At 40.3% G+C, this 71,687-nt stretch overlaps 5 protein-coding genes across 9 annotated transcripts in view; 3 read left to right on the top strand and 2 right to left on the bottom strand.

Moving 5' to 3' along the window:
• The window catches only part of wnt9a (wingless-type MMTV integration site family, member 9A), an 18,979-nt gene extending 5,986 nt beyond the window's left edge, over positions 1–12,993 (bottom strand). Inside the window, exons 1-3 of the mRNA XM_034105273.1 lie at positions 12,857–12,993; positions 730–989; positions 269–531 (exon numbers count right to left, since the gene is read on the bottom strand). Coding sequence (XP_033961164.1) covers positions 269–531; positions 730–989; positions 12,857–12,948 — 615 coding nt within the window. The 5' untranslated portion in view covers positions 12,949–12,993. The remainder of the gene's footprint in view (positions 1–268; positions 532–729; positions 990–12,856) is intronic.
• Positions 12,994–24,294: 11,301 nt separating this feature from the next.
• On the top strand, positions 24,295–37,044 carry wnt3a (wingless-type MMTV integration site family, member 3A). Its single transcript, XM_034104819.2, has 4 exons — positions 24,295–24,365; positions 29,363–29,604; positions 35,165–35,430; positions 35,525–37,044. The coding sequence occupies exons 1-4, from the start codon at positions 24,295–24,297 to the stop codon at positions 36,002–36,004; spliced, it is 1,059 nt and encodes a 352-aa protein (XP_033960710.1). The 3' UTR covers positions 36,005–37,044.
• Positions 37,045–48,403: 11,359 nt separating this feature from the next.
• On the top strand, positions 48,404–69,257 carry guk1a (guanylate kinase 1a). Of its 5 annotated transcripts, none has more exons than XM_034105110.2 (7): positions 48,404–48,579; positions 64,556–64,669; positions 66,975–67,016; positions 67,132–67,367; positions 67,530–67,614; positions 67,700–67,785; positions 68,266–69,257. In XM_034105110.2, exons 1-7 carry the CDS (start codon positions 48,492–48,494, stop codon positions 68,302–68,304), a joined length of 690 nt encoding a protein of 229 aa, XP_033961001.1. In that variant the 5' UTR covers positions 48,404–48,491; the 3' UTR covers positions 68,305–69,257. The 5 variants fall into 5 exon arrangements, with proteins under 5 accessions (XP_033961001.1, XP_033961004.1, XP_033961003.1 ...); XM_034105113.2 differs by lacking the exon at positions 48,404–48,579 and adding an exon at positions 60,220–60,327; XM_034105112.2 differs by lacking the exon at positions 48,404–48,579 and adding an exon at positions 60,228–60,380.
• On the top strand, positions 52,059–55,669 carry arf1 (ADP-ribosylation factor 1). The gene is made up of 5 exons (XM_034105115.2): positions 52,059–52,173; positions 53,286–53,476; positions 53,580–53,690; positions 53,854–53,978; positions 54,103–55,669. Exons 2-5 carry the CDS (start codon positions 53,329–53,331, stop codon positions 54,259–54,261), a joined length of 543 nt encoding a protein of 180 aa, XP_033961006.1. The 5' UTR covers positions 52,059–52,173; positions 53,286–53,328; the 3' UTR covers positions 54,262–55,669.
• Positions 57,119–61,071, bottom strand: c17h1orf35 (chromosome 17 C1orf35 homolog). Its single transcript, XM_034105109.1, has 8 exons — positions 60,510–61,071; positions 59,629–59,779; positions 59,499–59,544; positions 59,314–59,396; positions 59,000–59,072; positions 58,768–58,847; positions 58,556–58,669; positions 57,119–57,880 (listed from the first exon to the last, which is right to left on the bottom strand). The coding sequence occupies exons 1-8, from the start codon at positions 60,604–60,606 to the stop codon at positions 57,625–57,627; spliced, it is 900 nt and encodes a 299-aa protein (XP_033961000.1). The 5' UTR covers positions 60,607–61,071; the 3' UTR covers positions 57,119–57,624.
• Positions 69,258–71,687: the final 2,430 nt, after the last annotated feature.

The raw sequence follows: 71,687 nt of genomic DNA, 5'->3' as shown, positions 1-71,687 counted from the left end.
ATTTTGTATCGTTTCCTTTGAATGTTAACTCCCTTAAACACAGTTTTGGGAAGATAGGAAGATAGGAAGATAGGAAGATAGGAAGAACAGTCAAAATCAATGAAGCAGAGGCTAAGATATTTCATGAGTTCAATGGGTGACCACTTTCAGATAACACCTAGACATTTTACTCATCGATGATACAAAAACTGTCTCTTAATTCTCTTTTTAAGTAAGCCTTCTTCAGAGCCACATAAGACAATATACCACTGCTAAATCACCAGCTTACCTTAATGCCCACATTTGTGTTGTGCATGTCCACACGTGCGCGCAGGTCCTTATTGGAGCGTTTGCCCAGGAAATCCCTAACAAACTTGTTTGCATATTTGATGTTGTCTCCGCAGCCTCCCCATTGCCACGCCTTGCGGTTCTCCAGGTCCGGGGCCTCGTCACACGTGCAGCGCTCCATGCGTCCTGCGCTGCAAGCTTTTGCCATCGCATGGGTTAGTCCGGCCGAGGAGATGGCGTACAAGAAGGCTGTCTCTTTAAATCCTGGAAAAGACACGTTGCACATTAACAAATGAGAGGCAGGACAAAAAAAAAAGATTCTAGTGCAACTTCCGTTTTTACATTTTAAGCACAGGAATGTAAAATACAAAGATACTTCAGTTGTTTTTCTAGTTGTGCAATATTTATGAGAGACAAAGTTTGTTTTACAAGTTCAAAAAGAGAAGGAAAGGGCATATATACCTCTCTTCAGTATGTTGGCTCGGTGGCGTCCCTCTAAGGGGCAGTTCCACCTCTCAAAGCGAAATTGGTAATGGCATTCTTGGGCGCTCATGGTGATGGCCTCTCTCAGGGTCTCTGCCACGCCCGGGTCTCGTCTGCACATCCTGCGCTGCTTCTTCTCCAGTTTGAGCCGGTCGCACAGCTTGTAGTGGGCCCTGCCCACGTTCTCCTCTGGTAGAGAGTTCAGTGGCAGGTTAGAAAACGGTTCATTACCTGTCAACCTGGAGGGAAAGATCACAGAGGCACTCAGTTAACACTCTGCACAGAGAGGGGGTGGATTCATCTTGATAAAAGGATGCTGACCTTCCTGGATAAACAATAAGAGTTGCAAAGATTTACTACATAAACAGCTGGGGCATATAATACTCAGAAGTTTGGTTAATGTTCAAATGATTTCCGCTGTTCAGTGGTTAATGTTCAGGGGAAATCAGCATTTGCTCGAGATTGAGATCAACCTCCAGCACAGGCGTGTCTGTGTATAGAGCAAATTCTCCAAAGAGGTGGATGAGTTCTTACTTTTCATAAGAGGTTCCTGACACCGTTTTGTCCCCGTTTTAGACCTCACACAGTAATGAAGTCAAAGACTAGCAGCTCGCTACCTAATGTGTTGAGAATTTAGGATTGAGATTATACATTTTATACGTAAGAAAGCATTCAGTTTGTGTGGGGACATGTTCTAAACAATGGCACGCGGCGAACGTGACAGTCATACCACAAGCATGTGAAACAGTAGCCAGCGACCAGCGAATACTTGGTTTAATATTTATATCGTGTCCTAAGGGGGGGGATGTCACTCACAGCAGTGTTGTATCGATTTAAACATGATCACACAGCAGGATTTACACTCATTATAGAAGCCCCATAACAAAAGTGCAGTATTCAGGACCTTAAAGCTGCGACCCATTTGAAATATAACAAGCAGGAGATTCAGTTCTAAACACGGTATGGAGAACATGTGGTAGACTTGCTAGACTCCTTTCGTCAGTTTATTTAAGGGAAGCGTATATAAAACACACAAAGCGAGAACTGCCACATAGCTGGCAAAACCGACGACCAACGTTCTGAGGTTGTGATGGGGAGAGCAGAGCATTACTTTCATAAACACACACAGGGGACATGACTGTCAGCCTGTGACCATTTTGGTCACACCATCTGACAGGATTGGCAACGTAGTTGTTCATTATGTGGAATTTCTGGCCTCCTTAACACCCGTAAAGTGAAACTGAAGAATAAATGGATTTACAGAACTCACAAAAGCACACGACATCTAGCCAACGTGCCTTTGCAGACAGACACTAAAAGAACACTTTTGTGTATGGATGGACACATTATCTAATGCTGAACTAATAAAAAATTATGGACTTCTACTTTTTCCTTTTTTATAATAAAGTGTTCAATTTTTATCTTTTTAAAAAGAAAAATAATAATCGAAGCACAACATTTTACTAGTGTATCTACAGATACATTTCATAGATAAAAGAAGTGATAAAGCCAACGAAATACGTTGTTGAAATCCTTTTGTGAATGTAAAAAGATTGAAACAACAATAAACAGGACATCTGCCTCATGGTTGGATTGAGCAACCACTGTGAAAGAAAATGTGTTTGTGCAGAGCACCTGCTGGATGTCCACACCAGTTTAGTTAATGCAGCAGAACTGTTGATAAGTGATCTACATTACTTACATTTTTGACTTCATTATTGTTTTTCTGAGAGGATTCTGACACCACTCATATTCACTTCAGCCTCTAGCAGAAGGTCACAGGAGATCTTCAACATGAGCATGTTTTAATAAGTCCAACAACTGACTGAAATGTTTCCCCTCGAGACAATGGACATAATAGTTCACATATGGTATGTGATATTGTCTTTAAGATACACTCACGGCCTGGTTAAAAATCCAAGCAGTCAAATCAAGAAGGATCAGGATTTGCTTTCACATTGGGTCAAATGGTTTCCTTTTTACAAAGTGTGTTTGCCTTTCCTTTACTTGTCTGACAGCTATGCATTTTCAAATGGAAACCTGGCAAGCTGCGTCTTGACAGAGATTGCTCTCCCAACAAAAAAATGTATGCTTTGAGGCGTACAGTACAGCGCGTAGCGTACCCAATGCACGAAATTGTCTCGCTGTGAATATCATGTTCCTCTTACGTGTCTGATGCTTTGTTAAAATCCACGTTGCCAAAAATGCCAAGAAAACATATTCAAAGGGCCAAAAGAAACAGTTCCAGCTGACCCGGTATGTAACATATGACTGACAACCGTTCCACAACAAGCACGTTCTATGGCAAGCAAGCAGTCAGGGATTGAATGATGGCGCCACGTGGAGTACCTGCCCAAGTTAATTTGAAACACCAGTGGGAAATTAAAAACCATGTGAAATATTGTAAATTCAAACCAGGAGCCAGTGTGCTATTACACGTCTGCAACTTCAAAAAAACAATTGACACGTGTATTAAAGTTAGCAAATAGATCCAACCAACAAATGGTGTTCTTATTTACTCAATACCACCAGCATGATGTGCACATTCCTTGGTAAGGCATGCATAATAACTCATATCAGCGTCAGATCTTCCAAAAGCACAAACGCCTGCCAAAACAAGAGACCATTAGAGTGACAGGCCTTAACTCTCTGTGTGACGTCCGCCTGTTAAAGACAAGAAGATGGTCTGAGAGGAGCTGGAGGGAGGCCAAAGAGGACATGACACTGATCTCAGTGCTACCGTGTTTGCGGCTTGCATATTTCTAGTTGCAAAGACAGCTTGGAGGCAAAGCATGGAGGGAAGAGATTTGAGAGCGGAGAAACACTACATATGTTTCTCCAGAGAATAAACTACTGGCCATGACTCGCTTTTGTGCAATCAAATAGTATCACAGATGTACACTGATTTCATTGATTAAAAGCAGGGTTCACGTCAATCATTCCTCTTGAATTCAACATTATTGGAATGTAAAGATCATATTTTCCATGTCCCCTGCTGTCACACAAAAGGCCACACATTCCAATATGGTGATTAGCAGAAAAAAATGAAATATCTCTCTGCTGTTTGCTGAGAAATGAACTCATTCAACTCACTGAGAGGAAAAGACAGCACAGGGGCTGAATCTCAAATCATTACAAATCTGAACTTGAAATCTTCGGTCAAAAGGATATAATGTGTGTCATGAGAGACTTTAGAGATGTATTATTTCCGTACTCCACCAGACAAGCCTACATTTTCCTTGATTACGACATTAATTTGTGAGTTTTCCATCACGATGAGTACGTTTACGGGAAACGGGGAAAGACAAACGTCATTTTTAACAACTCTCTTTTAAATATAGGGTACCGCTTTCTAATTATGAATAATTTATTGTTACAAATGGCTATAATAAGGGTTAATCAATTATTTACTATAGCTTTCCATGAATTGACTCATTGTGGGTTATTAAATGTCAGAAAAACAGTAAAGGAGCTCCTGGCAACGTCTTAAATAAGGTGGTTCTGTCCAAACATTTGACCCATTTCAAAAGATGTATATAGGCACAATCAGAGCGTTATTGCTCAAAATATAAAAGGCCAAATAGAAAACGTAATGTATCCCGGCCTGGCAATGCTACATTTGTCTGATAATTAATATATAAAGAATTATCTACTACCAAGGTCTAAGGCAGGGATTGGTTGCATCTTATAAACCCTTTTAAAAAGCGTGCAATAATAGAAGCAACACAAACATAGCCAAAAGTGACTTGCATGCTATCACTGTCACACTGAATTAGAAAGTAAAATCATGTAACTCTGTGTTTTCACATCATGGACCATTTTCTGTAGGCGTTTTTCGTGTTGTTTACGGTGTTGGCACGGCAACACCAATCACACGTGGAATACAACACCAACATATAAAAGTCATTATTATCCTATGTGAGGTCGGATTCTTGCTGATGTTTGCTCAGCTTTGCCTTTTCCATTTACACACTTGCCTCTACACACTCCTCACAGACAACACTGACCCACTCTCACGCAGCGCCTCCTCCACTGTCTTTCACTTAGTAACACCGCCATTTGTTTAGTCCTTTCTCTCTCCCTTTCAGCACCTCCCATTGCCCATGACATTTACTTTATATACATTTTCCAATGCAGTGGGTTGAGGGAAAACGGCTCGTTTCACACCGTGGAGCCTCAGAGGAAATCATTGACTAGCGCTAAAGTTCGCCATCAGCACTACCTCTCCGGCTTTACATTACAGGCCTGCAGTGACCCCCAGCTGGTAAATCTGCTCGTCCTTCTCTGGTTTGGTATGTAAGTTATGTATGTATGGTAAGATGGTGTAATAGTACCTAGAACATAGTATCTCTTATGTTTGCTTGTTATGGCCTAAATGCTGGTCTGCTATGTGTACAGGGTACAAACACGCATGACTTTGTGCGCTGCTGTTATCCATTGACTCACACAAACATAAACAATGTAAAGGCAGCTCAGTCCATGTGGTATAGATTAATCTCAGGAGGATAAAGCCATCCACACAGCACTAACTTGTGTACGATCACTGACATACTGTGTCGAGCGAACATTTTGAAAATAGTACGCCAAGTTACCAAAGCAAACATTTTTCTGGCAGATTGCTATTTTTCAGATTTTGAAATAAGAAAACAGAAAAGAGTTGTTGGCGATTGTCAACCAGTGTCTGTTTATCATCTTCACTCTACAGTTGCTGGCTTCATTTGTGTATATAGTTACAAGATAGACATGTGTGTGCCTGTGTGCATGTGCACTTGCATATAGGCACTTACTACCTTAAGTCAACACCCACAGGAGTCAGTCGTGGCTGAACGCGCCCAGGCAGAAAAGCAAAAAAGCCACAGCTTCTCCATCAGCCTGAACTTGCAGGTTGTGTGGTCTGGTGTCTCCTAGATCACAACTTACCCCCCTCCTCCTTCTCCTTCTCCTTCTTTTTCCCTCGTCTCCAAACTTTCCCTTTTCCCACTGGTCAATTACTCTAAACGAATGCCAATCATTCTGTCCAGCTGTTGGCTCAAAACAAAGCCTCCTGTAGACAAAACCACAGCTGTCTGGGACGTAACCTGCGCAAGACAATGACAGACATGAACATGTGTCCTGGAACAGTTCAGCTGTCATGAAGACAAACTACCGTGCTCACCTGAGATTACTCTGTTCATATCTTTAAAAATCAAACATTTTGTTTTTGTAGGAGATTAAACCCGCCAGTGCAGATCTCCTTTTTTCTATTTTACAATTTACTCCTGCCTCAGTGTTTAAAATGCTCTTTTTTGGTAGAAAAAAGTGTCTGCTTTTCTCAGAAATGTTGGATGAACTTCAGACCACCCTGCCCAAGTCCCATCTGGTGTATCACAGCGCAGGCTATGCCAGAGGTTGTAGGAATGTGAGTGTGTGTGGTGTTTTCCCTCTGGCCCACTCTAACTATAGCTGACGATGTGCTCCACAGCTTAAACTTGAATAATTGAAGAAACCATGAATCAGTGTCAAATGACTCTCCGGTACATGGAGTTTCCAGGCTATTGTCCACCTCCAAGACGTTTACAAGAGACACAATCCTGCACAGGACTCATATCATTTCTCCCCAACAGCTGAAGTGACACCGTTAGTTGCCCAAGTCTTTAAAAACAGAAATAAGGGAAAGAGTAAATGGTTATGTATGAGACTAAGATAAGATGAGTCACTGGTTGAAAGCACTGGGTGTTGTGACTACTCCTAACAAGCTGTGACTGACACAGTACAGTAACATGACAAAAGGACTTTGAAAACAAAGTGGTACTGGCCTGGGACTTAGTAAGTCATTATTAGTTGAGTAATGAGCCTTTCTGCATAGTGGGGATGCTATGCAACGTCTAGAAGCACAGCTATTCACAGTGTGAGGGGGGGAAGTCCACTATCTTGAATGACTTCACAGGATATGACCAATGTTATATCATCTGCTGTCCCTTCTGGTCATTTACAACCCACATAAATTGTGTCAGAGTACTCCCACTAATTGACTGATTGGGTAGACTTCCTGCTCAACTCTCTTGATATTTTAAATGTGAATGACGATGCATCAGGCTTATTTGATTTTAAGTCAATGTATTCTCAGTTAGCTTTTCCTCTCAAAAAGTTGCACCACTCTAAAATATTTTTGTTTCAATTCATAAAAAAAAGGGGAAAAGTTACTGTTGAGCCTAATTTTTAATCCGCAGCTGTTAATGCGAGCGCTGGTAGCTAAGCAGTAGGACTACGGGACTTGGGTTTGGGAATGGGAGTGTGGGGCATGGTAAGAGGTTTAACTGCTATGTGAGAACTCAAGGCTTCTAAGGTCAGCAGCTCAGTTATAGTCACTGTGTGACTGGCACAGATTGGGCGTGCAGCAGTGTCCGCATGACTCCCCTGTTCTAGCCTACACCATGGCACAGAGCAGCCCTGTACCAGCGCACCGACGCACCAAACACGTTCAGGCACACATACTGTACTTAGCTCTCACCGGTTCGCACATGCAGACACAAGACCCAGACTATGGTAATTTGGCGAGAGACTGTTAGTTTGACTACGAACTGTTAAGCAGACAATTTCAAGTGTTCAATGGAAATATCAGGTTTGTTAATTCCTTATGCACTGCGCTAAAGGCACTCCTTGAATAAACCGAGCATGCAAAGTCAAACCACAAAATCCAAAACAAATACTTGGTGTTTTGAATCACTTATGCCTCAGTAAATACAGTGGCTGAGTTCATTAGCGGTTATTTACTCTTCTGAAAGATTAGTTGTTTCCTACAAGACCTACAGAACCCAAATGCAAAACAAAAGTGCAATATGTCATTGTTTTTAAATCTGAATTATTCAAGCTCAAACACTGACAGTCATTTGCAAGCCAAAGACGGAAATGTATGTTAATTTGACTCATCTTACAAATATTCCCCAGTAGCATGCGTTTCTGTGCATGTACACACAGCTCATTTATCGCCTGGAGTGAAAGAGTTTTAATCTTTACAACTGACTGATGAGTTAAGCTGCAGCAACCATTTCATGCAAATGGGGCCATTTTCACCGTGTAGAAAAAGTACTGCGCATTACAGTCAGTGTTCATCTGACTACGTCCATTCTCAAACTAGTTCTCAGGCTATATGAATAAATATGCCTTTTGGGACTAACCTTAGTCTATTCAATTACACCCATTTGGCAAACATTGAATGCCGTACCTGAGTATACTGTACGTCAGGTCAGGCTTCTATATCATTGTGTTTATGTAAGATGAACGTCCTGATAAAAGTGCAGTAACATTCTAAACATGCGGTTTTGAACAGGTATGGTCAACTTCCTTTCATCCTTTATGAAATTATGAATCATTGAAAACTGGAATGTGAGATTAAAAACAAAGATTAATGTTGGCTGTAGAAAGTTTGAAACTGTGAAAGTTGACATCGAAAAATGCACGGATATTTTATAAGGCTAAAGCCTTAAGTAAGGGTTGTCAATCTACTAATCTTGGCACATGTGAAGCGCCATGTCTCTCCTATCCCCACAAACCAACCAGAGAAAACGCCTGTGGTCAAGGATGGAAAACACAGGACATAGCGGTTACGCTAACTAGCATCATCTCATCAATGCCTGACCACTAAAAGTATCTTGAGTCTATATTAGTTTTCCTGTTTTGCAAATTGCCCATGTCTACAGCTCCATCTGTAAAAATCATCATGCGTTACCAACAACACTTCAACAGGAGTTTCCCTACCATATCTTCTGACTATCCACCAATGACGTGCACAGCTGCCTGGTGGGACAGCCCTTTAAAATCAAAAATATCTCGGCTGTGGTTTTCTCTGCATGCTGATGACACCAAAACTGTTGTTTTTAGGATGTGAGCAAGCCAAGCACAATTTAAAAGCCTTACCAAACCAAGAAATATTCAAAATATTCAGAAGAACCATGGTATTATACAATATGAGCCCCATAACAACCCACTACAGGCACCACTGAAACCTCCATAACAATATGTGTATCACTGCAATTTTTGGAATCAACAGTAGGCTGTGCATTAGTTAGGAGAAGAAGTAATATAGAGAGGGGAATTTCTGCTTTGCACATGTCATGCAGGTTGACCACATCTAAGCGTACATCAACTTTTTCTCTTCCTGAATTTTTTTTACACAGACTTGGCTGCCTTTACATTTGATGTTTTCTTATTTGATTTCCCACTCTCCTACTGTTACACAAAAAGGTTACAAAGTGCTGATTGAGGCCCATCCTGCACTCTCAGAAGGTGCTGCACCACCATGTGGCATCCACAGGAATAGCAGGCCTCTCAAGAGGGATGTTATAGAGCAGAACACTGAAAGCAAAGCATGGCTTAGCTCAAATCCAGATGTATCAAACAAAAATATAAAGAAAACAAAGCTCTCTCTTTTCAGAGGCCATGCGGTCTGTTATCTAAGCCTCCAGGTTTGCGTGATCTCACCACGCTACATGGTCACAGCGCGAGAGCTGAGAGAATCCTATCTTCTTGGCTCACAGTAAAGTGATACCCTTTGAGGTGTGGCTGTAGCCACAGGATATCCTATGAAGTTGGGAAACCCCTCTATCAACGGGGCTCCCCGCCCTTGCTGCACGTCAGGGCTAATCAGTCCTTAAGGCCTGGTAATGAGACGCCCGCCACCACTGTCTGCCAGGCATCGCCAGTCTGAGCCCACACTAACTCTGCTGCTCCTAATGAGTGGTAATCACCCAGCAGCTCCCCACAAACCACCGTAGTGATGCCGGCACGCACATGAGGCAGGCAACCAGAAGACAGGAGGGGAGAGAGAGGAGGGAACCGAATGAAATGTTTACATGGAGTCACTTAAAAAACAACTTCAAACAACTTGAAGAAATATGGCTCCTTTAAACTTTAAAACGCACTTCTGTTTGATACACATCAGGAATTAATTCAGCACTGTGATACAAAACCTTGTACAGCTGCAAACTGAAAAATCACTCCTCAGTAAATGTACACACATCCCATTTGTTACCATGTTGTTGTTGGCATACTGCCTGACTTAATGGAGCGCTGAAAACAATAAGACCATCTGAAAGAGCATCAGCTCTCCTTCAGGACAAACTGATGATAGGAGGGTTTAAGGATATTACAGTTATCAAACAGCAAGTAGGAGCAACACTATATTTGCTTCTTCCGGTGGTTGCGGTGCTTCTTATATTGGTAAATCAGAGAGGCAGTTGCATGACTGTGGGCAACCTTCCTGTATATGTCGCACATGAACTAAATAAAAACAAACTCTTGACTAAGTGTTAGGACTCGCATTCAGCACAGTTTACAAGACCACAGAATGACATGCCTTTACCAAAACTCAAATGTAAACCAACACAGTTGTCTCAGAGAGCCCTTTGAGCCCAGAAGGGTCAACTGAGAAAACAAATGACTTCCTTCTCTGACAGATTACACAATATCTCATCAAGGTGCTGTAACCTATTAAATCAGGTAACGAAAGTTAATCCAAGATCTCTGATTCAAACTCTAATGATAACGGATTTAGCAGAACCAGCACCTGCCACAACAGGCTGAGGGAAAGAAAATGAGTGCTCACATTCTTGTGGCAAAGGATGACAATTTAAGCGGGTGCTTGACTACGCCAGGAATCCCACCCCACCCTCGACTGCGCAGACTATGGGCAGGAGAGATTGTGTTTATGTTACACTTACGCTCCACCGCACTCTGGAAATTGGGTATGCAACATTGACCCTCTATTTTGAGTAAATCAGTACTCAAGAGGCCCTAGGATGCCTCACGCTCATGGAATATTTATTTGAACAGGTTTGTGTTTGTGTGTCCCAAAGTCGAGCAGGACTTTGCCGGAGTGTCACTGGTGTCGGGTTTCTGGGAAATTGGCCACTGGGCAGTCACATTATGTATCTGTGTCACCTGTGCAGGCTCTTTCAGTATGTTTCATGTTCCTCAGCTGCAGGGCTAAATCATTCACTGACACTCATTCATATTCCCTCCTCAGCGAGCCGTGGAATAATAAATCTGGAGTATCGTAATACCACATGTCTCGCTGCACTACACAGGCCACAGCAAGAGAACAGACTGACAGAGAGAATTGAAAACAAGTGCTAACTGAATAAGTAAATATGCATTACCATTAGGACCATTAAGGCGGATGTAAGTGCCAATTTGGCACGTCAACCTTAATACACACTGCCTGCCAAGGGTGACACTGCTACAGGGAGGGAGACAGAAACAGAGAGGAGGGTTTTATTTGTCCTTCTAATGCAACTTTGGAGCGGAAACCGAAGACAGAGACAGAGAAAGTACTTGGTATGTGCGTTAGCATTACAGATGATGACGTTTTACTGAGAAGGGCTGTGATATTTCCACCATACAAGCTATTACAGGTGCTGTACAGCATGTTTACATCACCCAGATATGTGCCAAGACCTCAGTGCAACACCCAAGAGAACAACATTTACTCAGACGCGCTACAAACTGTGTCACAACTACAACAATCTGGTTAATTCAGACAGGTATCTAGAAGAAAAAGCAAGAATTCCCAACATTGTTATTCTTTTATATTTTTTTAACTTTACAGAGTCTTACCCCAAATCAGGAAAGCCTATACAGCCCCTAGGAGTTAAGGTCAACAGGTCTAACACACAAGTCTAACGGGCCCTTAGGGGACACTTCCTGTGCTCTCTTGCAGATTCACAACATTTCCCAGATCAACTAACACTCCTGGATCCAGCACAACACCCATACCTATCATAAATTTGACTCTGCTGGAAAGGCTTCGATTGTCATCACTGCACAGTCACAGCAATTTGTCTCTGAGCACGTCTGCACTGTTTTCATCCAAGGGTAGCGGTAACAACACCCATCAACACGGATATTTGTAGATACTACGGAAAAGCACCAAGATCTTGCTTGGGCTTTTAGTTTGACCTGCCACCTTAATACATTTTGTTCTGTCAGTTTTTAAAGATGTGGTGTCTTTTGGGGGATTGTGGGATGAAGACAGGTGAAACATGGCTGCTCTCACACCTGACAACATCCTGACTTCATTTGAACTACCTTTGCTTCCCTGCAGGGTAATGGTCGTATTTAACTAAAACAGTAAAAAGAAAATTAAAAGTGCAAGTTCATGGGAGCAGGCAAACAGGAGTTCAGTGCATTAGTAGGCACTCTGAAGTGGAGGTCATAGTGGGCTACACCAAAAATTCAAGGCGTTTCCTGAGAATGACTTACTTTGAAATATACACCCCTGTGTTCTTCCTAAATTAAACATTATTGTGAATATGACATGATTTATGAAACCCTTAATTTGTTGGTTTCATTTCCTAACACGTGTTCCAAGTGTGTTTTAAAGCTGATGGAGGCAGCAGAAGAGAGAAAAAAGCCTGCCAGAATTGGGTGATGTTTATGCTGGATGGGGGAATTTTTCTGTGCAAGCTGAGCAGACGTTTCGGCCACCAGTTCAGTCAGATTGCTTTATTGTTACCAGCTGTGGAGTCTGAGGCATATACACTCACCTTTCACTCCGCGGTTGTTTTCAGAGTCGACTAAGGATATGATTTTACAAGTGTTTCAGCAAAAATAATCACTCGACCACTACCTGCCATTCAACGCGCCAGGGGTTACATTACACTGGGCGCTGGCTCAATTGTCACGGAGAGAATGGGGTGAGCTCTCCTCGGCCAACATTACGCCGAGGCTGCGCATAGCTACCTGTTATAGATGCTGTGTCAATGGACTTTCTAAGATACTCTCTGACCCTGCTTGTCACACAAAAATGTAATTGTCAGCAGCTCCAGTGAGGCCAAATCATGTGCTGACAACCTGCTGCAGCCACCAGCTGCGAGGCCGCTGAGGGCTGCGCAACCGCGGCCAAATGACACCTCGCTGACCCGCTGATATGAATGCAATCAAAACAACTTATAAAACAAATCAAAGTTGGTTAGGCATGTTTTTAGTTGCAGAATCTCTCAAGACACCTCAATGAACTGTTTCAGTGGGGTTTAAAGTTAAAGATATAAAGTTGTTACCTGCTTTTAGGAACCAATCAAATCAATGAAAGCAGCATCATGGACATACTATAGTGTCTGTTAGTCCTTACCCAAAATAAGCTGCGGTTGGTCCAGGCAAGTTGAGAAGATACACTATGACTGTGAACGATAACCATCCCAGGAGTAGGTGTCCATCCAGCATTTTGCTGCGGCTCCAGGGCAGATCATTTCGTTTCTCCTGAGTAGCTGTGTAAAATCCCTTCTTGAACGCTCAACACTTCTTATACAGAGAGGAGCTGCGCTGCGCTCCTCCCATCAGCAGAGGAAAGAGAGAGAGGGGAAGAGAGCGAGTAATATGGCAATACATACAGAGTTGAGCTGATTCACAATTCACTCTCAGGTTTCAGAGAGATAAATCTTCCCAGTTGCCTTAATTTATGATTGGCACTACAGTGGGCGTTTTAAACACCATATCGTCAGTGGTTGTGCAGACTGAGGTCAGTATGAGCTGGCCTGTATATAATCAAATACTTGTTTACCATCAGTCAGTGACAGTTTATTTCCAGTATAGTAAACCTTGAATTTGTATAATCCAGCAGATGCAGGATAACAGTTACTGGCCCCATATGGAAGTGTATAAAGTCCAACGCTAAATAAGATGTTGTCGGTGGACTTTTTTTAAATTATTTATTTTGTGCAGCGATGTAAAGTAACTAAGTATATTTACTCCATTATTGTACTCAAGCTACATATCAGACACTGGAACAAGTTTAACACATGTGGACCTTATTTCGAAATTGCTAACTGCTGTTCCCAAGGTCGAGAATGTTTCAAATGTGAGTTATGAGATATTTAGTAGTATACTGAGTGAGCTATTTCAACATTATACTTTATTCTTGAATTTACAAACTTCCCGAGACAAATATTGTACTTTTGGTTCCACTACATCTTTCTGAAAACTGGAGTTACTTTACAGATTTTCACATATGATTGTAAAATATGCCCTATAAATCATCATGCCTGTCTTGATTTTGTCTGTCAAAAAAGCATTGTATATTGCAGAAAAGGCTTCATGTTTAGTCGATTTTTGGTTAAAGATTGTCTGTTGAAGTTAAATATCAGTCTGGTCTTGCCTTTTGGAAGACACAGCGATCACTTCTCCTAAACCATGAGTTCATCTGCAGTTCACGGTGAAGAAAGCAAATGTATCCGCAACTATAACTGTAGGCCATTTCGCAACCGTTGAAGTAACCTTTAATCACTTTGAAAAATATCATATTGAGCACCATAAATCAATTAGCAAACAATCAATCACTCAGGCAAAGTAATCTGAACCCTTTGGCAGGTCTGCTCTTGAAAATAGTTACTCTTCCTACGCATTTGATTGCATAAGATTTGGAGATTACCAAAACATGAAGTTATTGTCAAAGAAAATATTCTCTAACAGGCAAACATTTTACTTACAAAAAAGTTGCATAGTTGTAAAATGCAGGGCCAGCCATAGACTTTTGGGGGCCCTAAGCGAGCTTTGGCTTGGGGGCCCCCCTCACTCTAGCGCGTTCTCACTACACACAACACGGAACCAAATGTTGTCTTATGATGTTAGCATAAGCACACATATTGTATAAATAACCATGTAAACACCGTGGACCTAACCTCCTCTAGGGGGGTCCGGGGGCATGCCCCCCCAGGAAGATTTTTTTTATATTTAAGTTAAAAGCATCAATCTGGTGCACTTTGAAAGCAACATTTAGAGATCTATGGATACATCTCTCAACACCCATATGAAACAGAACTGTAAACAGATTTTTCTTTATACAAATCACTCCCCTTTTAAACTGTATTCTTGTGTTGTCATATAGTATTTCATAACTGTTTTTAATGTATTCTTTCTGGCTGTCCATCTCATAATGTTCACATAGAAACTAGCTGTCAATAGGAATATCATTCAGAAGAATTATAATTTCATGCAAAAAGAGGTTGCACATTTAAATTCAGGTGTTGTTATGGCAACGTCAGTGGCCAAACAGCCACATTTACAGCTGCAAATACGTTCAAACATGCTGTCGTCACGTAAAGCAGTGGCAACTATGCCACCATTTCAGCTGACTTTTTCTCAGAAATACTGTCACATAACATCCATATATTTCAGTGCTAGGTTGATGCTTAGCTAAGCTAACTACGAAACACTTTAACTGAAGGACTCAGGATCAACTGTGTACTGTAAGGTAGCTTCTAGCTTCATGTCGAACAGTAAGTCAACATTTCCCAGAGTGCTTTCTTTGAAATCACCAGGTAATGCTAAAAAACATAACATTTAGATTGTATGACAAAGTGTTTATTTAATATATCTGGTTAGCTATAGCTACTTGCTAACGGTTTAGCTTACCCCCGCGATTCAAAGTAACGTCAACGTAGCTGTAATTTATGCTTTGCTTACATGTTCCCATAACTTGGAAGTTTACTGACATTTACATACCTTGTTTACCTGGCTCAAGTGGTGGCTCTGGGGTTGCTGTGTGAGCCACCACTTGAGAATTGTCGACTTTTTTAAAATTAATTAAATATACTTATCACGGCGACGGTGTACTGAGATAAAAAAAAAATTGTTTTTGTTTTTTGCTAGGGGGCCCTTAGTGGCTGCGGGACCCTAAGCGGCCGCTTATGACGCTTATTGGGTCGGGCCGGCTCTGGTAAAATGCAATTGAGTATGTTTGCAAAACATAGACATAGGTGGTTGAATGTCAGTTATTCACAGTAACATTTTACTTAAAGTGAAAGCCCTACAGGTTTATTCTCTTAAGCACGACAGCCATAATAAGTGAGGAGCGGTATTACAGATGTGTTGACTAAGTTGACCTCTTGATTTGTGAATAATATCTAGTGACTGTTTGCCAGCTGAGAATATCTTTAGTCAGGGACAACCACACTTAACTCCTGTATAAACACCTATCAGTGGCTCAGCTATCACCTGACATATTTTGTGTCCGCACACACCTTGATTTTTGGCACGTAAATAGAGAGAGAGGTATCTGAACTTGGGAGGGGTCCAGGTTTTCACATGCTACACCTGAGGAGCACTGCTGCCAGGATTCAGGATGAAGTCTATTCATTCCCAATCTCAAACAATATACTGCCCGTTTATCGCAAACACACAGCCACAGATGGGCCAAGTGGCTTCCCAGAGCCAAGTTTCTACTTACTGTGTGGGTAAACAAAATGGCACTTCAAAATAGAGATTAAAGTGAGCAAGCTTGATCATTTACAGTTGCGTCCTTCACATGATACTGGATCTCTTGTGATCGCTGAACTGTGAACAGATCACCAATTCTTCCGTTTTTGCGTGGTGTGTTATTATCTGAGTATGAGTTAACAGGAAATGCGGACTACCTGCAATGTTGATTTTAAAGCAAAAATGTTACATTATGCGAAATTCGCCATTGAGTATAAACCTTCAGACAGCAGCCACTTAGCTTAGCAAAGAGATTGGAACGTGTTGAAAACAACTAGCGCTGTCCGATTGTAACAAAATCCACCTACAAGCCCTAATGTTCATCACTTGACACATCATTTCTAATTGTTTTAATCCATACAAATCCAACATGTAAAATTCTAATTTAGGATTTAGTCTGGGGGTTGTGGGACTTTTTCATGGGCGGTGTGCACTGCCACTTTGAAGTCTTGAGTCACCGTTTTTTTGTAACTATAGTAAAGCAAATATTGCTGCCGTTGGACAGAGCCACGCTTAATGTTTCACCCTATTTCCAGTCTTTATGCTAAGCTACATGTAAGCTAACCCGCTGCTGATTTCTAAAGGTGCTGCTAGATACTACTTATATAACATGGTTAGGCTGTATAAGTCTTTGCTGTTTGGATGCATGATTTAACTTTAAACTCATGCTCAATATCATTCACACAATTCACACAGGTGAGCACATGAAAGTTCAGGAATGCACTTATTTTTACATTATAAGCTTGTCAGTCATTGCTAAAGGGCAGTAATTCAAAAGCCTATAGGCCCCCAGTAAGGACCATGCTTCTTAATAACACCTGGTTTTAAGGAGATCAGCGGGAGGGTTTGTCAGTACATGACAAGAATGGACACTAATCCTAAGCAATACCCACTGGTCCTGCATGTCTCTTGAGTGGGATAATTGATTCCCACACCCTTCTTAAAACACACTCACCCCCTCTTCTCAGACCAGGCAACCGAGAAAACAGAGCTTGTTTCATTCTGGTGTCGAGGGAACATGGCAATGAGGACAAAAGCGTGTGTTTTAAAAAAAAAACTAGGGCTCCTATGAGGGTTGAACTGAGGACTGTCATAAGTGTTGTAGGTGGTAGCATACATTTGTTTGGTAATGGACACTAATCTCTTTAGGCTGCCGGGATATTTTCCCTCCCTGCTGGTAGTCCGTTACCCTGCTCTACCATTTTTCCTGTCTCTCATAGTCTATCTCCAAGTTAACATGCATATATAAATGTGCAAAATGCATTTTTGATAATAGCCTATATTATGGATCCTTCTAAAAATAGTCGTATCAGATGTCCATGAGAAAGTCACCCTTAAGTAACGGTGTAGAAGAAGTCAACTTGGTTTCAGCTCTAAGTGTGACTAGAATACTCAGCTCAGATTTCAGTGTTAGCCTGCAGTGTTACATTTCTTTTGCAATTACAATGAGGTTCCTCCGGGAATTGAGGTTAGTTTCTGCATCGGCTATTCAAATGAGATGGAATGTGCTATGAGACGTTGATGGAGTTTGAGGTATTTCCTTTAAAATATCTCAGAAAAAAGAAAAACTCCTTAAATGTATTCAAAACATTTAAATGTATAGCCTACAGTAAATATGCTTATAAAACACAGCAGGGCATATGTTGCATGACCATATCAAAAGGATATAGAAAAATCCAGAAAGATGTATAGGTAAAGATTATAATGCAAGGCAGATGGTATTTTGTAGAAATAATTTGTATTAAAGTGCAAAGATTCCCCTCCCTCTTCTCAGAGTCTTATGTATTAGCCTTGGTCTGACCTTGTCTTGATATCACATCCCTGGAGAGGAATGTAAATCATATCCGTCCAATCCCAACCCAGTTACCACCAAACTCCTTGTTCTCACCACCCCTACTCCGCTGCAGGGCCACATGATCTTTTCCATGTACCAGACATAATTTGTGGCTTAGGTTTGGAGGCTGACGGTGCGTCTGCGCCACTCTGCTGTTTCAGGCGTCGGGCGCACCATGTGCAGCCGTTCTCAGGATTCAGGAAAAGTCCGTCCTCAGGGTCTGGAGAGGTTGCTGTTGTTTTTGAAAACTTGGTGAATGAGCTGTCATCCTCCTGTGTTGGTTTGATCGCATCCCTAAGAGAAAACAGATCAGATATTGCTAATGAACACATTTATTGAGAGTCAGGAGCAAATCACAATTCTCAACCAAAACATTAAATTAAATTACAAGAGAAAAAAACATTAAAAGGTGTCCTGAACGACTAGAAGATTACTGAATAACTAACTCTAGGATTCACCTTCTGTGCAGGTCCAAAACAGAAGCTGGATTTCGTAGAAGAAGCACCTTGCTATCAAAAAAACACCTAGTGAAACGTAAGCCTTTTGCTTCATTTGTGGCATGTAACCTATGGTCCATGCACATTTTCTAGTGACGTGTTATGACACACTTGAGCCAAATTGTATGTGAGCATGTAGCGGCTTGTCCATTCTTGAAAGTGTTTAAGTAGGCACATCTAAGCTGCTGCTGCTGTTGTGTTACCGTGGGAGGGACTATGAAATACCTTTAATACAAGGTGAAATGGTTGGTTGTATTAAAGATGATCTTCCAAAATCAATCACTTTAGTTTGGTGTGACATGCCATTAAAGAAAATGGTCTGTCCAAAAACATCTTTGGTTTATTTTATTACCATTTTCATCCTGTTGGCAGTTAAAGCTATGATCATTCAAGCATCACATTTCCTCCCTTGCAAACAATGAAATTAATATCTGCCTCTAATATCAAACCACAGTCTGCTGGGTTTTTATTGCCAAAGCCGCATGATAAAATCCACTCTTTGGTTTCCCAGCAACCTGTGAAACACTTTGCTTGAATGATGTTTACAGAATCGCAATTTTTCTATTTGCTCTTGAACAAGCAAGACCATTCATGCAGGTTTACCTCGACTCGCTGGAGAAAGCATCTACAATGACACAACGCAGTCTCAACAGTAAAAGTAGTGACATGTTAAGAGTTGGAGCCAGGAAAGTACAGGTGGCTGTGCGAAGACAGACGATATGGTAGACGTACAGTGAATGGGTCGTGCTCTTGACCAGCAGGTGGTGTTGATGGAACAGTATGATCTGCTTTATTTAGCATTAATGAAACAAGACAGAGTCCAGCAGAGCAGCTGCAGTCTGTACAGCCTCCCTCTCAGCTGATTGCGACCTCGGCTGACCCTGAGGAAAGTGTCATTGTGGAGAAAGAGCAGGGAAGAAGAGACTGAAAAAAGGTGGAGATTCAAGGCCATACACTCTCACTCTTTCTCTCTTTCAACAGTTGATATAAAACACTGCATCCCGATGTGACATACAGGGCTGTTCCTGTAATGAAAGCTGCGCTGTCTCTTTTGTTTTCTGGCCTATGAAAGCTTCATCCCTCTTGCTTGATTGATTTGTGACCCCAGCTCTAACACAACTATTCTAGTCCCCTCTGAGGAAAAACCTTTTGACCGAAGGCTCCCACAACAGTTGAAGACCTCAGTTACAGACAAAATGAGACTTAACAGGCTACATGTGTTGACATATTTTAGGCCTTTAGGTGCATCTATTTGCTTCTCTTGGCCTCAGCTATTGTTTGTGACTACTTTAAATTAAAGGATATAAACCAAACCTGACCTATAAGAACTTTAAATACTACACTCATGGAGTACCACAAGGATCAATGCTCGGACCTTTATCATTATCTTTCTACATAGTGTATCTGTATGTCAAATACATTAAAAGCATCAAATCTGTTTTTATGCATATATATTTCAATTCTTACTTTTTTTTTTTGGTTCTGTTTATTTCAATTAAATGCTGAAGAATCTGCAATTGGTATCGAAATTGAGCTAATTTTGATCATCATTCATCTTTTTTTTGCAAAGCACTTTGAACATTTGTTAAATCCAAACTATGTGAGTATAGCTCTCTATATCTATAAGCATGAATTTTCTGGTGTTTTTCTGATGGTGAAGAAGAGTGTTATCCAACACGTCCGTCTAAAATCTCAACTGGGATGAGATGTAGTGACTGTTAAAGAAACATATAGGGCAAAATTACGTATGTGTGCCCAAAAGCTACTAATCCGACCTCAGTGACAACAAAGACCGTTTACATTCAGATTTAGAAGTTGTGTCCCAGGATTTGTCTTATCAGAAACCTTTTTACACCCTGTATTACCAAGAGGTGCGAGCAAGGGAGAGGACGTCAACGCCTGTGGTAATGCCCATCCTGCAGATAAAGTCGAAGCAGAGGCAGACCCTTTGCTTTGTTCCCATGTCTGGAGACTAACAGAGGATTACGAGGGAAAGTGATAAGTTGTTTCCAGGTGTGAGCTCGTGGGGTGTGTCACAACTTATTGAGGCCCAGCTCTCCTCCCTTTTCCGTTGGAAGGGTTGTAACTCAAACAGAGACCTGGTAGTCTGCTTTTTGTCATATTTCTCTTCTGAACATCTCCGTTTTTTAAGATCTACAGAATTAAAACTGCATTAACCAAACAACAAAGTAGAATGGATTGGATAGTACATTCTGAGACATATTCACTCACCTGTTTTTTTCATCTTTGCTTTAACTACAAAGCATCAACAACTGTAAAACTGACTTTTCTGCAGGTCCCATATATTCGATGATACATAGATGATTGTGTTTGTATTTTTTTAATTCTATTATTATGTATTTAATTTGTATTGGTTTTTAACTTGACAGATACCATATAAATAGACTAAGATATAAGAGTTGTGAATATGTTTTTTTCCATTATAATGTTCAGATATATAATTCACAATAATAATTCCATTACAATGCTGACATCTAGTGGTGCCATCTCTTTTGTACACAACAAGGATCCTAAATTGTTATGTTCAGTATGTTGCATCCTATTACGACCCTTGAATGCACCAATGAGCATTAACAGCTTCATGGCATATTAAGGAACAATTCATGGAAAGCAAGTGAAGTAATGAAAATGTGATTAGATCAATATGTGTGTAATGCATGATGTTAGTGAAGCTGTGTTCTGTCAAAGAGAGGCAGCCTGACTGTGAAGCAGAGCAATGACAAGACTCACATGTCGGACATGAATCCTTGCTAACAGGCCTTTTGCTAGATTACATCATTTTTACAGTGAGGTAACCGTGCACACAGAGGTGCCATGATGTCCTCCTGTTTGCTCGGTGGGGAGAACTGAATGGATGGACTGCAGAGACAGCGTGGTGTGAAAAGTGTTGATGGAGATAAAACCAACATAAACCATTTTGGATAAACGTATTCACTTTGTCACCACTTTATATAAAAGAATGACTTGAATGATTTTTATGGTATTTAGAAGTTGAACATGCTTTACACACATGTTAGCACTTATTAAATCTCTTGTTGACCTTCATGATCTACAGTCAGTAGCCATAAGCTGAACAGGCATCACATTTTTCACTTGCATTTAACACCCTCGCTGCCTTGGCCTCTTTGCCAGTGCTGACAGCTACTGGGAGGGAGAAAATGGAAAAGTTCATAGCTGCTCTATAACTTCCAGATTTCTCCCAAACAGCTGCCCAAACCCTCGGGCTCCTCTGAACAGCTCCACAGTTATTAACTTTGCATAAGGAAGTTCAGCCATCTAATGACAAAATCTGAAAAAAACAACATTAAAGAAACAAATATTTAGTTGATGATGATAACGATTATTAGTAGGTAAAATAAAAAGAGATAAAACACAAGCATTTTCCGGTGTAGTAAAATTAGCAGTTGATGTAAGACTAATTAACTCACTGTTATTGCAATTAACTTTACTATAAAAAATAACTTAGTTGAAACTCATTTTAATCACTGGACAGTTGATTTCTTTCATGGTGAAAAATATCCTTACCAAAGTAATATTCATTAAAAGACATTCATGATCATATCGTAGTGGATGTAAGTTCTGGTGAGAGAAGTGTTATATTTTTGCAATCCTACAATATTAATATACATTGTAAGTAAAGTCTTGGATTTTAAATTGCACTTAAGTTAAAGTGGTATCAACTACTACTTAGCGTATAAAAAGCAAAACTACTATCCTTTAAGAGTTTTATAATTAATACTGCATATACCTTAAGCAGCCTTATGATATTGTGGCTGATCTGGGAAGCCTAATTTGTAGTAATTTAGATTATCTGCAACAATTCATCATATATTTTAAAGTCATCATCGGTTTTATATATGTAAAATATACAAAGTAACTTGTCACTTAAGGTATGCATTAAAGTAAAATGTGCTAATGATATTTACTGAAGTTTTAGCAACACATTGAAATACTCAACCAAAGAACAAATAACTCAAAGTAGCATCTAAGTACAAAACTTGAATACATGTTTTCAAGTGTTACTTTCTACCATTTGGCTGTGAAAGTCAGTCTGAAAGTATGTTGCCTTTGCCACTGTTGCAGTGCACAATAGTTGCCACCAGATGGCGCTAACATCTTTAGGGTTGCGTGTCACGTGTTGCCTCCTCCATGCGAGTCATCAAAGTTTAGCATGTGGACACTTTTAATATTAGAGAACAATTACAGGTTTGACTGAATACATGTTTTATTAACATCTATTTCCAGCTCGAACTGCTCAGGTAAACTCACAAGCCTACCCCAAAGTTGAATCCGAGCAAAATAAAGAAATATATTACATGCATTTCAAAATGTAATATGTATTTCGTTCCTGATTTAATATTCACAAGAGGAAATTGGCCTCATAAATTATACAAATACACAGTCCACCATGGGGCTGATTAAGAAAGCTGACTGTTATTACTAAACAAATCGATACAAATGGTTCTGCTGACTGTCTTCAATGGTAAGAATATAAAAAAGATTTAAAAAAAACACTGCATCTTAATTAGTAAACGCATTTAAATTAACTGCACCAATTAAATGCTTATGATGCTGTTGGTCAAATGCAACAAGTTGGGGTAAATAATATGTCCCTCCAAGCCAACAAAAGTCCTGCAAAGAAACGGATTTGCCACAACTTTACATAATTAAATCATCTCTAATAATATTGTTATTAATATTATGAGTATATAGTTAACTAAACAACAACAACAACACGTGTTAACTTAACACAAGTGAAATAACATTGAAGATGTTTCATGAAAGAGAAACAACTGATTTGTTCCCTCAACACAGCCCATTAGTCACTGATGTTGCTCAACTATAGGACAGCTTTTTTATCTCCAAGAAAGCATCAGTGCCTATAAATGGAGACACCTCCTATTAGATCAGCTATCAACTGCCACTTGACTTTGAGAATGGGAAACAGACAGTCTCCCTTTTGAAATCAGTGATGAGCTAATTTTATCAAATATGTCGTTGGAATAAACAGTCTGGCAGCTAATCGCACAGTTATCTTTAAACTTTTATATCTGATAACATCATTTATAACAGTGCAGGAAGTTTTACCAGGTGAGGAAAATTCGTTACATTCATGCTCAAAATATGCCACTTTAAGAACACTGTTTTACCATTTTACAGTCTACAGTTCTACAGTGTAATTTATAGATCTTACAATATAGTGGCAGAGAGCGAAATACTTTAGTTTTGATTTTTGACACAATAAATAAATGCAATAGATGGCAACACCATTAAGGATTTCTGGTGGGAAATCTATTTAGCACTGTAGTTTAGTTTTAGTGAATTCAGTGTGTATTCAGTCCTTAGGAAAAAATCCTCAACTTCTAATTTTACACTCATGGCAAGCAGGCACAAATAAAGGACTGCAGACCTTAATAATGGTCTCAAGCAATTCACACATATTTATTTCTGCATTTTAGAAGCTTCAAGCCAGGGAGTGAAATCCGGACAGGTTGTTATAGCTACGCAATCCACAGGGGTTCCGATGTCTATTTAAAACCCCTCAGACCCTCCCTCTCTCCTTTAAACAACATTATATATCACACACACACTGCATGCTAATGCGACCAATTCTCAATGAGCGCTAAAACACATCTTAAAATTAGCTCATTCTGTTGTCTGAGTTCAAACTGCCTGACAAGGCAACAGAGGGAACATATCATCAGAATTCCCCCTTTGGCAATACCTGCTGATTGGGTCCTAAAAACGCAAGCAGCTTTTAACTTTTAATATTTGGCTCCCGAGTTCTGCCACGAGTAGTCGCGAAAGATAGATTCTCCCTCACTGTTTTTTGGAGGAGAGAAATAAAAATCCACCGGTGCAGATTCGTTTTTCATTTTTGTCCAATCTTCAGTTAAAATCGCAGTGCGCGTAGGAGCGCGCATGTAGGCGTTCTGCTGGAGAAGTTTTAGAGAAACTTTAAGGATGATATACCTTGGATGTTTCCTGTTGCTCTGTGGGCTTACGCATGTCATGGCAAGTTATCCCATCTGGTGGTAAGTTGTGTATTCATTATATCCCTGAACGAACGAATGGTGACATGTTATTTTAAAATGTTGATAATCATTTGATGATCCGCTTTTGTGTCAGTGTGGTTATGGTTTTTATTTCGTTTCTGACAGCAGCGGAACATGTATGTGCACCAATAATAAAGTGTAGAGACGTTTAACACAGACGTTAAGGTGCTACAGATAAAAGGTGCAATAAAAGAGCGAAAAACGTGATTTTATTTTTAACACAATAGCAGAGAACAGACCTGTAGAAACCAAAACAACTTACGAAAGAACAAGTTTCTTCTTTAATTCAACGTTTACCTTGTAATGCTATGCACTACGACATTTTCAACATTAACGATGCAATTTGACTTAGATCAATTTAATTCATAGTGCAGCAGGTGCAAAGTTGTGTGTGTGTGTGTGTGTGTGTGTGTGTGTGTGTGTGTGTGTGTGTGTGTGTGTGTGTGTGTGTGTGTGTGTGTGTGTGTGTGTGCGCGTGCGTGCGTGTGCGTGTGTGTGTGTGTGTGTGTGTGTGTGTGTGTGTGTGTGTGTGTGTGTGTGTGTGTGTGTGTGTGTGTGTGTGTGTGTGTGTGTGTGTGCGCACGTGCGTTCACTCGTCTGTGTATGGGGTCGAAGTGGCACAACAAATATGAAATGTTATATGGTGTATTCTTTGAATGATTTATAATATTTAAAGTAATTTAATGAGGATAACCAGCATGGCATTTGAAATACAATACAGTATGTTTTCTTGTCAGACTTAGGACACCTTTTGCACTTTTAACTAAAGGCCAAAGAAACGAATTCAACCGTTTTAAGTGTGATTGCAGCTTTTGCTGTAATGGACATTGTGGGTATGGGCTATCACTCTATCACTAATTATTTTCCCATCAGTTTTCTTATGTTCCAAATGTCCTCGGAAATCAGCATCTGATGTCCTTTCATTTTATTTCAGTTTTTAACCACACAGAAGAACAGAGTTGCTGCAGAAAATGCACTGGAGCAATATAAATGTTGCAGCATCCTAATTCCTCATATAAGAAAAAAACTATACTATTTAGTTCAGTTGTCTTTTTTTGGTCTTACAAGATTCTTCAGCTTTTACACGTTAATAACAAATGTCTTACTAGAGCTATTTATTTTCTATCTTTAAATAGTCTGCTTTTCTGCGATGTTGGGTGTACCATATTATTTCCCTTAATGGGGCTCATGGTGGTAATACTGATGAGAAACTAATTACATGCACAGCTGGAAGGAAATCCTGATAAAACAGTGGGTGGAAAAAATCCAACCCAAACCAGTCCAAAGTCCTGCTTTTAAAAGTGAGTGCATCCAGTTACACTGTGTTCTCCTCCAGCTTGCTGTCTCCATTAGTTTTTGTGTTTTATCACCTGTTAAGCATCATTTGCAATTGTTTCTGTTGATGCCAGTGTGTGCGTTGCCATGTTTTAGGCCTGCTGATTGACACACTTGTGCACACTGCTTAACAGAGAAAAGAGGGGCTTTATATTTCATCTCCAAAGGAGCTTTTTTTTTTTTGTGGAGCCAGTTTTGAATGACACAATGGACGGCAGGTTTCCATTCTGTCATTGCAAAACTGCAGCAAGTCAAGAACTCACTTATATGTTGATGATTTGATATTGGAGGGTGGGCCAGGTCTTTTATCGAAGACTGTAACTACAGGAGCAAAAGAGCGGCAAATAAACCCAACAGGAATACGTTTGCTATATCACTCCTACCAGTACAAACAATCTTTGACAGCAGAAGTAGCACATTAAGTCACTTTGAGTTGAACATTCTTGACGTAATACTAAAGTTGTTGTTTTTTTCTTGTGTGGCTACTGATGTGGTTTTTGTTACATAGCAACTCATCCCAAGTCAAATAACGTGGTTCCCTTTGGATTGCGCTCAATACAGCTTCATTGTCTCTCCGTTTCCAAACGGCGTGTCAGCTACCTAAGAGCTTTCCCTTGTGTGGAAAGCAACCTGTGATGTTTTGCTGACAGACTATGCTAAACTTTGCTTCAAGTGGCCATCGGAGCTACATCACACTCAACCTCTGTGCCACACTATTCTCTGGAGATCTAGATTTGTACTAAGACAGGTTCATGTCTGTCTCTACTCGACCTGCCATGACATAGCCTGGCTGCACCCGCCACCCCGCCGCCCCCTTCCCTAGTCCACCCCACCTTAGAAGATAAATACCTGGAGGTGAAAGCTTGCCGCACATTCCTTTTCCCAAACATATTCTCTTGATGTCAAAGTCGGCTCCAAGGCCCCAGGGCCCACGAGTAAAGTGGTAATTCTAAGGTACCCTGCTTGGGCTTGCTGAAATATGCATTAAACCTGCGCTGGATACACTTAGATGAGAGGGGGAAAGCCATACTATAACACAAATTGAATATGATGTATGCTTTTCTTAAGTATTTTAAACAATTTTAACTAAATTGTTTATTTGATATCATAAACCTCTTTTTTGACCACTTATGCCAACAGTTTGATTCTTTCATTTCATTTCAAACCTTTATTTATACAGATGAATCCCATTGAGATAATTGGTCTCTTTTTCAAGGGAGACCTGCTGCTCTTTGGAGGGCAGCTGCTTTGAAGAATGATTTTCTCATGAATTAGAACAAAGTGTATCAAAGCACTCAATATATGCCAAAACCAACATTTAAGTGGAAATATTTGTCAGGGCTGGTATTCACCATTTTGCAACAGCTCCTTTGAAAAAAACATAAATCACCCCCGGTTGAACATGCCCTGCCTCCTCTCTTAGGCCATTTCCTAACACAGGAAGAGGTGGCATGGATTACTCAGCCCCGCTGAGACAGACATGCGTGAGTAGAGCAATCAAAGCCCATTGACTCATGAGGGTTGGTGTGACACAGGTAGATGACCTAGCAGAAATCATGTAAAAAGACCCTCACAGGTGTAGTCTTGATGAGTAATAAGGCTCATTACAGACTCTGGTCAAAAGGAAACTCCCACATGACCTTTCTTCTGCACTATGTTCTGCTGATGAGATGCATTTGGGGCTCATTCACTTGTGCAAAAGCCTTTGTTAATGATGGAGTTGATGGAAATGGCATCTAAACCTCAGGGGCGTCACATGTTTCCCCATAGAGGAAAAGGAAGCAGAGGAGGTTCAATACCAGACTGACAGTAGGAGTACTACTTGTAAAAAATGCTGGCCTGCAGCGCTTGTTTCACCTGCCTTGAGTCACAGTAAACATCTCCCAATGATGATCCTCTGATGAATTTGTGCATGTTAGACAAACCAAAGTCTGTACCAGTTTGGGATGTAGACTCAGGTTTCTGCTGGGAAATATGCGCTTCAGGGTGTATGGACTGAAGAGAGGGCCAAAGAGAGGCCAGTGCTTGTTTACTGATGTATGTTGCAGACAAACTGCAGACAAATGCGACTTCCTATGGACCCATTTCTCTTTGCTTGCTTACTAAACCGCTCTTTTATGATTAACTAGAGCGGTCTAGCCTGTAGAAATTAGACCAAATATTCTGTGAAATGCAGAGTGACAGGCAACTCTGATATTTGTCCGGGAGGAATAACTGGTTAACTCTCAGCAAATGGTTTACAAACACCTTAACCACAGAATGCATTAACGTGCTATATTGAAAATGAAATTCATTCAGCCTTTACATTTCCCTATATATTGGTCTTCAAGGTCATCCTGTTTTTCTGCAGTCCGAAGTGGTCAGCCAGGGGTCAGTTGGCTGAGGAGATCTTTTCTTGGGCTGCGAGCCTTTAAAGAAAGCAGCCTTAGGCCAGTGTCAGAAGTTTCAGTAATCTTGTTGTGATCAGCGATTAGTCCTTGAACAACAGTGAACGGGTCAACGGAGAGCTAACTGAGACTGCACACCTGCTCTGGCTCTGCCTTTGTGCAACAGCTACAGTAACTATTATCAAGCCCATATCACTCAGGGAGGATCAGCATACTGCTGCCAGTGTTCACTGTTTAATAGACAGTTGCGATGAAATGTAGACTTGTCTCGATTGCCAACAAGCTACTTTGTTGCTACCCTTGCCAAGGATAATAGGCACTCTGCTATTAAATAATCAAGTAGTCAGGATATTGATTTTACTGATGTTGTATTTAAAAAGAACCTCAAGCTCTCCGGTCAGCGGGTCATGCATTTAAAGAAAATGTGTTTGTTCGTCTTAATTACAATAATGTCTTGACATTTAAATGTTTCCTTTTGAAAAGGCTTTGCTTGCAAGTCAAACCAATTACTCACCTTTAATTTGAGCCAATAAAGCTTTATGTGATGTGGAAAAGCCAACAGATGGTCATGTTCAAGCACAGAACAGCAAAATGTTTTGTAAAATTCAGCTAAATTACATACTATTCAATGATACAATGGATATCCCATTTCTATGATTACTAGTCACTAAAAGTCCTAATTGAGAGGACACAGAAAATAAAGACAGAAAGACAGAGAGAAAGCACTAAAGGGAACGAGACGGAGAGATGTAATCAGTGAACCAAGTTTGCACTTGTTGTATCCCAGAATATCTTCCTCAAAGGAAGGGGGGGGTTGGGTTCTGTGTTACACTTAATACACTCTCTGAAGTTTCAATGTAGGGTTTGCACTCTTATTACCCTAAGCCGAAGGCCTGTTAAGTGTGCGGACAGTTAATAACAAGGTGTAGTTTCCCAAGTTGTCAGCTTAAGGTCTATGAAGACCTCTAGATGCATTGTGGACTTTCATCTTAGACAGAAACACTGCTTGCTTCTGTGGCAGCAGGGCTGCAATTTCAATTCACACAAAGGCCAGGTGTCTGCAGAGAGGGTAGTTGAAGGGATAAAGGATGGACGCCTAATGGTAGCATCTGATACAGCAAACAAACACAATCAAACTCAGACGCTCAATTACACTGCACCTGGAGAGGGAAATTAGTCTTCCTCTTGGGTCAATGGATAAAGATAGACAGAGACAATGCAATCATAACAAAGTGATTTCCCCTCTCATTGTAGGTCACTAGCAGTGGGCCACCAGTACTCTTCACTCGGCACTCAACCCATCCTCTGTGGCAGTATCCCGGGTCTGGTGCCCAAGCAGCTGCGCTTCTGCCGAAACTACGTGGAAATCATGCCCAGTGTGGCCGAGGGGGTGAAGATTGGAATCCAGGAGTGCCAGCACCAGTTCAGAGGCCGACGCTGGAACTGCACCACCGTCAATGACAATCTGGCCATTTTTGGGCCAGTTTTAGATAAAGGTAATGTAACACATCAAAGACATGTGCATTGCAGCTTGCTCTCTTTAACATTAGCATAAAATGCTGTTTTCTTTTGCATGCAAATAACCTGTCAGTGTGCATCATTCAGGCTGCCAATATACAGGTTTTAACTCCCCCAAAAGATTCCCTGGTACTTTAATTTGGAATGATCAACTGTGGTTTACTTGACTCATATCTCATATGACTAACAATCATTACATTCAGGTTTTCCGATACCAGGATTGAAAGATTAGACAAAATCAGTCTTCTGCAGAATTTGCAAAAGTGCCACTTGACGATACATAGTGTTTAATTGAGAAAGAAGAAAATATGAAAATACGAGAGCAACATATGTTAAATCATGTAAATACTTAAGTAATAGTGGAGAAGGGTAATGCTATTAGTTAAGGCATGTGTATACCTACCAAACCCCTTTAGTGAAGCTCTCTGACCCTACTGCCCCCAAATTATGTTTGTGGTACTTTCTTACAAGTTAGTTCTTCAAAGCTGCTGAAAAAAGAGTAGAACTGAAAAATAGAAAGCCACCTAATATATATCTATATATGTTGATTAACTTTTCCATTAACAAATCTATATGCTCTCCGTCTTGTATTTGCATTACAAAAGCTGCACTCCCTGTGTGCATCATTCATTATGCTCGTTCAAATCCTTGTTTAAATAGAGCTTGGACTGAACAAGCTCTGAGCAGCCTGTATGCCTGAAATAATGTACACAATTAGAAGAGTGAGTTCTGTCTTGTTAGAGTTGTCTTTAGGAGGGAATCCCCTGTGATTGTTCTGCTGCACAATCCTCTGAAGTGACTTACACAAGACTGTGTTCAAAATACATTTTTCCCATTAGATTCTGTGATTATGTATTAGGACTTTTAAGTGTATGTCAAGTCTGGTCTACTTATGGGCTCAGGCAGCAGAAATCCCCACTGTGCTGGGAGGCATATTATGTTACCTTTCGACAGAGCCTGCCTAGCGGTTTCCAGTCTTTGTGCTAAGCTAAATGTCTGCTGTCTTTAGCTTCGTATTTAACTGACACAAGTGAGTGTATCAATCTTGTCGTCAACTCTCTGTAAGAAAGTAAATGAGGGCATTTCCAAAAAGTATTAATTGAATTCCTCATGTGAGTGCAGCAGACACATTTGTTACTAAGGTTTTTGTCTTTCCTTTTTGTTTTTTGTCTCCTCTGCCTAAGTCTAAAAGGAGCTACAGGCTCCAACATTGAGAATGAGCGTCAAACATAAGGGTTGTGGGTCGAAGATCTTAACCTGTCACCTAGTTTACAGAAGATTGATGCAAACACAGGGGGTTGGAGGTTACTTAGGGCAATTGCTTTTAATAAACTCCTGAGCCAGTTGATAGAAGAGGCTTGAGCTCAAGTAGGTGGCTAACGATAGGGGTTCTCAATCCGAGCCCTATTGTGGTGCAAAATGCCACCACATCGCTCCCGTTGCCGCCCCTCCAAGGCCTAAATTGCAGGGGTACTGAGCGGAAAGAGGAGGCAGCTACTGGGCTTTAGTAAATCATTTTGATTGGATTAAGGTCACTGAGGCCCTTAATAATGTGAGAGGTCAAAGTGGCTGGATTAAGTGCCTTTGTCAAAGGCCAATGAGAGTGACTCAGGGGCTCACAGGCCTTTGATAGGGCATAGTAGGAGAGGGCTTCCATTTCATTGGATTTGATTGATGCTGGTGTTTGTCTGTGCAACAGGGCCATTGTCCTCACTGGTGTCTGTTTGTCTGCGATTCAGAGTCTGTTGTGTGTCGGTTTCCTCCTGCCTTTTTAGGGTCCAAAGCTGAAAGGAGGAGTAGGCGCCTTTATTGGCTTCAGGGGCTTAGTTCCTATCAGTTAGCCCATCACTGCCCATGCCCTCCTCATCTTCACAGAGGACATGAGAAGTTTGTTTTACAGAGGTGGATTAGGCAATGGATAAGTACTTAAAGAATAAAAACATGGACTATTACGGAAGGCCATTCTGTAAATTGAGTTGAGACTAGTTTACAATAATAGAATTGAAAAATATTTTCGTGTCTGCTTGGATCACTTACACAACCAAATGTAATCAGACATTGGCTTGAAAACACACAAACACACATCGATCTAAAAGCACACTGTCACGCACACTCTTACCAACATTCATGCATCAAAACATAAAAGAGTTTTTTCTGCCTTGAAAATGGACACATACTTCTCCTATGTGGATGTTCTCTCTCCCTTCCACATAGCCTGATCCTCTCTCTATGTTTCTCTCTCACTCCACACCCCGAATCACGAGCCCTAGCTCCTGGCTATGTCTGCGTCAGCACTCATTAATTTACATTAACTAAAGTGTCAAAACACGCACTGCTGGAATCTGCCTGTGATGAAAGGTAATAGAAAGCTGTGCAGGTGTTCTTAGTCCGTGGAGCCGATCCCAGAGCTGTTTCTGCATTCTTTACAGAACACCTACCTACGATATGGGTATAATCATGCTCCAGTTTATGAGTCATAGAATTAGTGAAGGCAACTTTTCTACAAAAAGTGGACAGCCACTATTTTACAGGTGTTACCACCCACACAGGGTCACTAGAAGACATGCAGCATCACTATTCTACTTGAAACCATTAAATGTAAATGAGGTTTACAGGAAGCTCCTATTACATAATATGCAAAGCATGTGGAATGGATTGCTAGGTTTCATACTTTTGTAGCTCTGACTGAACCTAATTATTTAGTTACCTCTGCCTTGTCTGCAGTCACCAGGAAATTCACCTGATAAATTACCCTAAATTATTAAGTCCCCACTAAACTAACTAGGAAAAGGTCAGGGGATGTGGGTTATGACCTATGACCTGAGGATGAGAAAGTGTAACTATTTAGGATGAGCTAAGAGGTCTATGCTTATCATGAGACGTATGTCTCTCCATTCTGGGGGAGGGAAACTAGCACACCAGTATATCATTAACTCTGGGCAAGAAAGAAAGAAGGGGTGTGGTAAATGGAGTTGATGGGGGGACCTTAGCCCCACTCCCTGCTGGGCACTGCTCTGAGCACAATATCTTCGCAACCATGAGATTAAGCAGGAGAAAAAGTGCTTTTCCCCATTCACACGCCCTTTAGATTGTTTTATTAAACCATTTGAATAGGGATTTCCCCGTCTGCCGACAAGCGGGGTCCAGCCAATGCATAGTTCTCTGTTGCTATGACTTAACTTGGTCCCCACTAATCACCGGCCAGGGCAAATTTCATATAAAATATCTGGGGCCATTGTGGGACTAACACAGCGTGACAGTGGCAGCACAATAGGGGATTCAACCCCCCAGCAGGTTGTAGGGACCACTTGGCCTGCCAGGGTCTGGCAAAGTTTGGTGGAGGAGCATTGTTGGAGTAAGAGTGTCCTGAAATACCATAAATTGGTCGTAAAATCAAGTTAAGACGGGAAACTAATGTACCGTAAGAGCTGGTGTTTCCAGGTCAAGTAAGTGCTGTTACAGGTGTTGATAACCGCTGTAAAGGTTATGTGAAACGCCACGCTTCATACAGAAGTAGTAGATTGACAAAAACATACTGTATGAAAAATGTAATTGTTTCTTAAACTTTTGTTGGCTTTTTCCAACAAAAAACAAAATGGAACACGGTTCACACTTTGGTTTTGAGGTGTGTGGAGTAATACCCTTTTTCATAAACCATTGAATCTTTGTTATCTATTAGCACAAATATTTTAGTAATATGTTATATTATAAACAATAGATTTCAGCAACTTCGAAATATAGGTTTGCATGGACAGTATCATCATTGCTTGGCAGAGAAATATACTTGGATGAAGTTTGAGGGGATTAGACATGTTACATCATCACCAGTCTTTTTTTTATGGAAATCAAGGACTCATTGAAGGGTGTGGGAGGGTCAAAAGAAAGTCTACGACCTTAAAGACCTACAGAGACACTAGGACATATTACATTTGCCCCCATGATTCTCCTTTGCTCTAATTATCCCAAGATAATCCTCTTTTCCTCTCCCAATTGAACTCCTCGACCCCCTTATGCTCCACAGAATTATTGCCAGTCATCCATAAGGTTACATATCCAAAGGAGTTTCCCAAGGTACCATTTTGAGTCCACATTTCTTCACACCTTTCATCAATACTGACATTTTGTGACTCCAGAAAATGTATTTATATTTCTATGATGATGATGATGATACATTGTTGTGTAACAGATAAGAGTCTAATTAAACTGTTCTGTATGCTTGGAAGAGGCTTTTTCCTATCCTTGACATTTAAAATGAATGTCACCAGACACCACTAACTTGAAGCCCCAAAATTAACAACTCATACTTTGTTTGTTTTGTGATTCATGTGTTATGAATCACTGTCGAAATATTTCAGCCCGGAGCCCCCCTTGATTGCAATAGAAAATAATTCAATATTCAAGTGAAATGGTCTGTGGTGGATGCAGTAAGTGGGATGCCAGGAATGAGAGCAGAGGTTTGAATGTATTGTGAACACAAGTTACCTCGTGGGTTTACAATAGCAGCATGAAGTGGGTGGTGGAGGATGCCAGTAGACCTTTCTCTTGCATCTTTGTTCCTAATGCCCTTTAGTCCTCAAACTGGTTGGAACCTGCTGTAAGGGAGGAGCTCCTATTTAGCTTTATACTCCTTTTTGTTCATTCCCTCTGTCGTTTTTGTTCTTTAGACAGAACCATGTACTGCCTATTTATGAATTTGTCACACACACAATCACATATGCAGATACACAACCCCAGATGTCACTATTGATCCTTACACCTTTCTCTACATTTCTTTAATTTCTGATTGTACATTTCGTATTTACACCTGGTGTTACTATATTCTTTATCATGTTTCGAGGTATTTTCTCTTGAGATAGTGCAAGACCATACAAGTACACATATCCAGGGCAAAATCCTTGTCATAATGAATTATGTTAAAGCTGGGAACGAACAATGTCTCCTTGCTCTGGGAAATGTTGTTTGATATCGCATATATGGACACTACATTGCCATCTCCATGTTGTGTCTATGATTTGTCCCCACAGTGTGAGGCAGCTTCCTAACCTCTCAAAAGCTTAATTGAGTATCTTAATTATAGGCCTGTCAGCCCCGACTCTTCCTCTCATCTCTCTGGAAGATCCTGATCCCTCTGAGTCATCAGTTAGCTATTTCAAACTGAAGCATAGAGGCCATGCTAGCCTTATTCAGAGACAGGGTGATTGATGTCTGGGCTGACTGACCACAATCTCAGCTTATCTCGGTTGATACTACCTAAAGGCAACGATATTAATGGAAATCGCAGCATGTCTAGTTTGTTTGAATTGTCTTGTTGGCCTGCGTTCAAACATTGTTCTCATGGAATCACACAAGACCAAACACAAGCAGAAATCAACATGTTGTGACCATTCTCTAGCAATTACAGCACAACTTCTCTATAAATTGATAGTTGAATTGAATTGAATTAAATCCTAAAAACAATCATTGACAAGTTACAGTATGTGACATCCGTTTGCAAGACGTTAACTTTTCACTTACAGATACTCAAACTTCTCTTTTCAGCTACTCGAGAGTCAGCATTTGTTCATGCCATTGCCTCGGCGGGAGTGGCATTTGCAGTGACCCGTGCCTGCGCTGATGGTTCAGCCACAATCTGCGGATGTGACACACGCCACAAGGGCCCCCCTGGTGAGGGATGGAAGTGGGGTGGATGCAGCGAGGATGTGGACTTTGGGAGCATGGTGTCCAGGGAGTTTGCTGATGCGAGGGAGAATCGCCCTGATGCACGCTCAGCCATGAACCGCCATAACAATGAGGCAGGGAGAATGGTGAGTTTCCTAAAATGCTCTTTTTGCTGATTGTGTCTAGTACTTTTTTCTTCTTTCAGATATTTCACTCACACCTAATTTTTTGTATCCTTAGTCCCTCAACGACAACATGTTTCTCAAATGTAAGTGCCATGGGCTGTCAGGAAGCTGCGAGGTCAAGACATGCTGGTGGTCTCAGCCTGACTTCAGAGTTATTGGCGACTACATGAAGGATAAGTATGACAGCGCATCAGAGATGGTGGTGGAGAAACATAAGGAGTCCCGTGGATGGGTTGAGACCCTGAGACCAAAATACAACTACTTCAAACCCCCAACAGAGCGCGACCTGGTTTACTATGAAATCTCACCCAATTTCTGTGACCCCAATCCTGAGACTGGCTCCTTCGGCACCCGTGATCGCATCTGCAACCTGACGTCCCATGGCATAGATGGGTGTGACCTGCTGTGCTGCGGCAGAGGTCATAACACAAGGACTGAACAGAGAAAGGAGAAGTGTCACTGTATTTTCCACTGGTGCTGCTACGTCAGCTGTCAGGAGTGTGTGAGAGTCTACGACGTGCACACCTGCAAATAAGGACATGTGATTCCTGTCTTTTCTCACCAAAATTGAAAGACTTCAGTAGGCCGATTCACAAATACAGCAACTTATCTACAAGACATAAGAGACTGTAAAGCTGTGCGACCTGTGCATGTACTCCAGTGGCAGGCGGCCTTGTGCTTTGTGCTGAAAAGAGCCAGTCCCTGCCTTGATCAACTGAAAGTGTTGATTAGATGTTGACATCATAAAGCGCCATTCATGTGAACTGATATGATGGCGATGATGACAACAATGTTGATATCTCTAGCGATGACGAAAGACTTCTGATGTACTGATGTAGGAAAGGAGAACTGTGGGCTGATTGACAAACACCATATTGGTGATTTTTTTTTCTTTCCTGTATTCCAAGTAGTTCATTTGTTAAGAATAGTACAGCACTGCCAATACTTTCAAGTCAATGGGGCACACAATGAAAGTGTCACATGTTCTTATGTTTATTCATAAGTTGTTTTTTCCAACATGTTGACAACTTACATGACACTCAATAGCATGCATTCTCCTCCTCAACTTTATATGTATGTGTATATCTGAAAACTAACATTGTCGTTGTGTGAGTGAGTTTTTTTAATAGTGTTAATATGTTACTGATGTTTGGGTAAGAATGCACTTGCACCTGAGTGAATGTAGTTATTATGCTGCAATGTGTTTACATATGCTCAAATTAGTTAAGCTAACCAGTTAATATACTTTCAATGACAATGTGAGCCGTATCAACTGAACAATTTCAAAACAAGAATATACACATTTCCGGAAACACCTAAAAACACTGGAAGCTTTTTCTTAAAGGTGGGGTAGGTAAGTTTGAGAAACCGGCTCGAGATACACTTTTTGTTATATTCCATGGGATGCTCTTAACATCCCGATAGCAATGAATATCTTAAGTGCTTTGGCAAAAAATACATAAACAAATTTCATCTGTGGAAGCCGTGGCGCTGTAAAGAGCACGACCAATCATCTGAGCCGGCCCGGCTAAAATAACTGGATGGCCTACCTGCCTGTCACCCTTCCATCTGTGCACAAACTTATCTCGTGCCCTCATTGGTCATGTGCGCGTTCGTGTGTGTTGGAGGAGGGGCTCTGTAAGGAAGTGGCAGATTTTTTCCGGCTGTGTATTTTCAAATTCTAGCGCACTCGAGCGGGTTTCTCCAAAATTACCTACCCCACCTTTAAGAGTAACAATGCTTTGAAAAACACCAACAGTTGTGACCAAAGACAAGAAAGTGAAACCCTGTGCGTCTGCGGTAGTCAGACGGCTGTAAATAAATCTGAAAGGTCAGCACTTGTTGAAAAATATGAAGCATGTTCTCCTTGTTTTTATCAGTATTAGCAATGTCTCATGGGACTGGATGTGGGGAAAGCTGTTATTTATAAAAGGGATACTCCCACTATATTTTTGTTTTATTTACATATATAACATTCTTTTATTTGGTATTTGATGGAATAGAGGTCAATTCTGAACTCCCCAGCATAAACAACACAAATGGCAAAGAAAGAACAAAATAGGCTGCATCATAAGAGCTCTGTATAATGCAGTTTAGTTTGCAGTCGTGGTAAAATCCTCACCAAAACTTGTGCATGAGATGATTCTCAGCATTGGCTTATGGTTCTCCAACTTAAACAACAAGCAGCATCACTGAAACTATCAATTCTTCCCTTATTTTAATGCTGCTAAATAATGATAATATGTTGTGTGTATGTGATTGTGTATGTGTGTGTTGATGTCCTTACATACAGTATGTTATTGTCTTTTTGTGTTCATTGTGTATTCTTGCATGTATTTGATTCTTTCTGTGAAAGAAACCTATCATATGTAGTTTGGAGAAAACAATGTGAAGTTCTGACTAATTGTTGCATACAGTAATTCCCATTTTAACCAAATAGACCAAAATAGAGCTTATGTTATTTTAGTTGCATATGGTTTTGTAGTCATGCTAAACATCAGAGCAAAGATGATTTATGTTGCCCTCCCTTCATTTGAAAAGAAATACAACAAAGTATTTATTTATTTGGAAAGTGAAAAACTGCTGAAAGATGAGACAAGTAACAGAATGTTTATGAAAGTGCCGCCTGCCATTTCACTGATAACTTCAACTAGAAATGTGTAAAGTTACTGATAAGTTATTGTTTACAGCCAATGTAATGCTACGTCTCAGGCATGTATATTTTCATTGCCCACCATGACTCTTCATCTCGACTGAAAATATACATGAGCAGCCATAATCAGTTTCACATTTTAAGTCATCTTAATAAGCTACACAGCAGCCATTATTAGTACAAGACCTGTTATAGTGGTTCAATTACTGTAAACTTAATTTGTGATTGATTGCTTGTGTGGACAATTTGCTTATTTTTTCTTAAAATCCAAAGTTTTGTACAAACTAGTTTTTTGTGTTTTTATGGATTTCTAAAATTTCATGTTTTTTTATAATTATTTATTTTATGCTATGTACATATTAGTAAGTAAAAGTATATATTTGCAAAATACATTTTTTTTAAACAGTGTTGTGACTTGTAACGCTGTAGCCTTTTTACCTCATCTCTGTTTTTTCACTGACTGCACACAGGCCTCGTTTGTCTTACTGCCTGTAGTAGATTTCTAAAGTTAACTCTGTAACACCAAAATAAAGCAACATAAACAACCAAACTTGTTCTATTATCTATGAATGAAGTGCACGTGTGATAAATTATGATGTGGATTTCAGCTAATCATGAGTGCCAACAAATAAACTCTGGGACCTGAAAGAAGGCTCTTGAACTCTGGGGCCAGTATCATACATATAACATGTGTGCATACACAAATAACATGAACCTTAAGACAGGTCAATGTTAAATAAGTAGGTAACATTATTCAGTCACTAGATGCCTTTGACAATTAAAACAAGCGCAATGACACAGTGTTCGCTGCTTTTAGGATTTCTGTTACAAACTCAATTTCTGAAGGGTGCAAAGTAATGGTAAAAGGTTGAAGACTGTGTTTGAAACTTCTAAAATGAATTGTTTAGGAGTACCCTCACTGAATTAATGGTAAATAATAATGGCAACAGTGTTAGAAGCAAGCCCGCCTTAACCTGCCATCAGGCCCTGGGGCTTTTTGTAGGCCCCCTATTTAAACAACAAATCAAAGTCATTTCCTCGGCAGGCTCTGTGATCGCACTTCTCCACTCTGCTCTACGCGCGCCTGGTCCTCTCCTCCAGATGAGTGACGTATCGGGCCTCCCTCATGTATTTGTCCGGTTGCCGTTGGCTCCCCTCCACGTAGCAAGTCCTCGTCATCCTCTCCATCTCCTCCAACAGATAATGTCCCTCCTGTCTGTTTTTCCTCTCCCTAGGCTCCAAGGCCCCGCGGCCGGCACGTGTGATCTTGGAAATAAAAGTTTCATATTCTGAAAGCCAAGACTTTGTTTATTTAAAAAAAAATTAAAAACACCCGAAATAAAAAAAATATATATTTGAATTTTATTTATTTTTTTATTGGCTCATGATAGGCCCCCGATCTCCGTAGGCCCCTGGGCTTTAGCCCAGGTCAGCCCGTGCATTAAGGCGGCCCTGGCTAGAAGTCATGCAATGTCTTTGTATGCACTCAACAAGTTCATAAATGCGTTGCAGATCTCAATTGTGAGAGATTAAGAATCAGCTTTTATTGCATCTATAGTTCAGACAACAGAATACTGTATTTTACATTTTACTGATTCAAAGTATGCTAATTTTAGGGATACAGTATGTAGTGGTGAATCCAGATTTTTCATTAGACGCTTTTATCCAAAGCGACGTACTCATATTCTCGTATTCATTACTGTGGACAATCCCCACAGGAACAATTTGGGGTGAAGTGTCTTGCCCAGGGACACAACGACATGCTGACTGCAGTGGGACTTGAACTACCCCCTGATTCGAAGTCCAGCACTCTATCCACTGAGCCACAGCCGCCCCGTTTCAGATTCCGCTGACTCAAACAGGTGGCAATCCTTAAAACAAAACAAAAATCTCATCAAAATAAAATATGTTTGGCAAGATAAACAGAAGCAACCAGACCACTATACTGACAGGTCAACAAGCTTTGAACTCTTTTCATGGCATTTATGTAGGTAAGCCTATAGCGAGCACAGAAGACACAGCCATGAAGTTCCCATGTTTAATACCTTAATCGCCAGCAAGACTGTGTCTGCAGACGGCCATGGATAATGCTGATGCCTGTGAATGTGAAATCTAATCACAGTCACGCACTCAGAATATGGACAAGTTGTCAGTCGTGAAGACTAATAGATTTAGGCCATAATGCCCAAACATGGGCTGTGGATCCACATTTGACGAAAGAAGAATAAAATAAAGTTGGGTTTATAATGTGAATCCTGAGAGACTGCAGAAGCCAACTGTGCTTTTTGGAGAAACAATAATACCAGAGAAGAAAAATGCGATGAGAGTTAAGAAATAGATGGAGCTTTGTAGAAGAGAAAGACCTGATCTCAAGATAGATTAGGGGTTGGATGTGAATAGAGCCCACCGGTGCTCCAGCTCAGCCGCTGGACCCCTGATAGTCTTTGAGCCGTGCAACAATGTCACCACCAGAGGCCAGGTCTCACTGCTATCTAACCCCATTATCTCAAAGAAAGATTGATACACACCCCCTCCAGAGTGGAAGCACCACAAAAAGTGATGCCCTTCCGTTTTCATTCATGTGGATTCATTAGTCTGCCCACCCCCACATCATTCTATATTTTAAGCCGTCTTTCACAGTTTGTCCAACGACTGAAACTCATTACTTTGGAATACTTGTTTTTCCAAACATTCATAAAAAAAATGCAATGGCATTTAAATCCTGCCTCATGATGGGAAATGAATAAAGACTTGTTGAAGACTCTGTGGTGTATAAAGCCCTGGGAGCCAGCCAGGTTCAGGTTTGGTTTAGTGACTGGGAGGCTGTCAGAAGCTCATTCCACACCTCGACCTTTGACACTTTTCACACCATCTGAGTGGGAGAAAACAAGTACAAAACATGAAACAGATCACAGGATGGACAGAAACTCCGGCCCTGCAACAACGCTGTCTTTTGGCTGAAGGAAATGGGCCCTTCCCTTCAGACCAGACCCACCTAGTAGCTTTGTCACCCAAGTGAGATGAACCTTGTTAGCAGATACTTGCCAGAAGAAGCTAAGGTGGCTGCAGTGAGAGAGATGGCATCCTGACTGTGAGAACTTTGACGCGACGAGAGGCACCACCCAATAACCATATAAATGGGAGACAATGAAACTAATTGCAATCAGTGTCCTTCTTTTTATTTTATGTCCTGAGGTCCGCCCTGACATTCACAGGAGACCACCGCATGCATTTAAATAATGCAGAGTTGTTGTTGTGGGGCCGAGCGACATACAGTGGGGTGGTGCAAAGACCCACACTCAGATGACATGATTCAAATACTCCCACAGAAGTAACACTTGGTGACAGCCAGCTTTCACTCTTCCCGAGGTCTTTTGATGTTGTGAAGATGAAAATGACTTGTAACAAACATGCAGACTAGGATTGATAGCTATTATTTGAATTGAGGTTGTATCTGCATGACGAAAGCAGAGTTGTTTAAAAGTTGATATATCAGAGAGCAGCTGTAATGCTGACTGCAGCTTTAAAGAATGTCGTTCTCAAAGCTCTTCTTGTTTCTAGGTCAAACACAGCAGAGGTGATGAGCTAAAGCTGCACTACACAGAAGTGTGTGGGCATTTCATTATGTTACTGACTTTGAAGCCTGTCTTTTGATGTCTATGCGTTTTCTGTCTGAAATTAGATCATTCCCTTGGATTCGGTACATGTATTTATGACATTTAACACATCGGACCTGCCAGATCGTAAGATTGTTAAAAGTAAAGTATTTGTATAAATAAATATTGCTCTTTCTCTGCTGGAACTGCTACCCCGCGACCCCACGGATAAGCGGGAGAAGATGGATGGATAAATATTGTTATTGAGTAGAAAAATTAGAGCATATTGCCAGCTTTCATTTGAAAAACTGTCCCATGTTATTACCGTATTTCACTCAAATTATACTAATGCAAACTAACCCCGCGGTAAATGACTTTAATTTGCCTCATTTGTTCTGTTTTCATATGGCCTGCAAGTGATATTTCTCACTTCTATTTTCTAAATAAATACATCCTGACAACACTCGCACCTTTATCCAACACTTCCATTACATTCTAACTTAAGATCCACGAATGTGTTGTTTATCACACAATACTAATCACTTCTTTTTTTTTGCCTCTTTTGTGACATTAGACACACTACAGTCAGACAAAATAATGTTCTACAGATAACTGTGTCGACTCAAACCGTTCTCGGATGGCAACATCTTAACATCTGCAGCAGTCATGGCATTACATGTTCTCTTTTACAGCCAGGGAGGGGAACGTGTGAAGTGTGTCACCTACCATGAATGAGGATGATCTGTAAGATTTCTATAGAGGACAACCATCATCTGGAGAGATGTGGCACCTGTAAAGCAGCCTTATCCCTGTTTGAAGTGCATGTTTGTATTGTTGAAGCCAACAAAGGACTTTTTGCCACCTCTGTACTTAGAAGAGAACATTAGTCAAACTAGGGGGGGGAACCAGGGGGGTGATATGGGGGACGTACTTAGGCTCTATACGGTGTGCAGGTGTGTGTTGAATGCACATGCATGCTTGTGCATTCGATTACTCCACTGACTGGCCTGACTTCAGTTTTAGGAAGAGTAAGGGAGCCCTCTGTGTTCAGGTATGATGCTGTAAGATGTGGCCTGCTAGTGGTGGTGGGCTGCAGAGCCTGGAGGTTGACAAGGGGTCATCCTGCAGATCAATGCAGGCCTGGGTTGTAGTAGGGAGGAGGAGGCTGACATGATCACTCATTAGTCACCTTTTCACCTCTCTGTAGCTCAGAGCGCTTCAGCAGGTAGGAAGAGCATGTTTGCATTTCCAGAAGCATCTTCACTCATCATTTGTTGTGGTCTAAGATTTTATATTTAAAGGACTGCCATGAAAAGTAATTCCTAATTGTTGGAGTTGTCATTGAGTTATTATGTGTGTCTTTTACACAAATACAAATGTACAACTTAATAATAAACATATCCTTTTAACTGAGGCTTTGAAAAGTATGTCTTGAAGCCACATAAAGCTCTACAGATAAATAATAAAAAGCATGTTTTTTTCTTTGCAGAGTAAAAGTCTTCTTACACTTCTTCGTCTTCTGTGTGATTTTGTTGTGGTTGGCATCCATACGTTTTGCACCACCACCTGCCTTGCTGGGCTGTGTCTTGCCCCATCTGATCTGCCAATGAGAAGGCAAGGTCAAAGAAGTTCCTGAACGTAAAGCATGTGGGAATAGGGAAACTGTTCCTGAAATGTAATACCAGTTGTTAACTGTTGACTATATGTAATTTATATTTCAGTGTTTTAATAAGTTTATTTCAGAAAAGCTTAGCAGAGATGGAGAACATTTAACTTGTGAAACACTTGTATTGTTTCAATGACCACTTCAAGTAACCTCTATGTAAATGTAGCGACGCACAAAAACAGAAAATACCCACAAACATCCTTCAGTTTTCGGTTTCTATGCATCTTTTCATACAATGTCTCCACTTGCAAACAACTAATGCAAAGAAAGAATTTGGTGTACGTTATACTGGTCAATGCTTTAATCAAACATTACCGATGCACAGGCTTGATTCTATTTTCTTGTAATTCTTTTTAAAGTTCTATTGTTGCTGATTGAAAAAAAATGCCTTGATTGAAAAGAAAAGCCAAAATGAAAAGGGAATAAGAGAGATGCATGCATGTCTAAATTGATCTGCATTATGTGGACATGTACTGAGTGAGTGAGATTGGGTGTATCAATTACAAGGTGACTAGCAGGGTAGAGGAGCGGGGTTATCATTAGCAGGGACTGGCGCTGGCCTCTGGTAGTTCCAGTAATTACCTCACAAAGGGTGGTGCTTGCCTTCCCACTGCTTTTCCCACACTGCACTCCAGGCTCAGAATTCCAATCGGCCCCAGACCTGCAATCTCCTCGGTTTTAGACAGCAAATTACTGACAAGTCCCATTCTTCACAACACTGTAATTGCTTTTTAGTGCTGTTTTTATTGAGGCAACCCCAACCCCCTTGCCCTTCCCTCAATAAAGCTAAGTCAGGGAAGGGGCGAAGGGTTAATATAGATAGCATTAGTGCCTAATTGGAAGGTCTCGGCATGCGGGAAAGTTTCATATAAGTCCTGTCATCGTTTCATCTTATCCAGACCTTGATTGAATATACCAGTGATTCAGTATTTAGTTAGTGATCAAGAAGGATGTGTTTTCTTTATAAGTCATACGTTCCACATTCGTCATGAAGGTATATGAATCTCTGTCTGCTCCAGAGAAGTGATGTAATTTAGGCTCTTCACATCCCATACAAAGAGAGGCACTGAGCATCTTGGCTACTCCACGACTTATATCACTGTGTGTTGTCTTTCCCACCCCTGCGCATTACTCTCTCAATGTATTACTTTGTGGAAATCATTAGTCTCCATGTCAATACAAGCTCGGAGCAGAGAAAACATCTCATTATGGGACTTAAAGAGATCCGTGGCATTCTCGGCTCCGTCAAGCTGTTCTTCCTTTCTTCAATATATTTTCTTTCCTTTCACTCAGAGGACAAATTCTCAACGTTCCAATGCCGGACAACCAAACAGTTGCCATTTGAAATGAGAAAAAGAGGAAGAATGGAAAAGGGCCGAGGGATTAGAGATCTAAACAGGATAAAGGGATAGGAGATTCTTGGTGTGATCCAGTTTAGTTTGAAAGATGGAGGGTCTTAACAAGGATTTGAGACTTTAGAATTCATTGTGCCATTATTTCCATCCTTTGCAGTTTCAGCTAAATTGTTTGCCGTTTTGTGGCCCAGTACAAGCCCATAGATCCAAACATGTTTACATGCAGCTGAGCACAATATTTGTAATTATTGTAACACAATGTGCCTGTTATCCCTTTTTATTACACATTTCCAGGTTGTTTCTCACAATTTGTAAATGTAATTGGAAAAATCCATTCACCTTGTAGGTTTTCCAGGTATTCATCACGCACAACAATTTGTAATAGCCCTCAATAAGTTTGTTATAACTTTAAAAGGAACAAAACACAAAGACATTATAGGCCAAATATGTAAAAGAAAGAAAATGTCATATGCAAAGATAAGTTAAGTATGGTTAATGTGATGAAATAGATTCACATTCCTCCTTTTTTTTTGTCAAGGCATCAAACGTGACCACATCCTCACTTTATCAGGCTGAGCAGCAAAGTGCCCTAGGGGTACAACCTGCAATTGACTCGGGTAGCAACCTAATTCGCCTGTGCCCTCATGTGTCCATCTCCCTGTCAGTCTGAGCAGGTTGACACCTCTGACCCTGTCACGGGTGTCAAATAGCTTGTCAGAGGCCTTCAATAAAGTACAATGACAAGCCCTCTAATGCATTACCGCACGAGTTCCAGCCAGAAATGAGAGGCTGTAGCCTTTCCAGCCTCAAGGCAGACAGGTGCGCCGTCGAGCAACACACACACACACAGACACAAACACACACACACACACACACACACATATATACACACTCAAAGACACCGGACACAAATAAGCTCTCCCTATCAAAACAATCACCAACAAAATGATAGTATATCAACCTTAGTATTGTTAGAGTAAACCCAACTTCACCAAAATAATGCGAAATTATAAGATGTTGAAATGATCATTGTCTTTTTTGGCCCTTGGCACGCACACGTGTATGCAATGTTCAAAATGCATCTAAATTCATTACTCAATCACTTCAGGATTATCATTGAGGGGCTGACATAACCAAAAGAGATCAGTTGTCAGTAGCAATAAAAAACACCATACTTGGACCACCTTGGGAGCATGTAAGGCCTGTCACCATGAGGCCCCTCTAAAGGGCCCAAAGGGCCACTTACAATCAACCTGTCAATGTCACGGATGCCTGAATTTTGAATAATAAGATGAGACCGTGTTAAAAATCATTTGGCATTAACATGACAAGTGAAGAATCCTATGTGCCAGATCTGGACACTACCTGGTTTTGATGCCACAGGTTTTGGTTGGTGCTGGTTTGGTCTTAAGGCCCTGCTTCAACATGCTGTACATTCCAAACAATTATCTACCCCAGGGTGCAACAGGTTCACACTTAAATCTTTGATGCCTCCTCCAATGGGATATAGCTGGATTTAAAACAGGGAGCAGGGGTGGGACAACCCTTAAAAACCTGTATACATAGCAAACATGAATCAACTTCAAACCAACCCACTGAGGGAAACAAAAAACTCTTTCAAAGAAATACTTTTATCCTCAATGTTGTTTCATCTTGCAATGGCTCGTCATAGACCATGTGGATGCTTGAAGCAAGTTTCAAAGAGCAGAAGTAGACTCAAATATTACACCAGTCAAAATGTCCTTAGACTTCATAGATGGTGGTGACCTTAAATTCAGGTCACTAAAAGGGTGCTGAGACCCTTCAAAGACATGGACCATGGTAACCTCACGTCTAACCAAGTCATCCTTTAGAAGGAAATCCAGCTCCCTGGCATGGACGTTGTGTTCAACGTGTACCCTTACACCTTGCCAGTACACCCCTTTCCTTCAAGCCAGCGATTCCCATTCTTAATGCAGTCCACTCCCACACTAGATTAGATTAGAATCTTTAATGACCACACAGCCAGGGTGGTGGAATTCGTGTTCAGTGCAGATTATTACAGCTTGTTCCATACAATTCAACATACAATAAACAGACAATAAAAACACAACACACAGCACAGGGCAAATACTAGAGGCCCACATGTCCTTATACTAGAACAGGGGTCATTCAAATGTGTATTATATCACAAATGCAGTAGCACAAGCAACATTTCGATTAAAACAAGCCATGGTTTACCACCATCTTCAAAGGGTCTTACCGAAATGTATGGTCTGATTTGCATTTACACTCTTCATTGCCATTAATCTGGATCGCATAATTGCTTTTCCATTAACTGTGCTGTCAAAATACATGAGAACCGTTTTTATGCGGCAATGACTCAATATGCAATCGAATATTTCCGTGTTTACCCAGGGCGGAGTGCAAAATGTTATGTAAATCCCCTTAACGACCTTTTCAGGCTGCGTACAATCACCATACAAAGGTGATTGGCAGCCGACACTGCTGCACATTTATCCTTTTGCCCCGGCCGGTCTCTCTCTGTAGCGCCCCCTACTGTGCGAGGCGTGGGGTAGGGTGCCCAGTGGCACTTGTTGCCAATGGATGAGGCCAGCATGGGTCCTCTCATGGCAACGATGCTGGTCGTTGTAATAATGTTTGGTTTGTTTCCTGCTTCACACCTCCTTTGGGATTTTGCCCGACCTATAATCCAGGACATGAGACGCAGAGGGAGGTATCCCATGCCTGTCCATCTGAGTTCCAGCCCTGCTTAGCCCAAACCAGCTCCTTTGTACGATTCACACAGCAGTCTATTGGTTGCCTGTGGGCCATTTAATAATGTGCTTCTATTATCATGATTATTGTGATTATTGAAACGCCACACCATATACTGTACCAAACAACAAGTTATTTGAATAACGATGTATTTAAGATTGTGAAGGCCCAAAACATTTCAAATAAAACACTCTCTTATGCCTCCACACACATTCCCTCTGTCTCTGTCACACACACACACAAATTCATGCACACACACACACACACACACACACACACACACACACACACACACACACACACACACACACACACACACACACACACACACACACACCAGATCAGCGTTCCCAAGCCCCTAACTGAGCGTTTTTATCCTTGCAAGGCCTTGTCTCAGAGGGGAGTCGGCCCCTACTGAGATCCTTACCCACTTCCTACTGGGAAGCCTGTTAGCTCCTTGGCATCCCATTTCCTTTCACAAACTGCAGACAAGCCACTCTTTGCCGGATCAGCCATACATGTACATTGATTTAGGCATGACTGATTCAGCGACTTGGATAATGCCTCTCAGGTAATACAATAGTTTGAATACATTGCCCAGAAATGTCAAAAATAAAATGACCTGTTATAAAGGAGCTATGTTGAATCCTACTGTAGCTGTGCCGCGCCCCCCAGGTGGGGATAGGTGTTCTGGGAGCACATTTGACACAAATAAACAAGGGATTTAAAATGAAAGAGAGAGAGAGAGAGAGAGAGAGAGAGAGAGTGAGTGCACACGTGCGGAAAAAACGCTGTCAAAGCTTTTATACAATTGAGGACATAAGAAGTTGTTTGTGTGTTTGTGTGTGTGCTTTGGGGGGTAATAAATACACCCCCTACTGTCCTATTTCTAGTCCTGTGTCCGCACATCACAACTGTCAGTGGGTAGTACAGAGTACAGAGTAGTGAGATATGAAGCCGAAAAGGAGAAACCGCGAAGGAGGAGAGCCATTCAAATGGATATTACTGCTGTGTTTGCCTGTGGAACATGGAAAGGTGGATTTAGCACTACCCCTAGGATCTGTACTGTACATTCAGCTCACGGTACGTTATAAATGTATATTATGACAATGTCAACCCAATAAAGTGTTTTGTTTTAATTCCAGTTATAATCGTTATTCATAAAAAGATAGGTCAGCTGCTATTGGAGATGTTTTTTAATCTGGACACAATCCAGTTGATTTCTGAGCAATATTTCTGCCTCATATATCTTTTTGAAGCACAATGACAACTCGTCTAAGGAGATTTTCAGCCCTCAGGCATAATTTTTCAGCAAAGGGATTATCTCAGAGTCCAGATATGTGAATTGGCTACGGCAGAAGTTACAGGTGTTATAAGATATTATTTTAACAGCTTTCATTGCACGTGTTTCCCCTGATCTCTGTTGTCACACCTCAACACCTGCACCTGTGCTCTGACTCTGGCAAAGAGGAGGATCGGGGGTTTGACTTTAGTTGCTGAATGGAGAATCACCAAATCTAGCAACAGGTTATTGCAACAGTTTACTTTTGTTTTGTATCTGATTCTACTGTGTTGTATTTTGTAGTGAGGAATTACAGAACAGAGTTAAAACTGTTATTCTGGGATGTTTTATTTATTTATTTTTTGCTGTGGTTTAAACAGTATTATGGTCTAGCTGATTCAGTTACAGCAGAAAAGGAGGTAACGAACCTGTTTTGCATCACAAAGATGAAAAAACAGGTTTCTTTTAGATGTCATTATTTAAGAAAATAGTTTTGCAAAAAATTAAAAAGTGATTCACTTTGAAAACACTTTTTTAATCCATCTGTACATATGGCGATACAGTATAACGGATTCCTGTTTTTCTTTTTAGAAAATAATATCCCCCCTTTATTCCCCATGATATTAATCTACCTCCATCCTCCAACCCTCTAGAGTAGACCAATCGAACAGTTCATTGTGAGAAGTTGCAATTGTTTACGAATTTTCCAATTTCAGAAATGACATGCATTCAAGTCGTGTTTGAGGGGAGTGAGCGTTTTTCCTTAATAGGCAATTAAAGTACATTACTTTGTTTATCAGTCATTAGAATAACATCCTTAGCAATCCATTAGTACCAAGGATAACAATTTGTTGTGATTGGAGTCTTTTCCAATGTAAAATCAGAAAATACTTTTGCACCAAGCTAGAGTGTGACCAGAACATGTGAGTGAAGTCTGCTGGAGAGCATCTGTCACGAATATCAGAGAGGTTTGGATAAATCTTTGTTAATCTAGCTTTGCAAAAATGGATCCTATGAAGTACTTTGAACTTAATGATGTTAAGCCATGCGCAGGAGGCGGATACATGTATTGCATCAAATGCATTTTCCCACTATTCACCGATGTATTCACCTCGTAAATTAGGGGTGCTGTATAGGTTTAAATGGAGGGCTGTGAACCCAATAGTTTTCTGTGTCTGAGATACTGCAACAGTTTTTGCATGTGACCTTCTTGTCTAGAGAAGAGACTTACAGGTTATTTTAATGTTACCCCCCGAACAAAATGTAAATGGTATGAATCAATTGAAGAAATAAATGTTTGAATAGAAAAATGGGTTAACATTGAATTCTGTATAAGGGGGGCACGGTCGGGTTAATAGGTTATATAAAACCTTAAGAGAAGGCTAGGAGTAGAAATGCTTTGTAATGCAAATGTGATGTTCAAAAGTTCCTAATTCTCTAGCTGTTTAAAAGTTGTTAAAGTAAATAATGATTTGAAACATTTCTGTTTGATTGCACCACGGCAAATAGATATTGAAAGCAGGGTAAATCTGAGTATCTAAACAATTGCTTCTCTGTAAACACCTTCCACACACACATACAAAAGACAGCAGTTGCTGTGAAAATATGCTGAGAGCGATCTCTAAGGCATTTGGCAGGGCACAACCACAAATTATGGAGGCAGAGTGAGACAGCATTATGAGCCTTCACTGTGTGGTCCATCACCAACTAGACCCTTTCCCCTCCTGCTGCTCTCTCCTGCCCTTCTCCCCTCCTGCTGCCCCCTCTGCTGGGGGTAGCAGGCATAGTTGACCCTGGTTAAAATTCAACCAGCCCAACAATAACGCGGTTAGACTTTCCCTTAATGAGATGGTCACGCATCAAAAGGAAGTGGAAGTAGCAGCATTTGAAAACAAATACCTCTATAGAAGATGAATTTAAACAGTCACACTAGAAGAAGTATCCATAAAGATTGATATCACCTAAATGAATCACCCTATAAGACCTTGGATGCGTGGTATCCGTTTTATTATGCACAAATCATAATTTAGAAGTTATTGGCCTAAAATAAACACATCATATTTACCATGTAAGAGAAACAACTCTAACAATCTGTGGCATCCGAGACTTATTGATAACAGTGACTGACAATACAACACAATTATAATTATATATGAACACATTTATTAATTAGATTTATTAATGAAATATTTTGGACAAGTAAATACCAACAATAATATATAAGTATATTGATACTACTCCATTCAACGCATCTCAAAAACCAAAGGGGATCCTTCTCTTATCTTTGGCCTATTTATTGTCTTTTGAAAGACATGCCTGACCACAGATTGTATCTTATTTGTTGTTTGTGCAAAACTGTTGTGCTATAATAACAAAAATAATGTATCAATATATGCTCTACTAAGTACATTTTATTATGTATGTCTGTGTTTTGATGCGATAATTCCCATTTGTCGCTTTTAAATGTCCTTTAAATAAACTTTACTTTAACACAAATTAGCATCATACACTGCCATGCACACTTAACATAACATAACAGTAAGATAGTAAAACAATTGAATCCCATATGCAGCAGTTAAGCCACCTTATAAACACTGAACTAGGCCTAAATCATCATTAGTTCATCATATCAATTTGTATAGATGGATGACAAGTCTCTCAATCTTAAATCAATATTAAACCATTTCAAACAGTGAACATCCTTGTCATGTTTGAATGAATACAAATGTTAAATTAATAAAAGTTAATTACAGAGGGAGAAGTACTAATATCTTGTACTTAAGTAAAAATAGAACTACCAGAGTGAAGGAATACCATGTTACAAGTAGATGTCCTAGTAAAAGTCCAAAAGTATTAGCATCAAAATATAATGTATCAAAAGTTAAGGCTACTAATTATGCAAATTGGAACATTTCAGAATGACTTATTGTGTTTATCAAAGCTGGTAAAGTTGCTGCTCGCTGTACTTTGTATGCTGCATGGTAGCTCGTGAATGTAACTCCAGGTGTTCACATTATTAATCAAGTCTGCAAAGTAGCTAAATGTATTAAATTGCACCACGGCAAATAGATACACTATTTACCTCTGAATTGTAGTTGAGTAAAAGTAGGGGGAACAAATCGAAATACTCAAGTAAAGTACTGGCAAAATTGCAATTAAGTAGAGTAGTTGAGTAAATCTACGTAGTTACTTTACCACTGATTAAACCGGGTTAAACCGGGTTAAACCAGCAAGGTGTCAGCGGTGCTTGTTATTCTCCACTCCAGCGCAAGGGGCGACATCTCCTGGTCGGACGATCACGGAAGTTGAGCTGGAACGGAACCTCTGACGTGTCAAAGCGTCGCCATTTTCCTGAGGAAGGAAACGCCTTGAAGAAGGAAGGAAACATCAACTGTGTAAGTGTGTAAAATAGGCTTAAATTAAGCGAATAATTTGCAATTTTCACCGAAGGTCACGTTGGTCGCATCAATAGCTATGCGTTGTTTAGCTGAATCGTCTCTGTGACTGCGTTTCCAATAAGTTATCCAGGACGCCGGGAGAAAAACTGACTGGGTGCTGAGAGCTAACTTTACCGATAATGTTAGCTAACTTATCTTAATCAACTACTTGCATTTGTTATTGTATTATTTTCACCACCACATAACGCCCACATGTCTTCTGTATTAAATTGGGATTAAAATATGAAACGAGAATTGTAGCAAGCAGGAACGTAGCCAATAAACTGGTCCGACAGGTATTCGCAATGGAGCAAGCTAACGTTGTTTGTTTATGTAGGTTAGCCGGGTAACCTTTACTATTGCACCTTGTCAAGCTAATATGAACTATAATATACTTCAGTGAGCCTCATTTAGTCTCCACGTTGCGGAAATTGCGGTGTCCTAACATGGTCTTCATGGTGAATAAACTACCTTTCCTAATACAGGACGACGGCTAATTGCTACCTAAGGCTAACCCCATTTGTGAACTCATCAGTCCGCAACCTTACGTTACACCCTGATTATTTAACAAACACATTGCCCATTTTGAGATCTTTTTGGGGGAATACATCTTATTGGACAAGTCGGGACTCGTTATTTTGTTTAAAATATATAGATACCTGAAACAAACGATCAATTGAGCATAGAGATATTTCATTTCCGGTGTCCTGTAGGAACGTCATACGTCTTATCTTCCCAAGGCTGTATTAACCGCACTTTGAATCATAGGACAATAAGTATCATCAGCAAGTGCGACAAGATGTCATTCCTGTCAGTAGAAAACAGCATTCTTGAAATAGCTTGTATTTTGTGTAATGTTGTGTTATGTCACATGTAATACAGTCTCTGAATATTTAGCAACACAAGTACAAGGAGTGGCTCTACACATTTTAGAAAATAATTTTCCATCCAAGCAATTATCGAAAATATTATAGACAGATCCAGGGATGAATTGATCACTTGACCAATCTTTTAAGATGTACATCCAATAACACGATAATTTGAACACTTTGTCTTGTTTTTTTCCTCAGGTTTTTTTTCTTTTGCCAAAGTAGGTTCCCTTCACCAGTCGCCATGGGGAATATGTTTGCAAACCTCTTTTCTTCTATGTTCGGGAAGAAGGACATGAGGATCCTCATGGTGGGTCTGGACGCAGCAGGAAAGACAACCATTTTGTACAAGCTTAAACTTGGCGAGATCGTGACTACCATTCCCACAATAGGTAAGTCAAACACTGTAAAATAGTGGGGTTAAGATGCACTTATTACTGTTGAATAAGAACTTTGTTGGAAATAATTCGATTATTTGTGTTTTTTTTTATACAGGTTTCAATGTAGAGACGGTAGAATACAAGAACATCAGTTTCACAGTATGGGATGTCGGTGGTCAAGACAAAATTCGACCGCTGTGGCGTCATTACTTCCAGAACACGCAGGGTACGGTCAATTATGTTAAACTATCAAATACTGATATTTATTGACTTTAAATCAGTAACCTTGTATTGGGCTTTTATAATAGTCACTAAATGTACTCTGCTTTGTATTTAAAAGTTGTAATACTTCTCAGCCACACTCATTTGTTCCCCATTTGCTCTTCCAGGTCTCATCTTTGTCGTGGACAGCAACGACAGAGAGCGATGCGGGGAGGCTCAGGACGAGCTCGCCAGAATGCTGGGAGAGGACGAGTTGCGTGATGCCGTTCTATTAGTGTTTGCCAACAAACAAGTAAGTTATACTTGTGGAAATCTTTTGATACAAGCAGGTGTTTATGAAAAACAAATGCCTGCCAGTTTTACCTGTTGTATTCACAGGGTTTGCTTCTAATGGTTTACCTGTTTATTGTTTGTAGGATCTTCCAAACGCTATGAATGCAGCAGAACTCACAGACAAGCTGGGTCTCCACAGCCTACGTAACAGAAACTGGTACATCCAAGCGACCTGCGCCACCTCTGGCGATGGCCTGTACGAAGGACTGGATTGGTTGTCTGGTCAGCTCAAGAACCATTAATAATCACCTGCTATCCACAACTAATCTTCTCCACCCAATCTCTGACCTTACTATCTACTCTTAAGGTGTTGCAAAACTGAGTTACCTTCTTTAAAAAAAAGTACTGGAAGCGGCCCTCACCTCAACTGTTATCGTCACAAACAAAAAGGCCAGTGGTGGAAGTGATCTATTCTTGTAAAGCTGTCAGGTTTTATTATTTTGTTTTATGTAACTGTAAATATGTTTGGTAATGGGGCAGCTTATTGCACTCTTACAAATCCTACCGTGGTTATTTCTCTTTCTGGCTGTTGGGCAGCCGTGTGTGCATTGAATAAGAAAAGGGAGGTGAGAAAAATTATTTACCAGCACGTCGGCCCGGGACCTCAATGCAATCTGATGGCTTGTTCTGGTGGTCACATGTACTGCAGGGAGTGATCCATGAGGGGCTTTTAATTTTCACAAAAACTGAATTAAACACTGATTCACTACTTGCAGCTACTGTGGTTACTTAAACCAGTAATTACATGTACCAGCCCCAAAATGATCATTTAGTAAACACTGGCATTTACTATTTGTACTCTGTACTGACATCGCTTTGTCCCAGTTGAGAACTCCTGTCTGTGAACACTTACCAGCCTTTGTTATACAGTATGTTGGCTTGAATTGAGGAATGCTACAACAATATCACATCTTCCTGCTCCATGGTTGTTTGAAAGGCAGTCCGTTGAAGCAGCATTGGGTTTTTGTATGTCTGAGTCTCAGGTTTATCATGTGCTGCCTTTGCAATATACTTGTTAGCAAATCTGCATGATGTGGTCGCTCGGGACATGCATATTTACTGGGTGTTTACATCTTAAGGCTGCACGGGAACTATTACTGAGTACTTATTTCATCAGCCCTATGCTGTAACTCGTGTGACTGTGTTAGGTAATTGTAACATAAGGAGTTGCACACTACAGTGGCCCTACTGTCTTCACTAAAGGCTCTAGTCAGTCATGTCTTTTTTTATTCAGACTAATCAAATCTATGAAATTGCATTTTGATGGCAATACAAAATCAGTGTCAGCTACATGTTTTATGAAGTGCCAGTATTTCTTTTCTCTGCAGCACGCTGTGCTTGGAACAAACATGAAGCCATACATATGCCTTCTTATCCAAGATACATGTTGCCTTTTATTTTCAAGTTTATTTTCTAAAAAGGTGTGGGTTACTTTACTGATCTGGTCATGTCTTGAGGGTTCATCAAACTTTCTTTTGATTTATAACTGCCTAAATATTTGGAAACTCTTAATCTCTTAAGTTTGTCTGTTTTTTATGTAAAGCTTTTGTTTTGTGAGGAAAAATCACTGTAATTAAAGTGACTGATTAAAAAGTGTTTCTGCATCTGATTTTCATTCTCACACTATGCAATAAAACTAGCTTTTCTCCATACTTTGTATTTTATTTTGCATTAAAAATGTTTACTATTGCAAATTCAGCTATCATTAATATAGTGCTGAAAGACCCAAAATGAATTTGAAAATGTTGTAATGGTGACAGCACCAAGCAGCTAAATTATGCTAATATTAATTGTATAATTTACAGCTATTCACATTAAAAAGTCTTTTTTTTCTGACAAAAAACAATTTTTGGACGTTGTATTAACAGTGATTCATCCACAAACGTGGTAATTAGTATGGGTTACATACATAGTGCAGTATTTAAGCAATACTTCATGTAGTTGTATTCATGTACAATGTTTCATGTGCCTTTAGTAAAAGCATATGTGGTTTTTAGTTGTGTTATCTACACTTCCTATGAAGAAAAGCAAACCAACAATTACCTTATTTTTGATAAACTGAATCTCCTCGGTAGCCAAAACCTGATATCAGATGATTTCGACCTTGGTAGGCATGGGGGGTATCGGATGAACATACTTTACTTTTAGCCAGAAGAGAAACAGACTTCAGGAAACAATACTTACATTTAACAACAAACCCAAGAATCTGGTGTCATGGCAACATGTTGGGGCCACCACCCTTTGACCCTAGGAGAAATGTGATGCCCCAAGGTGATGTAAACCACCCAATGTTTGGGTAAAAGCAGTAATGGGGAGAGCACATTGTGTAGGGGTGGCAATCAAGGACAGCATTCTTGCAGGTTGATTAGGCTGCTATGGTTAATGCAGCCAAGCCTATAAAACATGGCAAGAGAGTGTGGTGGTGGTGGGAGGGGGGGAGGGGCTGAGTCCAGGGTCCCTCAGAGGGCGGCTTTGTGTGGCCTCCTCTCCTGCTGCTCCGTCAGCTTGGTTTGTGTGTGGCCGTCTAACGGTACTCGGCCATATAAAAGGACCAGCCTGGTTTTTTGCACTCTTCTTTATGAATGCCTTGCTCTTTTTTAGTGCACCCCCCAGGTGCCAGCCAGCAGAATACCCTCTTTCAGACCAATTCAAGGCAAACACAAACACTACACTCTATTATGACCAATGGAGCGCATTCCAATGGTGTCGCACCAGTCAGCGAGCTGAACCTAGAACGGTGAGGGATTAAGGAGCGCGGGCATGGGTGGGAACAGAAAAGGGCCGAGCTGCTGGGTGGTGCAGGGGGCGCAGTGGGATGGACGACATGAGCAAGGAAGACAGAAGACATCAGGGAGCATCGTGACATTTTTTTTGAGAAAGAACATTGAAAGAAACACAATCTTGACTTCAAACATTTTTGCAAGACAGCTGCAATTTTTATATCTAAATATTTTTCTCTGTAAAGTGGGTGTTAGTGATACAAATGTACTGTGCTCATGACACAAATTACCACAACTTTTAAAAGTTAAAGCTTTGTAAAAAAAAAATACTGCCATTTAAATAGAAATGTATATAAAGAATGCTAATTCAATCAGTAAATTATGTTTTGAACTTTTATTCATCCTGTCAGCAAACAGTGTTCAAGAAAATACTTTGGGCATTAAAAAAAAAGGTGGGATATTTATATGTTTCTGCTTGCAGCAAATCATGTTCTTAGTCTCTAGTAAAAAACAGTAAAAGCTACCAGACATCGGAATTAAAATAAAACATTTTATTGTTATCTTACACTGTGTTTTGCAGTAGATCAAAAACTAAAATCAAATAATCTCTAAATATTTTCATATTTGGTGGGTTGATAACATTATTGTGTTTTCTTTAAGAACAAAATTCTTGCCAAACACAAAAATACTACGAAAAAAACAGTGTCTAACGATGACCAACGTATTGTGTGAAGGAGTTAAAAACATAATCCTGTGAGTCAGACATGGACCTGTCTTCTTCCACAGTCCGTTTGACTGCTCAGGGTAAATGAGGTCTCCGGGGCCACTCAAGCTGCTGTAGAGCGGTCTGTCCCCGTTATGCGTCTTTTGAATTGGGGGGGGACATTAGTCGTCCGAGTCTGTGTCGTGGCGCCGCCTGTGGCTTTGTGTGTGACCAGCAGGGGCTGTCTTGTGGCTGACAGGGTTACGGGGGACAGGAGACCCCCCATCAGAGGAGTCTGTGTCATGCCGCTGTTGTCGATGATGGGGGTAGGAGGGCTCTCGCTCGGCCTTTGCCCCCCCCCTTGAATGGCTGTCATGGGGTCTGGCTCCACTCTGACTATGGTATGATGGATTATGATGATGGTGGTCCTTTCTGTGCCTGAAGTGTAAAAGGAAACAGACAATCAATGATGGGGTCGTGGTGAATTTGATGGTGTGAGGCTGGGGAAAAGTTGCTGCCAGATAAGCTTTACAGTGACGGAAAACAACCAATGACACTTGTAAGCGAATATAACTAGCTAATGTGAGGATACATGTTTTATATTACCTTTAAATCATAAATGGTCTGCACTACTGTCATACATTAATGTTTAATTGCAATTCCTCTCACCACCACATCAATTATAGTCAATCTGGTAAATCCCGACTAATCCACCACACATGATTTACAATATATATTAAATGTCTCGTCATAAATGCACCTTAAATCTAAAAGGTCATGTTTCCAAATGGTGTGAGTAACACAGTGCCTGAGTGCCCTCTAGTGCTGGCAGACAAAATCGTTTGGCTCATAGTAAGTCTATTAGTTTGCAAATATGGTTGCTAGACAGGACACAGTAAAATGGCCAATATATTGAACAGAAAAAATGCGATGTCCCTCATTTATGGAAGCTTTGTGAAGCCTTCATTAAACTATATTTGGTTTGGAGATAGAGATGTTCTTATAAGCCCATAAGAATCGGAAAATGTTTTATCCACGCCATACTATGTAGTGTTTCGGTTTTTAGGTCCGCACCAAGATGAATTAAACATCTGTATGGAAAAATGAACCAACCTCTTCTTGTCGTCATCTGACTCCGAGGAGGACGAGTCTTTTCTTTGCCTCTTCTTCTTTTTCTTTTTGTCCCTCTTGCTCTTCTTCTCTTTCTTTTTCTTTTTGCTGTCGTGCCTACGGAGTCAAATCAAAAAGGGTCAGAATTTGTGATGTTTTGAAATAAATTGGTTTTCATGAAGTTCTCTTAGGTGGCTAATATAATGGATACTTACCGCTGTTCGACATCTCCCTTTTCAACACTCTGAGGCGTCTTTGTTGCTGAGGATTCTGGACGACTTTCTGTTTTGCAGTGCTGCAAAGAAAAACATTTCTTTAATCTCTGCATCAAGTAGTAAATCCAATAGAATAAACTTTCAGTTTGAACTCTCAACCTTTAAAGTCTCTCTTTATTTCACTAACGTTTTTAACCTCTGCATCTTCATTTGTCAGTGAGAAATAACTTACCGTAAAAACAGACAGGCCTATTTTAGCTGCTTCCTTTTCCTTTTGGGACAGCACCATTTTCTTTGACCCTACGCTGTAAGGGAAACAATCATTAATTAACAAACCTTTTACAATCATAGCACAAATTAAGATACAAGTCCCTCTTGCGAACACTTTAGTGTCAAAAAGAACACTTGTTAAAACATCTTAAAAGAGAGACTAAATGTTGTTTTAAAATGTTTCTTAAGACACTGTACTTATACATTTGCTGATTCGTTTTATGTGGTTGCTTTATTTTATGGTTTCTTATATCCCAAAGTGCACAATGTTCTAACCTAGAGCTTCCCAAGCCGGAGACACGGTCCACATCTCTCTCTTCACCATCAGCATCTTCCCTCCGGCAGACATCTGCAAGGTCCTGGTAAGAGAGTTGGGAGAATTCATCATCAAATTGTATTTATTGAAATTCTATAAAAACGTATGCTTTTCAGTGAAAGCATTACCAGACAAAGCGACATACCTCTTTGGTCAGGCCAGTTGGTTGCCTTTTTATATTCTTGTGCCCTCTAGGTGGAGAATATAAATAAATACATTAACTTTTTGTTCACCCACATTGTATCTATTAAATGGTATATGTTAGGTATACTTACAGGGCAGCCATCAGTGCCTCATGCTCTGCAGCCTTGACGGCAGCTATTTCTTCCTCTTTGGACAAAGGTGCACCGTCTTTTTTGTCTTTTGCGTACCATGACAGATCTTTGCCTTTCTGCCATCGTCCTACTGGTGCCATCAAAGAGTTGCCTGGAAACAAAGCCAAACAAATATATTGTTGATATCTTTGATGCAACAAATGAAGGACTTTTTACTTTTTGAAAAAACACATATTTGGTTTGCATCTTCTCCCCAGTTCATCTGTGATTTCACCATACTTGTAAAATCATCTGTGGTAGCAATAAGCCTTTTGATGTATGTAGGTAGATAAGGTTGTAGATGCTTTACCCAGCTAACTCCTATATGATCCAGGATAGGAAGACCTGAGACTTACTTTGTGTCATGCTGTGATCTGAAATGGTATCGTCTGTAACATTCATTAATGGGCTACTGCCTGTCCTGGTCAAGACATACATTCAGGCAAAGTTTATTTTCAGTCACCTTTAAAAAGGCTCTATTGGCTAAATAAATTGTAATTAAATAAATGTCTATATCGTCCTTTTGTGTTCCAGCTGTGGTGGGCGCTACGTAATTCTTGTTTGGCATGCTGACATGTTGCCAGCGGTGGGAGATACGTGTGTGTGCTCAGAGAGAGGGTGCAAAGACAACTTGGACCTGCAGTTTATAGAGTGGAAACGGTAATACTACTGAATAGCTGTACACTGTGTAATGAGGGACTCCAAAACAAAAGGTATGGAGAAGATGCTTGTGCAGTACTGACGCTTAGAAGTATAATTTAATTGTGATTTTAAGATTCTCTAACAGCAAACAGCTATTAGCAATGCTAGCTCTGGTTAGCTCAGATAGTTTTGAGACTTACCGAGATAATTTTCTCTGTGTTTATCACCCTTCACGTCATCCCAGTTGAACTGGTCCTGGCCTCCTCTGACCCCTCCAGATCTGGAGGAACCAAACATTTTAATCGGCTGCCCTGAAGACTTATGCTAAGGATAAAGTGTGTCCTTAGCTCAACAGCTGACTTCAGCCACGTTAGCACACATGCGGCCTTCAGCGTTCAGACATCCGGGTCGTTTTGCGGTCAGGAGTGTTGATGGGAACAACGTGTTTCCTGGTTAGTGTTCACTCAGACCCTGGAAACTGATCCGGTTACTTATTTTTGCCCGTTATATCCTGAAGAAAAACGACATGGCGTAAGAAGACTAACTGGATAACACAGCGGTTTACTGAAGCGAGGCTATGCTATATAAATAACGTTACTTTGCGCCAAATAAACAAAGCAACATGAATAACAATGCGCGTGTATGTCTCCCCATTAGGTAGAAACTGCAAGTAACAGTGAGTTACATACATATAATTAATGGTGGCTACATTTGTTTCGCCTGTACTCTTTGGATAATAACACAAACCACGTTTCTGTGTTTTGTCGCGCTTTTTCCGATGCTCGCGAACACGTTGATGTTTCTGCTCGTGTCGATGACGTAGGCAGCACTATTTCCTTAATGGCTCTCACAGCAAAGACTCAGAGCAGTTGAGGGCGAAAACAAGCCGGAGACCAGCCCAAAACGGACTTGCATAAAAACCCGATGTACATGAGATTTTTTTCCAGGCTATTCTCAGGTAGGAGGAAAATACATCTGTCCATTAACCACTGTGGCTATTACTGCCATTCACCCGCTCCTGTGTGAGAGGAGTCAGATTGTTCCTGCAGGGGAAGAAGATGGGTGTTGTGTATTTACTGAGGAGGCACAAGTTAAGCTGATGTAATTTTACCTGTAGTATAATCATCCTTTAAATAGCCATTGGGTTATTAACGTTATAAAAACAACCCCATAGACACAGTTTTTATATCTCTCAAAGTGCAAACCATTTCAAAATGCTATTGCACACAGATCAAATGTTCATACGCTCATTTATGTTTAGGTTTTATAATTTAGAAATCTAAATCCTAATTGCTGAGTTTTACAGTCACGGTCACTACTGCCTCTTTACTCTTCATTTCCATATAAAGCATTACATTTTATTGCTTTTATAGCAGTGAGTCAAAGTGCAGGTTGAAGTGCCTATCTGCAAGATTGTTAACACTTAACACCCACTCTTTGATAACATAAGATATCAAATGCTACTTTGCTTTTTGTGTATAACATATCTGAATAGAAACAAAATATTTAAAACATGAGTTCAAATTGAGAGATCAGAGCACACAACGTAATAGGGACGAGAACTGGTTGAACATGTGCCCACATACTGTAATCTCCTCTGTTTCTGGGTAAACTGGATTAAAACACCTCAGTTGTGTTTTGACATCAACTGTATGGGATAAGATAAAACTTTATTGATCCCAATTTGGGAAATGTTTTGTACTTTCTAGAGCTGTTTTTAGTTTTATGAAAAGTCTTATACGTTGTTTTTTTCTATGAATGGAACAGTTTGTCCGAAAGTGTGCATATCCAAATAGCTTGTTTTGTCCAACCAACAGTTTATACCAAATACCTATATTCAATATAGGATCATACAAAACAGATATAAGAAAAATACAGCATTCAATTATCACATTTGGGACCAAAAACCACGAATGGTTGATTAAAAACGTATTGTTTCAGCTCTTACACTGAATAACCTGCAGACTGAAGGTCTACAACCTGATAGGTTTCACATGATTTACAGTTTGCTTCATGCAATTATCAATCACATGGGGTTCAGTGCACATGATTAAAGTAAACCCACATGTCTCTCATTTCCTGTCACGCTGGTAATGGTTTAGTACAAACGCTTGATTATTTTTGTGTTGGTATATATGTAGCTGCAACTGTCAGAAGCTTTGTGGACACTTTTTTACTAGCTTATATGAAAGGATCTCCTGCACCTTGAATGAGCCATGTTGCTATTTACGGGAAGCCATCAAGAGGCAATCGAAAGTGACCCTTGTCATTTGCACCTGCACAGAAAACCATCTGGTTTGCATAGAAACGAGAAGGCTTGTAATGCCGTGTACTTTATCCATGGCTATAAAAAAGGCTTGCTAATGTCCAGCCCAGCTTACTTTTGTTTAAAAAAAAATATATATATATATATATACAGTGTATACACAGTATGCATTATTTATAATTTGGTGCATACAAAATATTTAATATTCTGGCTATTTGCCAATATAACTAATCATCGTGCAATCGACTTATTTATTTAAATAGTTATCATCGCAATAGGCCGTATTTAATTTTGTCTTAATGTACATTATTTCATTGCCACACTGTAGCTTATGTGCATTAGGGCCGCTCGATAATGGCAAACATCCTAATCTCAATTATTTGGGTCAATAATTGATATCACGATTATTAAATACGATTATCCATTTACTTTGAAAACATCCATTTATTGAAAAAAAAATGTGAACAGTATGTTTTTAACAGTTGATTACCATGAACTTTAAGTATAATTCTGAAAGACCAATTAAAAAAAATAAATAAAAATAATCGTTTTTACTTCGATTATGTTGTTTTCATTATCGTTGCAAGCCAAAATCGTAATTGCGATTAAAATACGATTAATTGAGCAGCCCTAATGTGCATATGACAATAAACCTTTGAATTTGAACTGATACCTGCCGTTTAAATAGCAATAGACCTATAACTAATAAGAACAATGGTAGACATTATCTTCTCACTGTATTTCTTTGAGTAGCGCAATAGTAACTCTATAGCGTGTTTCCTGTTGCAACAATTTGCTTGAAAGATGCACATAGTCGTTACGGAGAACCAAGCGACTTCTTCTTATTACATTGATTTCTTCAATTGTAGAAAAGAAAAAACAAACAGAATTGAGAGTTTCTTCTCAGCCTTTGGACTAGAACCAAAACACACAAACGGGTCGTATAATTATCGTATAATTATCACATAATTCTGGACACATCTACTCAACATTTAAAATGTAGCTCTATGAAAAACCAAATCTACTAGTGTGTAAACATGGCCCTGCCCTCTCTGTGTCCCCTCCCTCCTGTGCTTGTACTCGATCTGCCCACACACATCACACACCCTTCCTGCTCATTTGAGCCATCTGCTTGAGCTTTGTGCGCATTGACGGAAGGTAAGCAGGAACACACCTTCATCTTAACTTACAGCTTACCTTAGAAGTACCGGCACTGAAAGAAAAGTTGTGTAGAATATACTGCAAGATTTTGAAGTAGCTTTTTTGCTAAATTGTAAAGTACTGTATATGAGAAAAGAAAAGATAAATCTTTATCAATTAATTCAGGTCTAATAGCAACAGAAGAAGAGTGACACACAGGATAGTACAGAGTTAACAAGTCAGTAATAGTTGTAATGTAACAATTAGGTAAAGTAAAACACTTTGTACCTTTTATTTATATATACAGAAAGGATTAAGGACTCTTTTTAATATAACTAAATATCTAAACATGTCTTTGCGAGGGCAAGTATGCCTATAGTTGTGTCAGTGAATGGATTGTTGCATAAGGAAGTTCACTTTAATATGAGCTCATGTTATGCAATGGTTTTTCTTAGCCTTTTTTCTTTCTGCAATCACAATCAGAGAAGGGCTCTCCGATTGGTGAGTAAGTGTTTCTGCACCATGGTAACCCAACAGCTTGCCAACCGGCCAATTGCCTCTGCTCTTTTGGGAGATGTTTTGGTCTCTTAATTCGGTCCACCTTTACAAAACGCTGATTTATCATTTCATCATATTTATCCCACAGGACTGAGCGAGGCTTGTCTGAGCCTGGAAACCCTTTGGTTACTTTGTGAAATCTTTCTTAAGAAATATATTTTTGCACAGACATTTGGTCCCACAATGACTCATGCCAGAGGATTTTAGTGGAGATGTGTCATGGCTCCAGCCTCACCCACTTGTTTCCTTCACTAACCTCTCCTCCTCTCATCTCTGCTGCAGCTATGGCTGGTCCCAGGCCTGTGGTGTTCAGCGGCCCCTCGGGGGCGGGGAAGAGCACTCTGCTGAAGAAGCTCATGAAGGAGTACGACATTGTCTTTGGCTTCAGCGTCTCCCGTAAGTGTTCCACTCTCTGCCAACATTTAGATTTGAATGTGTTTTTATTAGTGCTGTCAAAATTATCGCGTTAACGGCGGCAATTAATTTTTTGAATTAATTGCGTTAAAATATTTAACGCATTTAACGCATGTGCAGAATGGCCTGCCCCATACGTGCCACCAGTGGCAGCGCCAGGGTATGGCTGGGGTAGGCTACACCCATACCAATAAATGGCTTAGCCCCACCATGAAAAATGATGTTAAAGTAAGCAAAATAAAGTCTGCCAACTCGCGCGGAGTAAATTGCACAGACAGCAGTTAGTAAGATTGATTTCAGTAGCCACGGTTTTGAAAACTTTTGTCACGTAGTGATCGTCTTTTCAATAGAACATCTTTGATAACGGCGTGGTGTTGTTGCAGGAAGTCCCGACGGAGAATACTTTTGCTGTAGTACAGGGGTGCACATAACTGGTACGCAGGTTATGTGCCTAATCTGAAATGCGTACCGTCACTTGTGTCACAAAGCGCATTTGCGTACCGACGTACTTGTGAAGCTTTTCCAGAAGGCGGTTAGATCACCGGACAACAGAGTCGGTCTCCGTGTGCACAGACAGGGCTGCTGTTAACGTCGGTCTGTATAACGGACTTGTGCCAAAACTACACCAACCGGCTGCGGAGGGAGACTCCCCCCCTTCACTGGAGAACTGCGCTAAAACAGCTGATCACAACATTCACACTCTGTGGTCACGAAGTACTCCACTAGCCGCCGCTGCCCCCCCCTCTGTCGACTTTCCTGAAGTACTCCCCCGTTGATAGAAATCAACACGTAATGAATTAAGACCCCACGGTTTGATGATTGATCGGTGTGTGGGTTGTCTTTCATTTTGACACCCAGAATTTTTTTATAATAAACATAGATAGTATGTTAAATGGATATATCCGCCTTCTTTCATTTATCTTTCCATTCCCACAACAATATACATAAAGAAATGGCATATTTTGGACATAGTTCGAATGGTGATTAATCATGATTAATTCATTTTTAAGCTGTGATTAATCTGATTAAAAATTGTAATCGTTTGACAGCCCTAGTTTTTATTTGTGACCTTTTTACCTGTGCTGGACTATGGGGATCTGGTCTATATGAATGCACCTGCCAATTACCTGAGCAAATTGGATGCTGCGTATCACAGTGCTCTGAGATTTGTCACAAATTGTAAAGCGCTTACTCATCACTGTACACTGTATACCAAGGCAGGTTTACCATCTCTCTCTGTACGGAGGCTCAGTCACTGGTACACTTTTATCTATAAAGCTTTGTTGGGTAAACTCCCGTATTATATCTGCTCGCTGATAACACAGAGAGTTGCAAGCAGCTATTGTCTGAGGTCACATGATGTAGTCTTGTTAGATGTGCCAAGAGCAAGGACTGTCTCAGGTAAGACAGCTTTTATGTGCGCAGCTCCACTTGCTTGGAACAATCTTCAGCAAGAATTGAAACTGAGCAATCTCATTCCTCTGCATGTTTTTAAACTAGGGTAAATGAAATGCTTGCCGATACAATGGGCACTTGTAAATGTCTATAACTATGTATCCTGTAAATATAATGTATAATGTCCTTTATTGTTTTATGTTTCATGTGGAACCTATATGCTGCAGGTCTCCCTTGAAAAAGAGATCTATGATCTCAATGGGACCAATCTGAATAAATAAAGGTTTGAAATGAAATGAAATCAATCTTTTTTTGGGTCAATGATCATACCATCGATCCAGGAGATCTATATGGGTGTAAACATTTCTACTCAAAACACATTTTATTTTTCAATTAAAATTGCAATAACTTATTATTTTATTCATCTAATGATCTGCTGATTATGTTCCTGATTCATTACTTAAAAAAAAAAAAAATCTAAAAGCCCAAAAAGAAAATGCTCAACAATTGCCCATCTTTGTTTGAATAAAGATGTGTGGTGCATAAAACAGATAATCGTTAAATATTCAGAATATAGAAGATGGACCCAGCACATTTTTAGCATTCGTTTTCTTTTTTTTACATGAACTGCAACATAAAGTCACTTATTTGATTAGTCGATGCACAGAAAATGTTTCTTCGATACCATTAAAGTCCTTTTTCATGCCAAACATTCCCTGTTTCCAGGTTCCCAAATAAGATGATTAGCTTTTCTTTCTTTAGACTGGAGTGATAGGAAACCGAATATATTTGCATTTTATGGACCAAGGATAAAAAAATGTTTAAAAAGTTGGATAAATGAAAAATTGAAATAAAATACAGAGTATGACATGAATGTCTTCTTATCCTTTAGATACAACTAGAAATCCTCGACCTGGAGAGGTGAATGGCAAAGGTAAAACATGTTCCTCCTTTTTTACAACCACTATAACAGTAAATCACCTTTATTGTGTCAGTTAAAGTGTAACTCAATCTGTTATATTGTGGATGTCTCCTTTCCTGGGTTTCAGATTACCATTATGTCACACGAGAGGCGATGCAGAAAGCCATTGACAAAGGCGAATTCATTGAGAACGCAGTGTTTTCGGGGAACATGTACGGGACGAGTAAAGCTGCCGTACAAGCCGTCCAGGCCAAAAACCTCATCTGTATACTCGACATCGACATGCAGGGTGTGAGGAACATCAAGAAGACAGACCTTAATCCCATCTACGTCTCCATCCAGCCGCCGTCCATGGCAGTCCTGGTAAGCACAGAAGGACGTTTATTTTATTTGAGAAGTTCCTGGTGGCCTGCCAGAGAGGAGTTCCTGGGTGTGACCTTGAGTTTGCTTTGAACCCAGATAACTGCTCATACAGGTTTTGAATGCTCTTTGAATCATATCTGAATGCCTTCTGTATTCTTTCAGGAAAAACGTTTAAGAGACAGAAAGACAGAAACAGAGGAGAGCCTCCAAAAGCGCTTGCATGCTGCTCAAGTGGACATGGAGTTTGGTATGTATTTATTATTTATTTACAAAAACATAACTACACCAATGTTTAAAAAAACACGACTGAACATAATATTATCTCTTTTCAGGTAAAGAACCAGATATATTTGATGTTCTTATTATCAATGATCATTTGGACGAAGCCTATGTGCAGTTAAAAGAAGCTCTCAGTGAGGTGAGTAACCATTGAAGAACTCTGACGTCGATTCAATAATCAACACATATCAAAAACAGTTTTACGGCTTTGAATTATAAAAAAGAGGCATTTTAATACCCCCTGAAATTTGGACACTGAATGAGAAGGTTTTTATGTGCGAGAATGTGTTGAATCTTTGTAATGAAGAACATCTCAGGCTGTCCAAAATAAATCTTAACTACTGCCTACTCTATATATCTGGGAGTTCTATTTACTGTGAGCTCATTGGCAAAACAACACCTTATAACGGTGGCTGTTGAGTGATCAATAATAATAAATATGGATAAATAACATACTGTGAGCTATTCTGTTGAGTTGCACGGATGTAAATTCCCCCTGGTAAGCAGTGATGCATGATATGTGTCCAGGGCTTTTATTATTCATTGTTGAAGATTTGTTTGACAAACATCATCAACTTGTATTGGGAGTATAATAAAAAAACGTTTTGTCTTTCTCTAGGAAATCAATATGGTCAAGAAAGCCAGCTTGTCTTCGTAGGAGCAGCTTCCCGACACCTTTTCTGTCCCGTCCAGCCACTCCTTACAAAACCACAGACCTCCATTCCCGTTGTGAACATTCCATCAGATGGTTTGCTAAGCTAAGGCAAACACATCGCTTAGCGGATACAGAAAGGCTTAAATATTGTGTTTATAGGTAGTTATTACCAAATGATAATGTACTAAGAAACATCAGTTTATTTACTGACATTTCAACCTTTCCATATTTTTATTTTATGAACAAATTGACTCCAATAATGTTTACTTTGTATGATACTGGCATGGTATCGTTTAGCCTTTGTTTCTACTTGTTTCTACTGCTCGCAGCTTTGCCAACACCAACATGGACTCACACAAACAAAGAGACGTCACTCGTTTAACCGTGAGGATAACCTGGACTTTCAAGGGTGTGGAAAAGTCTTGGTGGATTTTGATAAGTGGTAGTACGTTATGGTATGTCCTTTGTGTAAGCGGTCATATTGTGTTGATTGGAAAATAGATTTACAGATGCAGATATCTGCACATGTAGTTAAAGAAGGAAATTCATCTGAAAGCTCAGCATTACAACTGATATATGAAGAGAAAAACATGGTGGCTGTTTACTTTCAAGTTAACTTTACTGTTGAAATAATAAAACTAGTCCAGTGCTTTGAACTTTTTTGTAAAAGATTTGGGTAAACTGTCACAAATCTCCATTTAACATAGATCATGTAGGGCTCTAGTAGGAATACATCTCATAATAAAGGTAACAAGTGTTTATAACAAAGAAACACATCTAATGTCCCCTTGCCTTGTTTTGTTCGGGGGGCTCTACAACAACAATTGTACTGTTTATTTTTACAATTGTATATTTGTAAACTTTTATATTGTGTAACTATCATTTTGCAGTGTCACTGGTACAGTAAAATGACATAAGTTGTACTTGTTAAAGGAAAAAATAAATGTCATGGTTTACTTTTTTTCCATATTACTCATAATAAAGCACGCCAATCTCCTTTACTGGAAAACATTTAAGTAGTATAGGGTTTTGCTGTTATCCTGTACAGCATTTTAAAGACCATGGCAAGGTTTGTAACAAAGATTGATATCAGTATAACACTGAGAGCTGGAAACACAATCTTGTTTCCTAAAACACACATACAGTACTTGTAGATTTTGTATGATTATATTTTTGTGTGTGTCATACTCATAATGCAATTAAAGTAATGGGAGGTCAAGATTTTGAACAATAAACGTGGTACTTTGCTGAAAGGTAATATAGGAAACTGGTGAGTTTCAGGGGAATTAAGTCATGTAGGAGCTCAATCTTAACAAATAACATGTCATGAACCTGTGTGTGGATGATATGGACCAGATATATAAACAATCTGTTTTCTGTAGGCTACATATAAATGAGTGTTTGTAAAAAGGGAATGTGTGGTAAGAATAGGCACACCTAACAAATACCGATAACCAGTGGCCGTTCTACGGGGTGGCAGCTGCCACCTCAGAAAAATGCCTTGCCACCCCAGTTGGCAGCTTTGTTTTGAAAGAAAAGTTGTGGCTCATCGGACATTTATGAGAGAAATCTCTATTGTCCGAGAGCAAGTGAATGCAGCACAAGACGCGAGCCTTGTAACCCCTCCCCCCCTGGCGCAAGCGTAGAAATGTGATTGGCTGCGATTTCATTTGAACGGGGGGACAGCGCAAAACGAGAAGCATTTCGGATCCAAGTAGACGGAAGGAATGAGGTATTTGCGGTCAGGATATGGCTGGGGTAGGCTACAGCCAGGGCTGGACTGGGACAGCAAATCGGCCCTGGCATTTAGACCCAGCCGGCCCAAATCCATAAAACAAACAAATAGTAGCGGTTATTGACAAGAAGAATAACTCAGTATAATTTAAAAAAACGCTATTATTATCCTTTTTACGTACCAGGGGCAAACTAAACTAATACATACAACAAGTATGTGTAACTATCAATCATTAGAAATTAGACCTTCAAACCCTCTCACAAAGCGAACAGTGACCGAGCACTAATAGGGGGGTCTGATGGTGGTGGAGGCGGGGAGGGAGCGGATCAACAACTTGAGCAGCTGTCAACTCAACATTGTAAATAACCAACAAAAGACGATCACCGGTTCATCTTGTTTTTGGCTTGAGAATAGTTTGGGCAGCGTGAGAGCGTGAGATTGAGAGTGAAAGCGTGTGTCATACGCTAGATGCGTGAGAGTTGGCAACCCTGCATTACCTGCTGCAGGTGGGGCACCAGTTATACAAGAGGGAGACAATAGCTGTACTTATTTTTTAATGAGCCACATGCCATGATGCACCAACTTCAGACATCCTTACAGAGCCACTCCTCCACCACACACGAACGCGCACATGACCAATGAGGGCACAAGATAAGTTTGTGCACAGATGGAAGGCTGACAGGCAGGTAGGCCAAACCAAGTTCCCATCAGCAAAAACACGTGGGTTTGCTATCCTGGCTCCAAAATGGTGGAATGAGCTCCCCATTGAAATCAGGACAGCAGAAAGCTTACACATCTTCCAGACTGAAAATTCATCTCTTTCGACTCCACTTCGAGCGATAGAATTGTTAACAAAGCACTTATATACTAATAAAGGACTGGCTTATCTAAAGCCAGTTGAGTAGCACTTGAAATGTTTGGCTCTATGAAACCTGATGTACTTTATGATTCTGTTTTCTTCAAGGTTGTGTCTTCCTGGTGGAACGCACTTATTGTAAGTCGCTTTGGATAAAATCCTCAGCTAAATGCAATGTAATGTAATGTCTGGGGGGGTATGCCCACCCCCCAGAAGAAAAGTTTTAAAAATAACCCCTTAAATGATGACTTCTAGTTAATTTAAGGGGGGGGGGACCCTATAGTGCCCTGCCTCCCCTTTCTATGACAACACGATAGAGATAGGACCAGATGAGTCTACAGGATGAGTCGACGGCATCTTTTCTTGGGCTTGTTTCTCCCACAGATTGACGCTCTGATATGACTCCCTGATAAACACTGCTATGTCATTGATTAGGTTGAAAAGTGTTCCACATTCGATGACATTTTGGGTAGTTTCAGCCAGGACAAGATTAAGAACATGAGCATAGCACCACACATGGACATGAGTGGGTGACTGGGAGGTCATCAGTGCAGAAAATCCTTTGTACCGGCCTTTCATATTGGATGCTCCATCCGTTGCATTACCTATACACACATGCCCTTGTCCAGTTTCAGATGCTTGAAGTATTGTCCGGTGGATGCGTGGCACTTCACTAAAGCCACAAGCCTCTCTTGCACAGTCTCATTGACATATTTTAAGATTACTGAACACTGATCCTGAGAAGTTATGTCTTGTGTTGTGTCCAGCTGAACAGAAGACATTCCGGCCTTCTGG

The sequence above is a fragment of the Pseudochaenichthys georgianus genome, chromosome 17 (assembly GCF_902827115.2).
Source record: "Pseudochaenichthys georgianus chromosome 17, fPseGeo1.2, whole genome shotgun sequence".
NCBI lineage: Eukaryota > Metazoa > Chordata > Actinopteri > Perciformes > Channichthyidae > Pseudochaenichthys > Pseudochaenichthys georgianus.
The sequence above is the reverse complement of the archived record's forward strand: the minus strand, read 5'-3'. Positions and strand labels throughout refer to the sequence as shown.

Bases quoted from the DNA above. Each gene is read 5' to 3' on its own strand.
- wnt3a (XM_034104819.2), top strand. From the start codon at position 24,295: ATGATATACCTTGGATGTTTCCTGTTGCTCTGTGGGCTTACGCATGTC. The intron at 29,605-35,164 runs GTAATGTAACAC...TTCTCTTTTCAG, and splicing joins TGGGCCAGTTTTAGATAAAG to CTACTCGAGAGTCAGCATTT. The intron at 35,431-35,524 runs GTGAGTTTCCTA...TTGTATCCTTAG, and splicing joins ACAATGAGGCAGGGAGAATG to TCCCTCAACGACAACATGTT.
- c17h1orf35 (XM_034105109.1), bottom strand. From the start codon at position 60,606: ATGTTTGGTTCCTCCAGATCTGGAGGGGTCAGAGGAGGCCAGGACCAG. The intron at 59,397-59,498 runs GTATGTCGCTTT...CTCTCTTACCAG, and splicing joins CAACTGGCCTGACCAAAGAG to GACCTTGCAGATGTCTGCCG. The intron at 58,670-58,767 runs GTAAGTATCCAT...TTGACTCCGTAG, and splicing joins AAGGGAGATGTCGAACAGCG to GCACGACAGCAAAAAGAAAA.
- arf1 (XM_034105115.2), top strand. From the start codon at position 53,329: ATGGGGAATATGTTTGCAAACCTCTTTTCTTCTATGTTCGGGAAGAAG. The intron at 53,691-53,853 runs GTACGGTCAATT...TTGCTCTTCCAG, and splicing joins TTACTTCCAGAACACGCAGG to GTCTCATCTTTGTCGTGGAC. The intron at 53,979-54,102 runs GTAAGTTATACT...TATTGTTTGTAG, and splicing joins TAGTGTTTGCCAACAAACAA to GATCTTCCAAACGCTATGAA.
- guk1a (XM_034105110.2), top strand. From the start codon at position 48,492: ATGGATATTACTGCTGTGTTTGCCTGTGGAACATGGAAAGGTGGATTT. The intron at 64,670-66,974 runs GTAAGTGTTCCA...CTTATCCTTTAG, and splicing joins CTTTGGCTTCAGCGTCTCCC to ATACAACTAGAAATCCTCGA. The intron at 67,017-67,131 runs GTAAAACATGTT...CCTGGGTTTCAG, and splicing joins TGGAGAGGTGAATGGCAAAG to ATTACCATTATGTCACACGA.